This window comes from Haematobia irritans, chromosome 3, assembly GCF_050003625.1.
Source record: "Haematobia irritans isolate KBUSLIRL chromosome 3, ASM5000362v1, whole genome shotgun sequence".
NCBI lineage: Eukaryota > Metazoa > Arthropoda > Insecta > Diptera > Muscidae > Haematobia > Haematobia irritans.
Window position 1 is genome coordinate 100104594 of NC_134399.1, and position 72089 is coordinate 100176682.

The window sequence follows — 72089 nt, forward strand, 5'->3', positions numbered from 1 at the left end:
TTTTTTTAGGTTTTGAGTGGATTTTTCAATTTTTTGGGGTGGTCACGAATTATAGTCCTTTTCGGTCTAGGACGCTTAGTTTAGGAGATATGGGCAAAAGAAGGTTTTCATATAAAAATTTCAATTTTTTAGGTTTTGGGTGGATTTTTCAATTTTTTGGGGGTGGTCACGAATTAAAGTCCTTTTCGCTCTAGGACGCATATTTAAGGAGATATGGACAAAAGAAGTTTTTCATATAAAAATTTCAATTTTTTTAGGTTTTGGGTGGATTTTTCAATTTTTTGGGGTGGTCACGAATTAATGTCCTTTTCGCTCTAGGACGCATATTTAAGGAGATATGGGCAAACGAAGTTTTTCATATAAAAACTTCAATTTTTTTAAGTTTTGGGTGGATTTTTCAATTTTTTGGGGTGGTCACGAATTAAAGTCCTTTTCGCTCTAGGACGCATATTTAAGGAGATATGGGCAAAAGAAGGTTTTCATATAAAAATTTCAATTTTTTTAGGTTTTGGGTGGATTTTTCAATTTTTTGGGGGTGGTCACGAATTAAAGTCCTTTTCGCTCTAGGACGCATATTTAAGGAGATATGGGCAAAAGAAGTTTTTCACATAAAAACTTCAATTTTTTTAGGTTTTGAGTGGATTTTTCAATTTTTTGGGGTGGTCACGAATTAAAGTCCTTTTCGCTCTAGGACGCATATTTAAGGAGATATGGGCAAAAGAAATTTTTCATATAAAAAATTTCAATTTTTTTAGGTTTTGGGTGGATTTTTCAATTGTTTGAGGGTGGTCACGAATTAAAGTCCTTTTCGCTCTAGGACGCATATTTAAGGAGATATGGGCAAAAGAAGGTTTTCATATAAAAATTTCAATTTTTTTAGGTTTTGGGTGGATTTTTCAATTTTTTGGGGGTGGTCACGAATTAAAGTCCTTTTCGCTCTAGGACGCATATTTAAGGAGATATGGGCAAAAGAAGGTTTTCATATAAAAATTTCAATTTTTTTAGGTTTTGGGTGGATTTTTCAATTTTTTGGGGGTGGTCACGAATTAAAGTCCTTTTCGCTCTAGGACGCATATTTAAGGAGATGTGGGCAAAACAAGTTTTTCATATAAAAATTTCAATTTTTTTAGGTTTTGGGTGGATTTTTCAATTTTTTGGGGTGGTCACGAATTATAGTCCTTTTCGCTCTAGGACGCTTAGTTTAGGAGATATGGACAAAAGAAGGTTTTCATATAAAAATTTCAATTTTTTTAGGTTTTGGGTGGATTTTTCAATTTTTTGGGGGTGGTCACGAATTAAAGTCCTTTTCGCTCTAGGACGCATATTTAAGGAGATATGGGCAAAAGAAGTTTTTCATATAAAAATTTCAATTTTTTTAGGTTTTGGGTGGATTTTTCAATTTTTTGGGGGTGGTCACGAATTAAAGTCCTTTTCGCTCTAGGACGCATATTTAAGGAGATATGGGCAAAAGAAATTTTTCATATAAAAAATTTCAATTTTTTTAGGTTTTGGGTGGGTTTTTCAATTGTTTGAGGGTGGTCACGAATTAAAGTCCTTTTCGCTCTAGGACGCATATTTAAGGAGATATGGGCAAAAGAAGGTTTTCATATAAAAATTTCAATTTTTTTAGGTTTCGGGTGGATTTTTCATTTTTTTGGGGGTGGTCACGAATTAAAGTCCTTTTCGCTCTAGGACGCATATTTAAGGAGATATGGGCAAAAGAAGGTTTTCATATAAAAATTTCAATTTTTTTAGGTTTTGGGTGGATTTTTCAATTTTTTGGGTGGTCACGAATTAAAGTACTTTTCGCTCTAGGACGCATATTTAAGGAGATGTGGGCAAAAGAAGTTTTTCATATAAAAATTTCAATTTTTTTAGGTTTTGGGTGGATTTTTCAATTTTTTGGGGTGGTCATGAATTAAAGTCCTTTTCGCTCTAGGACGCATATTTAAGGAGATATGGGCAAAAGAAGTTTTCCATATAAAAATTTAATTTTTTTTAGGTTTTGGGTGGATTTTTAATTTTTTGGGGGTGGTCACGAATTAAAGTCCTTTTCGCTCTAGGACGCATATTTAAGGAGATATGGGCAAAAGAAGTTTTTCATATAAAAATTTCAATTTTTTTAGGTTTTGGGTGGATTTTTCAATTTTTTGGGGTGGTCACGAATTATAGTCCTTTTCGCTGTAGGACGCTTAGTTTGGGAGATATGGGCAAAATAAGTTTTTCATATAAAAATTTCAATTTTTTTAGGTTTTGGGTGGATTTTTCAATTTTTTGGGGGTGGTCACGAATTAAAGTCCTTTTCGCTCTAGGACGCATATTTAAGGAGATATGGGCAAAAGAAATTTTTCATATAAAAAATTTCAATTTTTTTAGGTTTTGGGTGGATTTTTCAATTTTTTGGGGTGGTCACGAATTAAAGTCCTTTTCGCTCTAGGACGCTTAGTTTAGGAGATATGGGCAAAAGAAGTTTTTCATATAAAAATTTCAATTTTTTTAGGTTTTGGGTGGATTTTTCAATATTTTGGGGTGGTCACGAATTAAAGTCCTTTTCGCTCTAGGACGCATATTTAAGGAGATATGGGCAAAATAAGTTTTTCATATAAAAACTTCAATTTTTTTAGGTTTTGGGTGGATTTTTCAATTTTAATTAATTAAAGTCCTTTTCGCTCTAGGACGCATATTTAAGGAGATATGGGCAAAAGAAGTTTTTCATATAAAAACTTCAATTTTTTTAGGTTTTGGGTGGATTTTTTGAATTTTTTTGGGGTGGTCACGAATTATAGTCCTTTTCGCTCTAGGACGCTTAGTTTAGGAGATATGGGCAAAAGAAGGTTTTCATATAAGAATTTCAATTTTTTAGGTTTTGGGTGGATTTTTCAATTTTTTGGGGGTGGTCACGAATTAAAGTCCTTTTCGCTCTAGGACGCATATTTAAGGAGATATGGACAAAAGAAGTTTTTCATATAAAAATTTCAATTTTTTTAGGTTTTGGGTGGATTTTTCAATTTTTTGGGGGTGGTCACGAATTAAAGTCCTTTTCGCTCTAGGACGCATATTTAAGGAGATATGGAAAAGAAGTTTTTCATATAAAAATTTCAATTTTTTTAGGTTTTGGATGGATTTTTCAATTTTTTGGGGTGGTCACGAATTAAAGTCCGTTTCGCGCTAGGACGCATATTTAAGGAGATATGGGCAAAAGAAGTTTTTCATATAAAAATTTCAATTTTTTTAGGTTTTGGGTGGATTTTTCAATTTTTTGGGGTGGTCACGAATTAAAGTCCTTTTCGCTCTATGACGCATATTTAAGGAGATATGGGCAAAAGAAGTTTTTCATATAAAAACTTCAAATTTTTTAAGTTTTGGGTGGATTTTTCAATTTTTTGGGGTGGTCACGAATTATAGTCCTTTTCGCTCTAGGACGCTTAGTTTAGGAGATATGGGCAAAAGAAGTTTTTCATATAAAAATTTCAATTTTTTTAGGTTTTGGGTGGATTTTTCAAGTTTTTGGGGGTGGTCACGAATTAAAGTCCTTTTCGCTCTAGGACGCATATTTAAGGAGATATGGGCAAAAGAAGTTTTTCATATAAAAATTTCAATTTTTTTTAGGTTTTGGGTGGATTTTTCAATTGTTTGAGGGTGGTCACGAATTAAAGTCCTTTTCGCTCTAGGACGCATATTTAAGGAGATATGGGCAAAAGAAGGTTTTCATATAAAAATTTCAATTTTTTTAGGTTTTGGGTGGATTTTTCAAATTTTTGGGGGTGGTCACGAATTAAAGTCCTTTTCGCTCTAGGACGCATATTTAAGGAGATATGGGCAAAAGAAGTTTTTCATATAAAAATTTCAATTTTTTTAGGTTTTGGGTGGATTTTTCAATTTTTTGGGGTGGTCACGAATTATAGTCCTTTTCGCTCTAGGACGCTTAGTTTAGGAGATATGGGCAAAAGAAGGTTTTCATATAAAAATTTAAATTTTTTTAGGTTTTGGGTGGATTTTTCAATTTTTTGGGGGTGGTCACTAATTAAAGTCCTTTTCGCTCTAGGACGCATATTTAAGGAGATATGGGCAAAAGAAGGTTTTCATATAAAAATTTAAATTTTTTTAGGTTTTGGGTGGATTTTTCAATTTTTTGGGGGTGGTCACGAATTAAAGTCCTTTTCGCTCTAGGACGCATATTTAAGGAGATATGGGCAAAAGAAGGTTTTCATATAAAAATTTCAATTTTTTTAGGTTTTGGGTGGAGTTTTCAATTTTTTGGGGGTGGTCACGAATTAAAGTCCTTTTCGCTCTAGGACGTTTAGTTTAGGAGATATGGGCAAAAGAAGTTTTTCATATAAAAATTTAAATTTTTTTAAGGTTTTGGGTGGATTTTTCAATTTTTTGGGGTGGTCACGAATTTAAGTCCTTTTCGCTCTAGGACGCATATTTAAGGAGATATGGGCAAAAGAAGTTTTTCATTTAAAATTTCAATTTTTTTAGGTTTTGGGTGGATTTTTCAATTTTTTGGGGGTGTTCACGAATTAAAGTCCTTTTCGCTCTAGGACGCATATTTAAGGAGATATGGGCAAAAGAAGTTTTCAATATAAAAGTTTCAATTTTTTTAGGTTTTGGGTGGATTTTTCAATTTTTTGGGGTGGTCACGAATTATAGTCCTTTTCGCTCTAGGACGCTTAGTTTAGGAGATATGCGCAAAAGAAGTTTTCCATATAAAAATTTCAATTTTTTAGGTTTTGAGAGGATTTTTCAATTTTTTGGGGGTGGTCACGAATCGCTCTAGGACGCATATTTAAGGAGATATGGGCAAAAGAAGTTTTCATATAAAAATTTCAATTTTTTTTAGGTTTTGGGTGGATTTTTCAATTGTTTGAGGGTGGTCACGAATTAAAGTCCTTTTCGCTCTAGGACGCATATTTAAGGAGATATGGGCAAAAGAAGTTTTTCATATAAAAATTTAAATTTTTTTTAGGTTTTGGTGGATTTTTCAATTGTTTGAGGGTGGTCACGAATTAAAGTCCTTTTCGCTCTAGGACGCATATTTAAGAAGATATCGGCAAAATAAGTTTTTCATATAAAAATTTCAATTTTTTTTAGGTTTTGGGTGGATTTTTCAATTTTTTGGGGTGGTCACGAATTATAGTCCTTTTCGCTCTAGGACGCTTAGTTTAGGAGATATGGGCAAAAGAAGTTTTTCATATAAAAATTTAAATTTTTTTAGGTTTTGGGTGGATTTTTCAATTTTTTGGGGCTGGTCACGAATTAAAGTCATTTTCGCTCTAGGACGCATATTTAAGGAGATATGGGCAAAAGAAGTTTTTCATATAAAAATTTCAATTTTTTTTAGGTTTTTTGGTGGATTTTTCAATATTTTGGGGTGGTCACGAATTAAAGTCCTTTTCGCTGTAGGACGCATATTTAAAGAGATATGGGCAAAAGAAGGTTTTCATATAAAAATGTCAATTTTTTTTAGGTTTTTTGGGGTGGATTTTTCAATTTTTGGGGGGTGGTCACGAATTATAGTCCTTTTCGCTCTAGGACGCTTAGTTTAGGAGATATGGGCAAAAGAAGTTTTTCATATAAAAATTTCAATTTTTTTAGGTTTTGGGTGGATTTTTCAAGTTTTTGGGGGTGGTCACGAATTAAAGTCCTTTTCGCTCTAGGACGCATATTTAAGGAGATATGGACAAAAGAAGTTTTTCATATAAAAATTTCAATTTTTTTAGGTTTTGGGTGGATTTTTCAATTTTTTGGGGTGGTCACGAATTAAAGTCCTTTTCGCTCTAGGACGCATATTTAAGGAGATATGGGCAAAAGAAGTTTTTCATATAAAAACTTCAATTTTTTTAGGTTTTGGGTGGATTTTTTGAATTTTTTTTGGGGTGGTCACGAATTATAGTCCTTTTCGCTCTAGGACGCTTAGTTTAGGAGATATGGGCAAAAGAAGGTTTTCATATAAGAATTTCAATTTTTTAGGTTTTGGGTGGATTTTTCAATTTTTTGGGGGTGGTCACGAATTAAAGTCCTTTTCGCTCTAGGACGCATATTTAAGGAGATATGGACAAAAGAAGTTTTTCATATAAAAATTTCAATTTTTTTAGGTTTTGGGTGGATTTTTCAATTTTTTGGGGTGGTCACGAATTAAAGTCCTTTTCGCTCTAGGACGCATATTTAAGGAGATATGGAAAAGAAGTTTTTCATACAAAAATTTCAATTTTTTTAGGTTTTGGATGGATTTTTCAATTTTTTGGGGTGGTCACGAATTAAAGTCCTTTTCGCTCTAGGACGCATATTTAAGGAGATATGGGCAAAAGAAGTTTTTCATATAAAAATTTCAATTTTTTTAGGTTTTGGGTGGATTTTTCAATTTTTTGGGGTGGTCTCGAATTAAAGTCCTTTTCGCTCTATGACGCATATTTAAGGAGATATGGGCAAAAGAAGTTTTTCATATAAAAACTTCAATTTTTTTTAGGTTTTGGGTGGATTTTTTCATATAAAAATTTCAATTTTTTTTAGGTTTTGGGTGGATTTTTCAATTGTTTGAGGGTGGTCACGAATTAAAGTCCTTTTCGCTGTAGGACGCATATTTAAGGAGATATGGGCAAAAGAAGTTTTTCATATAAAAATTTCATTTTTTTAGGTTTTGGGTGGATTTTTCAATTTTTTGGGGTGGTCACGAATTAAAGTCCTTTTCGCTCTAGGACGCATATTTAAGGAGATATGGGCAAAAGAAGTTTTTCATATAAAAACTTCAATTTTTTTAAGTTTTGGGTGGATTTTTCAATTTTTTGGGGTGGTCACGAATTATAGTCCTTTTCGCTCTAGGACGCTTAGTTTAGGAGATATGGGCAAAAGAAGTTTTTCATATAAAAATTTCAATTTTTTTAGGTTTTGGGTGGATTTTTCAAGTTTTTGGGGGTGGTCACGAATTAAAGTCCTTTTCGCTCTAGGACGCATATTTAAGGAGATATGGGCAAAAGAAGTTTTTCATATAAAAATTTCAATTTTTTTTAGGTTTTGGGTGGATTTTTCAATTGTTTGAGGGTGGTCACGAATTAAAGTCCTTTTCGCTCTAGGACGCATATTTAAGGAGATATGGGCAAAAGAAGGTTTTCATATAAAAATTTCAATTTTTTTAGGTTTTGGGTGGATTTTTCAAATTTTTGGGGGTGGTCACGAATTAAAGTCCTTTTCGCTCTAGGACGCATATTTAAGGAGATATGGGCAAAAGAAGTTTTTCATATAAAAATTTCAATTTTTTTAGGTTTTGGGTGGATTTTTCAATTTTTTGGGGTGGTCACGAATTATAGTCCTTTTCGCTCTAGGACGCTTAGTTTAGGAGATATGGGCAAAAGAAGGTTTTCATATAAAAATTTAAATTTTTTTAGGTTTTGGGTGGATTTTTCAATTTTTTGGGGGTGGTCACTAATTAAAGTCCTTTTCGCTCTAGGACGCATATTTAAGGAGATATGGGCAAAAGAAGGTTTTCATATAAAAATTTAAATTTTTTTAGGTTTTGGGTGGATTTTTCAATATTTTGGGGGTGGTCACGAATTAAAGTCCTTTTCGCTCTACGACGCATATTTAAGGAGATATGGGCAAAAGAAGGTTTTCATATAAAAATTTCAATTTTTTTAGGTTTTGGGTGGAGTTTTCAATTTTTTGGGGGTGGTCACGAATTAAAGTCCTTTTCGCTCTAGGACGTTTAGTTTAGGAGATATGGGCAAAAGAAGTTTTTCATATAAAAATTTAAATTTTTTTAAGGTTTTGGGTGGATTTTTCAATTTTTTGGGGTGGTCACGAATTTAAGTCCTTTTCGCTCTAGGACGCATATTTAAGGAGATATGGGCAAAAGAAGTTTTTCATTTAAAATTTCAATTTTTTTAGGTTTTGGGTGGATTTTTCAATTTTTTGGGGGTGTTCACGAATTAAAGTCCTTTTCGCTCTAGGACGCATATTTAAGGAGATATGGGCAAAAGAAGTTTTCAATATAAAAGTTTCAATTTTTTTAGGTTTTGGGTGGATTTTTCAATTTTTTGGGGTGGTCACGAATTATAGTCCTTTTCGCTCTAGGACGCTTAGTTTAGGAGATATGCGCAAAAGAAGTTTTCCATATAAAAATTTCAATTTTTTTAGGTTTTGAGAGGATTTTTCAATTTTTTGGGGGTGGTCACGAATCGCTCTAGGACGCATATTTAAGGAGATATGGGCAAAAGAAGTTTTTCATATAAAAATTTCAATTTTTTTTAGGTTTTGGGTGGATTTTTCAATTGTTTGAGGGTGGTCAGGAATTAAAGTCCTTTTCGCTCTAGGACGCATATTTAAGGAGATATGGGCAAAAGAAGTTTTTCATATAAAAATTTCAATTTTTTTTAGGTTTTGGTGGATTTTTCAATTGTTTGAGGGTGGTCACGAATTAAAGTCCTTTTCGCTCTAGGACGCATATTTAAGAAGATATCGGCAAAATAAGTTTTTCATATAAAAATTTCAATTTTTTTTAGGTTTTGGGTGGATTTTTCAATTTTTTGGGGTGGTCACGAATTATAGTCCTTTTCGCTCTAGGACGCTTAGTTTAGGAGATATGGGCAAAAGAAGTTTTTCATATAAAAATTTAAATTTTTTTAGGTTTTGGGTGGATTTTTCAATTTTTTGGGGCTGGTCACGAATTAAAGTCCTTTTCGCTCTAGGACGCATATTTAAGGAGATATGGGCAAAAGAAGTTTTTCATATAAAAATTTCAATTTTTTTTAGGTTTTTTGGTGGATTTTTCAATATTTTGGGGTGGTCACGAATTAAAGTCCTTTTCGCTGTAGGACGCATATTTAAAGAGATATGGGCAAAAGAAGGTTTTCATATAAAAATGTCAATTTTTTTAGGTTTTTTGGGGTGGATTTTTCAATTTTTGGGGGGTGGTCACGAATTATAGTCCTTTTCGCTCTAGGACGCTTAGTTTAGGAGATATGGGCAAAAGAAGTTTTTCATATAAAAATTTCAATTTTTTTAGGTTTTGGGTGGATTTTTCAAGTTTTTGGGGGTGGTCACGAATTAAAGTCCTTTTCGCTCTAGGACGCATATTTAAGGAGATATGGGCAAAAGAAGTTTTTCATATAAAAATTTAAATTTTTTTAGGTTTTGGGTGGATTTTTCAATTTTTTCAATTTTTTGGGGTGGTCACGAATGAAAGTCCTTTTCGCTCTAGGACGCATATTTAAGGAGATATGGGCAAAAGAAGTTTTTCATATAAAAACTTCAATTTTTTTAGGTTTTGGGTGGATTTTTCAATTTTTTGGGGTGGTCACGAATTAAAGTCCTTTTCGCTCTAGGACGCATATTTAAGGAGATATGGGCAAAAGAAGGTTTTCATATAAAAATTTAAATTTTTTTAGGTTTTGGGTGGATTTTTCAATTTTTTGGGGGTGGTCACGAATTAAAGTCCTTTTCGCTCTAGGACGCATATTTAAGGAGATATGCGCAAAAGAAGTTTTTCATTTAAAATTTCAATTTTTTTAGGTTTTGGGTGGATTTTGCAATTTTTTGGGGGTGGTCACGAATTAAAGTCCTTTTCGCTCTAGGACGCATATTTAAGGAGATATGGGCAAAAGAAGTTTTCCATATAAAAATTTCTATTTTTTTAGGTTTTGGGTGGATTTTTCAATTTTTTGGGGGTGGTCACGAATTAAAGTCCTTTTCGCTCTAGGACGCATATTTAAGGAGATATGGGCCAAAGGAGTTTTTCATATAAAAATTTCAATATTTTTAGGTTTTGGGTGGATTTTTCAATTTTTTGGGGGTGGTCACGAATTAAAGTCCTTTTCGCTCTAGGACGCATATTTAAGGAGATATGGGCAAAAGAAGTTTTTCATATAAAAATTTCAATTTTTTTAGGTTTTGGGTGGATTTTTCAATTGTTTGAGGGTGATCACGAATTAAAGTCCTTTTCGCTCTAGGACGCATATTTAAGGAGATATGGGCAAAAGAAGGTTTTCATATAAAAATTTCAATTTTTTTAGGTTTTGGGTGGATTTTTCAATTTTTTGGGGGTGGTCACGAATTAAAGTCCTTTTCGCTCTAGGACGCATATTTAAGGAGATATGCGCAAAAGAAGTTTTTCATTTAAAATTTCAATTTTTTTAGGTTTTGGGTGGATTTTGCAATTTTTTGGGGGTGGTCACGAATTAAAGTCCTTTTCGCTCTAGGACGCATATTTAAGGAGATATGGGCAAAAGAAGTTTTCCATATAAAAATTTCTATTTTTTTAGGTTTTGGGTGGATTTTTCAATTTTTTGGGGGTGGTCACGAATTAAAGTCCTTTTCGCTCTAGGACGCATATTTAAGGAGATATGGGCCAAAGGAGTTTTTCATATAAAAACTTCAATTTTTTTAGGTTTTGGGTGGATTTTTCAATTTTTTGGGGTGGTCACGAATTATAGTCCTTTTCGCTCTAGGACGCTTAGTTTAGGAGATATGGGCAAAAGAAGTTTTTCATATAAAAATTTCAATTTTTTTAGGTTTTGGGTGGATTTTTAAATTTTTTGGGGGTGGTCACGAATTAAAGTCCTTTTCGCTCTAGGACGCATATTTAAGGAGATATGGGCAAAAGAAGTTTTTCATATAAAAACTTCAATTTTTTTTAGGTTTTGGGTGGATTTTTCAATTTTTTGGGGTGGTCACGAATTATAGTCCTTTTCGCTCTAGGACGCATATTTAAGGAGATATGGGCAAAAGAAGTTTTTCATATAAAAATTTCAATTTTTTTAGGTTTTGGGTGGATTTTTCAATTTTTTGGGGGTGGTCACGAATTAAAGTCCTTTTCGCTCTAGGACGCATATTTAAGGAGATATGGGCAAAAGAAGTTTTTCATATAAAAATTTCAATTTTTTTTAGGTTTTGGGTGGATTTTTCAATTGTTTGAGGGTGGTCAGGAATTAAAGTCCTTTTCGCTCTAGGACGCATATTTAAGGAGATATGGGCAAAAGAAGGTTTTCATATAAAAATTTAAATTTTTTTAGGTTTTGGGTGGATTTTTCAATTTTTTCGGGGTGGTCACGAATTAAAGTCCTTTTCGCTCTAGGACGCATATTTAAGGAGATATGCGCAAAAGAAGTTTTTCATTTAAAATTTCAATTTTTTTAGGTTTTGGGTGGATTTTGCAATTTTTTGGGGGTGGTCACGAATTAAAGTCCTTTTCGCTCTAGGACGCATATTTAAGGAGATATGGGCAAAAGAAGTTTTCCATATAAAAATTTCTATTTTTTTAGGTTTTGGGTGGATTTTTCAATTTTTTGGGGGTGGTCACGAATTAAAGTCCTTTTCGCTCTAGGACGCATATTTAAGGAGATATGGGCCAAAGGAGTTTTTCATATAAAAACTTCAATTTTTTTAGGTTTTGGGTGGATTTTTCAATTTTTTGGGGGTGGTCACGAATTAAAGTCCTTTTCGCTCTAGGACGCATAGTTAAGGAGATATGCGCAAAAGAAGTTTTTCATTTAAAATTTCAATTTTTTTAGGTTTTGGGTGGATTTTGCAATTTTTTGGGGGTGGTCACGAATTAAAGTCCTTTTCGCTCTAGGACGCATATTTAAGGAGATATGGGCAAAAGAAGGTTTTCATATAAAAATTTAAATTTTTTTAGGTTTTGGGTGGATTTTTCAATTTTTTGGGGGTGGTCACGAATTAAAGTCCTTTTCGCTCTAGGACGCATATTTAAGGAGATATGGGCAAAAGAAGTTTTTCATATAAAAATTTCAATTTTTTTAGGTTTTGGGTGGATTTTTAAAATTTTTGGGGGTGGTCACGAATTAAAGTCCTTTTCGCTCTAGGACGCATATTTAAGGAGATATGGGCAAAAGAAGTTTTTCATATAAAAATTTCAATTTTTTTAGGTTTTGGGTGGATTTTTCAATTTTTTGGGGTTGGTCACGAATTAAAGTCCTTTTCGCTCTAGGACGCATATTTAAGGAGATATGGGCAAAAGAAGTTTTTCATATAAAAATTATAATTTTTTTTTAGGTTTTGGGTGGATTTTTCAATTGTTTGAGGGTGGTCACGAATTAAAGTCCTTTTCGCTGTAGGACGCATATTTAAGGAGATATGGCCAAAAGAAGTTTTTCATATAAAAATTTCATTTTTTTAGGTTTTGGGTGGATTTTTCAATTTTTTGGGGTGGTCACGAATTAAAGTCCTTTTCGCTCTAGGACGCATATTTAAGGAGATATGGGCAAAAGAAGTTTTTCATATAAAAACTTCAATTTTTTTAAGTTTTGGGTGGATTTTTCAATTTTTTGGGGTGGTCACGAATTATAGTCCTTTTCGCTCTAGGACGCTTAGTTTAGGAGATATGGGCAAAAGAAGTTTTTCATATAAAAATTTCAATTTTTTTAGGTTTTGGGTGGATTTTTCAAGTTTTTGGGGGTGGTCACGAATTAAAGTCCTTTTCGCTCTAGGACGCATATTTAAGGAGATATGGGCAAAAGAAGTTTTTCATATAAAAATTTCAATTTGTTTTAGGTTTTGGGTGGATTTTTCAATTGTTTGAGGGTGGTCACGAATTAAAGTCCTTTTCGCTCTAGGACGCATATTTAAGGAGATATGGGCAAAAGAAGGTTTTCATATAAAAATTTCAATTTTTTTAGGTTTTGGGTGGATTTTTCAATTTTTTGGGGGTGGTCACGAATTAAAGTCCTTTTCGCTCTAGGACGCATATTTAAGGAGATATGGGCAAAAGAAGTTTTTCATATAAAAATTTCAATTTTTGTAGGTTTTGGGATGATTTTTCAATTTTTTGGGGTGGTCACGAATTATAGTCCTTTTCGCTCTAGGACGCTTAGTTTAGGAGATATGGGCAAAAGAAGGTTTTCATATAAAAATTTCAATTTTTTTAGGTTTTGGGTGGATTTTTCAATTTTTTGGGGGTGGTCACTAATTAAAGTCCTTTTCGCTCTAGGACGCATATTTAAGGAGATATGGGCAAAAGAAGGTTTTCATATAAAAATTTAAATTTTTTTAGGTTTTGGGTGGATTTTTCAATTTTTTGGGGGTGGTCACGAATTAAAGTCCTTTTCGCTCTACGACCCATATTTAAGGAGATATGGGCAAAAGAAGGTTTTCGTATAAAAATTTCAATTTTTTTAGGTTTTGGGTGGATTTTTTGAATTTTTTTTGGGGTGGTCACGAATTATAGTCCTTTTCGCTCTAGGACGCTTAGTTTAGGAGATATGGGCAAAAGAAGGTTTTCATATAAGAATTTCAATTTGTTTTAGGTTTTGGGTGGATTTTTCAATTGTTTGAGGGTGGTCACGAATTAAAGTCCTTTTCGCTCTAGGACGCATATTTAAGGAGATATGGGCAAAAGAAGTTTTTCATATAAAAATTTCAATTTTTTTTAGGTTTTTTGGTGGATTTTTCAATATTTTGGGGTGGTCACGAATTAAAGTCCTTTTCGCTGTAGGACGCATATTTAAAGAGATATGGGCAAAAGAAGGTTTTCATATAAAAATGTCAATTTTTTTTAGGTTTTTTGGGGTGGATTTTTCAATTTTTGGGGGGTGGTCACGAATTATAGTCCTTTTCGCTCTAGGACGCTTAGTTTAGGAGATATGGGCAAAAGAAGTTTTTCATATAAAAATTTCAATTTTTTTAGGTTTTGGGTGGATTTTTCAAGTTTTTGGGGGTGGTCACGAATTAAAGTCCTTTTCGCTCTAGGACGCATATTTAAGGAGATATGGACAAAAGAAGTTTTTCATATAAAAATTTCAATTTTTTTAGGTTTTGGGTGGATTTTTCAATTTTTTGGGGTGGTCACGAATTAAAGTCCTTTTCGCTCTAGGACGCATATTTAAGGAGATATGGGCAAAAGAAGTTTTTCATATAAAAACTTCAATTTTTTTAGGTTTTGGGTGGATTTTTTGAATTTTTTTTGGGGTGGTCACGAATTATAGTCCTTTTCGCTCTAGGACGCTTAGTTTAGGAGATATGGGCAAAAGAAGGTTTTCATATAAGAATTTCAATTTTTTAGGTTTTGGGTGGATTTTTCAATTTTTTGGGGGTGGTCACGAATTAAAGTCCTTTTCGCTCTAGGACGCATATTTAAGGAGATATGGACAAAAGAAGTTTTTCATATAAAAATTTCAATTTTTTTAGGTTTTGGGTGGATTTTTCAATTTTTTGGGGTGGTCACGAATTAAAGTCCTTTTCGCTCTAGGACGCATATTTAAGGAGATATGGAAAAGAAGTTTTTCATACAAAAATTTCAATTTTTTTAGGTTTTGGATGGATTTTTCAATTTTTTGGGGTGGTCACGAATTAAAGTCCTTTTCGCTCTAGGACGCATATTTAAGGAGATATGGGCAAAAGAAGTTTTTCATATAAAAATTTCAATTTTTTTAGGTTTTGGGTGGATTTTTCAATTTTTTGGGGTGGTCTCGAATTAAAGTCCTTTTCGCTCTATGACGCATATTTAAGGAGATATGGGCAAAAGAAGTTTTTCATATAAAAACTTCAATTTTTTTTAGGTTTTGGGTGGATTTTTTCATATAAAAATTTCAATTTTTTTTAGGTTTTGGGTGGATTTTTCAATTGTTTGAGGGTGGTCACGAATTAAAGTCCTTTTCGCTGTAGGACGCATATTTAAGGAGATATGGGCAAAAGAAGTTTTTCATATAAAAATTTCATTTTTTTAGGTTTTGGGTGGATTTTTCAATTTTTTGGGGTGGTCACGAATTAAAGTCCTTTTCGCTCTAGGACGCATATTTAAGGAGATATGGGCAAAAGAAGTTTTTCATATAAAAACTTCAATTTTTTTAAGTTTTGGGTGGATTTTTCAATTTTTTGGGGTGGTCACGAATTATAGTCCTTTTCGCTCTAGGACGCTTAGTTTAGGAGATATGGGCAAAAGAAGTTTTTCATATAAAAATTTCAATTTTTTTAGGTTTTGGGTGGATTTTTCAAGTTTTTGGGGGTGGTCACGAATTAAAGTCCTTTTCGCTCTAGGACGCATATTTAAGGAGATATGGGCAAAAGAAGTTTTTCATATAAAAATTTCAATTTTTTTTAGGTTTTGGGTGGATTTTTCAATTGTTTGAGGGTGGTCACGAATTAAAGTCCTTTTCGCTCTAGGACGCATATTTAAGGAGATATGGGCAAAAGAAGGTTTTCATATAAAAATTTCAATTTTTTTAGGTTTTGGGTGGATTTTTCAAATTTTTGGGGGTGGTCACGAATTAAAGTCCTTTTCGCTCTAGGACGCATATTTAAGGAGATATGGGCAAAAGAAGTTTTTCATATAAAAATTTCAATTTTTTTAGGTTTTGGGTGGATTTTTCAATTTTTTGGGGTGGTCACGAATTATAGTCCTTTTCGCTCTAGGACGCTTAGTTTAGGAGATATGGGCAAAAGAAGGTTTTCATATAAAAATTTAAATTTTTTTAGGTTTTGGGTGGATTTTTCAATTTTTTGGGGGTGGTCACTAATTAAAGTCCTTTTCGCTCTAGGACGCATATTTAAGGAGATATGGGCAAAAGAAGGTTTTCATATAAAAATTTAAATTTTTTTAGGTTTTGGGTGGATTTTTCAATATTTTGGGGGTGGTCACGAATTAAAGTCCTTTTCGCTCTACGACGCATATTTAAGGAGATATGGGCAAAAGAAGGTTTTCATATAAAAATTTCAATTTTTTTAGGTTTTGGGTGGAGTTTTCAATTTTTTGGGGGTGGTCACGAATTAAAGTCCTTTTCGCTCTAGGACGTTTAGTTTAGGAGATATGGGCAAAAGAAGTTTTTCATATAAAAATTTAAATTTTTTTAAGGTTTTGGGTGGATTTTTCAATTTTTTGGGGTGGTCACGAATTTAAGTCCTTTTCGCTCTAGGACGCATATTTAAGGAGATATGGGCAAAAGAAGTTTTTCATTTAAAATTTCAATTTTTTTAGGTTTTGGGTGGATTTTTCAATTTTTTGGGGGTGTTCACGAATTAAAGTCCTTTTCGCTCTAGGACGCATATTTAAGGAGATATGGGCAAAAGAAGTTTTCAATATAAAAGTTTCAATTTTTTTAGGTTTTGGGTGGATTTTTCAATTTTTTGGGGTGGTCACGAATTATAGTCCTTTTCGCTCTAGGACGCTTAGTTTAGGAGATATGCGCAAAAGAAGTTTTCCATATAAAAATTTCAATTTTTTTAGGTTTTGAGAGGATTTTTCAATTTTTTGGGGGTGGTCACGAATCGCTCTAGGACGCATATTTAAGGAGATATGGGCAAAAGAAGTTTTTCATATAAAAATTTCAATTTTTTTTAGGTTTTGGGTGGATTTTTCAATTGTTTGAGGGTGGTCACGAATTAAAGTCCTTTTCGCTCTAGGACGCATATTTAAGGAGATATGGGCAAAAGAAGTTTTTCATATAAAAATTTCAATTTTTTTTAGGTTTTGGTGGATTTTTCAATTGTTTGAGGGTGGTCACGAATTAAAGTCCTTTTCGCTCTAGGACGCATATTTAAGAAGATATCGGCAAAATAAGTTTTTCATATAAAAATTTCAATTTTTTTTAGGTTTTGGGTGGATTTTTCAATTTTTTGGGGTGGTCACGAATTATAGTCCTTTTCGCTCTAGGACGCTTAGTTTAGGAGATATGGGCAAAAGAAGTTTTTCATATAAAAATTTAAATTTTTTTAGGTTTTGGGTGGATTTTTCAATTTTTTGGGGCTGGTCACGAATTAAAGTCCTTTTCGCTCTAGGACGCATATTTAAGGAGATATGGGCAAAAGAAGTTTTTCATATAAAAATTTCAATTTTTTTTAGGTTTTTTGGTGGATTTTTCAATATTTTGGGGTGGTCACGAATTAAAGTCCTTTTCGCTGTAGGACGCATATTTAAAGAGATATGGGCAAAAGAAGGTTTTCATATAAAAATGTCAATTTTTTTTAGGTTTTTTGGGGTGGATTTTTCAATTTTTGGGGGGTGGTCACGAATTATAGTCCTTTTCGCTCTAGGACGCTTAGTTTAGGAGATATGGGCAAAAGAAGTTTTTCATATAAAAATTTCAATTTTTTTAGGTTTTGGGTGGATTTTTCAAGTTTTTGGGGGTGGTCACGAATTAAAGTCCTTTTCGCTCTAGGACGCATATTTAAGGAGATATGGGCAAAAGAAGTTTTTCATATAAAAATTTAAATTTTTTTAGGTTTTGGGTGGATTTTTCAATTTTTTCAATTTTTTGGGGTGGTCACGAATGAAAGTCCTTTTCGCTCTAGGACGCATATTTAAGGAGATATGGGCAAAAGAAGTTTTTCATATAAAAACTTCAATTTTTTTAGGTTTTGGGTGGATTTTTCAATTTTTTGGGGTGGTCACGAATTAAAGTCCTTTTCGCTCTAGGACGCATATTTAAGGAGATATGGGCAAAAGAAGGTTTTCATATAAAAATTTAAATTTTTTTAGGTTTTGGGTGGATTTTTCAATTTTTTGGGGGTGGTCACGAATTAAAGTCCTTTTCGCTCTAGGACGCATATTTAAGGAGATATGCGCAAAAGAAGTTTTTCATTTAAAATTTCAATTTTTTTAGGTTTTGGGTGGATTTTGCAATTTTTTGGGGGTGGTCACGAATTAAAGTCCTTTTCGCTCTAGGACGCATATTTAAGGAGATATGGGCAAAAGAAGTTTTCCATATAAAAATTTCTATTTTTTTAGGTTTTGGGTGGATTTTTCAATTTTTTGGGGGTGGTCACGAATTAAAGTCCTTTTCGCTCTAGGACGCATATTTAAGGAGATATGGGCCAAAGGAGTTTTTCATATAAAAATTTCAATATTTTTAGGTTTTGGGTGGATTTTTCAATTTTTTGGGGGTGGTCACGAATTAAAGTCCTTTTCGCTCTAGGACGCATATTTAAGGAGATATGGGCAAAAGAAGTTTTTCATATAAAAATTTCAATTTTTTTAGGTTTTGGGTGGATTTTTCAATTGTTTGAGGGTGATCACGAATTAAAGTCCTTTTCGCTCTAGGACGCATATTTAAGTAGATATGGGCAAAAGAAGGTTTTCATATAAAAATTTCAATTTTTTTAGGTTTTGGGTGGATTTTTCAATTTTTTGGGGGTGGTCACGAATTAAAGTCCTTTTCGCTCTAGGACGCATATTTAAGGAGATATGCGCAAAAGAAGTTTTTCATTTAAAATTTCAATTTTTTTAGGTTTTGGGTGGATTTTGCAATTTTTTGGGGGTGGTCACGAATTAAAGTCCTTTTCGCTCTAGGACGCATATTTAAGGAGATATGGGCAAAAGAAGTTTTCCATATAAAAATTTCTATTTTTTTAGGTTTTGGGTGGATTTTTCAATTTTTTGGGGGTGGTCACGAATTAAAGTCCTTTTCGCTCTAGGACGCATATTTAAGGAGATATGGGCCAAAGGAGTTTTTCATATAAAAACTTCAATTTTTTTAGGTTTTGGGTGGATTTTTCAATTTTTTGGGGTGGTCACGAATTATAGTCCTTTTCGCTCTAGGACGCTTAGTTTAGGAGATATGGGCAAAAGAAGTTTTTCATATAAAAATTTCAATTTTTTTAGGTTTTGGGTGGATTTTTAAATTTTTTGGGGGTGGTCACGAATTAAAGTCCTTTTCGCTCTAGGACGCATATTTAAGGAGATATGGGCAAAAGAAGTTTTTCATATAAAAACTTCAATTTTTTTTAGGTTTTGGGTGGATTTTTCAATTTTTTGGGGTGGTCACGAATTATAGTCCTTTTCGCTCTAGGACGCATATTTAAGGAGATATGGGCAAAAGAAGTTTTTCATATAAAAATTTCAATTTTTTTAGGTTTTGGGTGGATTTTTCAATTTTTTGGGGGTGGTCACGAATTAAAGTCCTTTTCGCTCTAGGACGCATATTTAAGGAGATATGGGCAAAAGAAGTTTTTCATATAAAAATTTCAATTTTTTTTAGGTTTTGGGTGGATTTTTCAATTGTTTGAGGGTGGTCAGGAATTAAAGTCCTTTTCGCTCTAGGACGCATATTTAAGGAGATATGGGCAAAAGAAGGTTTTCATATAAAAATTTAAATTTTTTTAGGTTTTGGGTGGATTTTTCAATTTTTTGGGGGTGGTCACGAATTAAAGTCCTTTTCGCTCTAGGACGCATATTTAAGGAGATATGCGCAAAAGAAGTTTTTCATTTAAAATTTCAATTTTTTTAGGTTTTGGGTGGATTTTGCAATTTTTTGGGGGTGGTCACGAATTAAAGTCCTTTTCGCTCTAGGACGCATATTTAAGGAGATATGGGCAAAAGAAGTTTTCCATATAAAAATTTCTATTTTTTTAGGTTTTGGGTGGATTTTTCAATTTTTTGGGGGTGGTCACGAATTAAAGTCCTTTTCGCTCTAGGACGCATATTTAAGGAGATATGGGCCAAAGGAGTTTTTCATATAAAAACTTCAATTTTTTTAGGTTTTGGGTGGATTTTTCAATTTTTTGGGGTGGTCACGAATTATAGTCCTTTTCGCTCTAGGACGCTTAGTTTAGGAGATATGGGCAAAAGAAGTTTTTCATATAAAAATTTCAATTTTTTTAGGTTTTGGGTGGATTTTTAAAATTTTTGGGGGTGGTCACGAATTAAAGTCCTTTTCGCTCTAGGACGCATATTTAAGGAGATATGGGCAAAAGAAGTTTTTCATATAAAAATTTCAATTTTTTTAGGTTTTGGGTGGATTTTTCAATTTTTTGGGGTTGGTCACGAATTAAAGTCCTTTTCGCTCTAGGACGCATATTTAAGGAGATATGGGCAAAAGAAGTTTTTCATATAAAAATTATAATTTTTTTTTAGGTTTTGGGTGGATTTTTCAATTGTTTGAGGGTGGTCACGAATTAAAGTCCTTTTCGCTGTAGGACGCATATTTAAGGAGATATGGCCAAAAGAAGTTTTTCATATAAAAATTTCATTTTTTTTAGGTTTTGGGTGGATTTTTCAATTTTTTGGGGTGGTCACGAATTAAAGTCCTTTTCGCTCTAGGACGCATATTTAAGGAGATATGGGCAAAAGAAGTTTTTCATATAAAAACTTCAATTTTTTTAAGTTTTGGGTGGATTTTTCAATTTTTTGGGGTGGTCACGAATTATAGTCCTTTTCGCTCTAGGACGCTTAGTTTAGGAGATATGGGCAAAAGAAGTTTTTCATATAAAAATTTCAATTTTTTTAGGTTTTGGGTGGATTTTTCAAGTTTTTGGGGGTGGTCACGAATTAAAGTCCTTTTCGCTCTAGGACGCATATTTAAGGAGATATGGGCAAAAGAAGTTTTTCATATAAAAATTTCAATTTGTTTTAGGTTTTGGGTGGATTTTTCAATTGTTTGAGGGTGGTCACGAATTAAAGTCCTTTTCGCTCTAGGACGCATATTTAAGGAGATATGGGCAAAAGAAGGTTTTCATATAAAAATTTCAATTTTTTTAGGTTTTGGGTGGATTTTTCAATTTTTTGGGGGTGGTCACGAATTAAAGTCCTTTTCGCTCTAGGACGCATATTTAAGGAGATATGGGCAAAAGAAGTTTTTCATATAAAAATTTCAATTTTTGTAGGTTTTGGGATGATTTTTCAATTTTTTGGGGTGGTCACGAATTATAGTCCTTTTCGCTCTAGGACGCTTAGTTTAGGAGATATGGGCAAAAGAAGGTTTTCATATAAAAATTTCAATTTTTTTAGGTTTTGGGTGGATTTTTCAATTTTTTGGGGGTGGTCACTAATTAAAGTCCTTTTCGCTCTAGGACGCATATTTAAGGAGATATGGGCAAAAGAAGGTTTTCATATAAAAATTTAAATTTTTTTAGGTTTTGGGTGGATTTTTCAATTTTTTGGGGGTGGTCACGAATTAAAGTCCTTTTCGCTCTACGACCCATATTTAAGGAGATATGGGCAAAAGAAGGTTTTCGTATAAAAATTTCAATTTTTTTAGGTTTTGGGTGGAGTTTTCAATTTTTTGGGGGTGGTCACGAATTAAAGTCCTTTTCGCTCTAGGACGTTTAGTTTAGGAGATATGGGCAAAAGAAGTTTTTCATATAAAAATTTCAATTTTTTTAAGGTTTTGGGTGGATTTTTCAATTTTTTGGGGTGGTCACGAATTATAGTCCTTTTCGCTCTAGGACGCTTAGTTTAGGAGATATGGGCAAAAGAAGTTTTTCATATAAAAATTTAAATTTTTTTAGGTTTTGGGTGAATTTTTCAATTTTTTGGGGCTGGTCACGAATTAAAGTCCTTTTCGCTCTAGGACGCATATTTAAGGAGATATGGGCAAAAGAAGTTTTTCATATAAAAATTTCAATTTTTTTAGGTTTTGGGTGGATTTTTCAATTTTTTGGGGGTGGTCACGAATTAAAGTCCTTTTCGCTCTACGACGCATATTTAAGGAGATATGGGCAAAAGAAGTTTTTCATATAAAAATTTCAATTTTTTTAGGGTTTGGGTGGATTTTTCAATTTTTTGGGGGTGGTCACGAATTGAAGTCCTTTTCGCTCTAGGACGCATATTTAAGGAGATATGGGCAAAAGAAGTTTTTCATATAAAAATTTCAATTTTTTTAGGTTTTGGGTGGATTTTTCAATTTTTTGGGGGTGGTCACGAATTAAAGTCCTTTTCGCTCTACGACGCATATTTAAGGAGATATGGGCAAAAGAAGTTTTTCATATAAAAATTTCAATTTTTTTAGGGTTTGGGTGGATTTTTCAATTTTTTGGGGGTGGTCACGAATTGAAGTCCTTTTCGCTCTAGGACGCATATTTAAGGAGATATGGGCAAAAGAAGTTTTTCATATAAAAATTTCAATTTTTTTAGGTTTTGGGTGGATTTTTCAATTTTTTGGGGGTGGTCACGAATTAAAGTCCTTTTCGCTCTACGACGCATATTTAAGGAGATATGGGCAAAAGAAGTTTTTCATATAAAAATTTAAATTTTTTTAGGTTTTGGGTGGATTTTTCAATTTTTTGGGGGTGGTCACGAATTAAAGTCCTTTTCGCCCTAGGACGCATATTTAAGGAGATATGGGCAAAAGAAGTTTTTCATTTAAAATTTCAATTTTTTTAGGTTTTGGGTGGATTTTTCAATTTTTTGGGGGTGGTCACGAATTAAAGTCCTTTTCGCTCTAGGACGCATATTTAAGGAGATATGGGCAAAAGAAGTTTTCAATATAAAAGTTTCAATTTTTTTAGGTTTTGGGTGGATTTCTAAATTTTTTGGGGGTGGTCACGAATTAAAGTCCTTTTCGCTCTAGGACGCATATTTAAGGAGATATGGGCAAATGAAGTTTTTCATATAAAAACTTCAATTTTTTGAGGTTTTGGGTGGATTTTTCAATTTTTTGGGGTGGTCACGAATTATAGTCCTTTTCGCTCTAGGACGCTTAGTTTAGGAGATATGGGCAAAAGAAGTTTTTCATATAAAAATTTCAATTTTTTTAGGTTTTGGGTGGATTTTTCAATTTTTTGGGGTTGGTCACGAATTAAAGTCCTTTTCGCTCTAGGACGCATATTTAAGGAGATATGGGCAAAAGAAGTTTTTCATATAAAAATTTCAATTTTTTTTAGGTTTTGGGTGGATTTTTCAATTGTTTGAGGGTGGTCACGAATTAAAGTCCTTTTCGCTGTAGGACGCATATTTAAGGAGATATGAGCAAAAGAAGTTTTTCATATAAAAATTTCATTTTTTTAGGTTTTGGGTGGATTTTTCAATTTTTTGGGGTGGTCACGAATTAAAGTCCTTTTCGCTCTAGGACGCATATTTAAGGAGATATGGGCAAAAGAAGTTTTTCATATAAAAACTTCAATTTTTTTAAGTTTTGGGTGGATTTTTCAATTTTTTGGGGTGGTCACGAATTATAGTCCTTTTCGCTCTAGGACGCTTAGTTTAGGAGATATGGGCAAAAGAAGTTTTTCATATAAAAATTTCAATTTTTTTAGGTTTTGGGTGGATTTTTCAAGTTTTTGGGGGTGGTCACGAATTAAAGTCCTTTTCGCTCTAGGACGCATATTTAAGGATATATGGGCAAAAGAAGTTTTTCATATAAAAATTTCAATTTTTTTAGGTTTTGGGTGGATTTTTCAATTGTTTGAGGGTGGTCACGAATTAAAGTCCTTTTCGCTCTAGGACGCATATTTAAGGAGATATGGGCAAAAGAAGGTTTTCATATAAAAATTTCATTTTTTTTTAGGTTTTGGGTGGATTTTTCAATTTTTTGGGGGTGGTCACGAATTAAAGTCCTTTTCGCTCTAGGACGCATATTTAAGGAGATATGGGCAAAAGAAGTTTTTCATATAAAAATTTCAATTTTTTTAGGTTTTGGGTGGATTTTTCAATTTTTTGGGGTGGTCACGAATTATAGTCCTTTTCGCTCTAGGACGCTTAGTTTAGGAGATATGGGCAAAAGAAGGTTTTCATATAAAAATTTAAATTTTTTTAGGTTTTGGGTGGATTTTTCAATTTTTTGGGGGTGGTCACTAATTAAAGTCCTTTTCGCTCTAGGACGCATATTTAAGGAGATATGGGCAAAAGAAGGTTTTCATATAAAAATGTCAATTTTTTTAGGTTTTTTGGGGTGGATTTTTCAATTTTTTGGGGTGGTCACGAATTATAGTCCTTTTCGCTCTAGGACGCTTAGTTTAGGAGATATGGGCAAAAGAAGTTTTTCATATAAAAATTTCAATTTTTTTAGGTTTTGGGTGGATTTTTCAAGTTTTTGGGGGTGGTCACGAATTAAAGTCCTTTTCGCTCTAGGACGCATATTTAAGGAGATATGGGCAAAAGAAGTTTTTCATATAAAAATTTCAATTTTTTTTAGGTTTTGGGTGGATTTTTCAAATGTTTGAGGGTGGTCACGAATTAAAGTCCTTTTCGCTCTAGGACGCATATTTAAGGAGATATGGGCAAAAGAAGGTTTTCATATAAAAATTTCAATTTTTTTAGGTTTTGGGTGGATTTTTCAATTTTTTGGGGGTGGTCACGAATTAAAGTCCTTTTCGCTCTAGGACGCATATTTAAGGAGATATGGACAAAAGAAGTTTTTCATATAAAAATTTCAATTTTTTTAGGTTTTGGGAGGATTTTTCAATTTTTTGGGGTGGTCACGAATTATAGTCCTTTTCGCTCTAGGACGCTTAGTTTAGGAGATATGGGCAAAAGAAGGTTTTCATATAAAAATTTCAATTTTTTTAGGTTTTGGGTGGATTTTTCAATTTTTTGGGGGTGGTCACTAATTAAAGTCCTTTTCGCTCGAGGACGCATATTTAAGGAGATATGGGCAAAAGAAGGTTTTCATATAAAAATTTAAATTTTTTTAGGTTTTGGGTGGATTTTTCAATTTTTTGGGGGTGGTCACGAATTAAAGTCCTTTTCGCTCTACGACGCATATTTAAGGAGATATGGGCAAAAGAAGGTTTTCATATAAAAATTTCAATTTTTTTAGGTTTTGGGTGGAGTTTTCAATTTTTTGGGGGTGGTCACGAATTAAAGTCCTTTTCGCTCTAGGACGTTTAGTTTAGGAGATATGGGCAAAAGAAGTTTTTCATATAAAAATTTCAATTTTGTTAAGGTTTTGGGTGGATTTTTCAATTTTTTGGGGTGGTCACGAATTATAGTCCTTTTCGCTCTAGGACGCTTAGTTTAGGAGATATGGGCAAAAGAAGTTTTTCATATAAAAATTTAAATTTTTTTAGGTTTTGGGTGAATTTTTCAATTTTTTGGGGGTGGTCACGAATTAAAGTCCTTTTCGCTCTAGGACGCATATTTAAGGAGATATGGGCAAAAGAAGTTTTTCATTTAAAATTTCAATTTTTTTAGGTTTTGGGTGGATTTTTCAATTTTTTGGGGGTGTTCACGAATTAAAGTCCTTTTCGCTCTAGGACGCATATTTAAGGAGATATGGGCAAAAGAAGTTTTCAATATAAAAGTTTCAATTTTTTTAGGTTTTGGGTGGATTTTTCAATTTTTTGGGGTGGTCACGAATTATAGTCCTTGTCGCTCTAGGACGCTTAGTTTAGGAGATATGGGCAAAAGAAGTTTTCCATATAAAAATTTAAATTTTTTTAGGTTTTGGGAGGATTTTTCAATTTTTTGGGGGTGGTCACGAATTAAAGTCCTTTTCGCTCTAGGACGCATATTTAAGGAGATATGGGCAAAAGAAGTTTTTCATATAAAAATTTCAATTTTTTTTAGGTTTTGGGTGGATTTTTCAATTGTTTGAGGGTGGTCACGAATTAAAGTCCTTTTCGCTCTAGGACGCATATTTAAGGAGATATGGGCAAAAGAAGTTTTTCATATAAAAATTTCATTTTTTTTAGGTTTTGGGTGGATTTTTCAATTGTTTGAGGGTGGTCACGAATTAAAGTCCTTTTCGCTCTAGGACGCATATTTAAGAAGATATCGGCAAAATAAATTTTTCATATAAAAATTTCAATTTTTTTTAGGTTTTGGGTGGATTTTTCAATATTTTGGGGTGGTCACGAATTAAAGTCCTTTTCGCTGTAGGACGCATATTTAAGGAGATATGGGCAAAAGAAGTTTTTCATATAAAAATTTCAATTTTTTTTAGGTTTTGGGTGGATTTTTCAATTTTTTGGGGTGGTCACGAATTTAAGTCCTTTTCGCTCTAGGGCGCATATTTAAGGAGATATGGGCAAAAGAAGTTTTTCATATAAAAATTTAAATTTTTTTAGGTTTTGGGTGGATTTTTCAATTTTTTGGGGGTGGTCACGAATTAAAGTCCTTTTCGCTCTAGGACGCATATTTAAGGAGATATGGGCAAAAGAAGTTTTTCATTTAAAATTTCAATTTTTTAGGTTTTGGGTGGATTTTTCAATTTTTTGGGGGTGGTCACGAATTAAAGTCCTCTTCGCTCTAGGACGCATATTTAAGGAGATATGGGCAAAAGAAGTTTTCAATATAAAAGTTTCAATTTTTTTAGGTTTTGGGTGGATTTTTCAATTTTTTGGGGGTGGTCACGAATTAAAGTCCTTTTCGCTCTAGGACGCATATTTAAGGAGATATGGGCAATAGAAGTTTTTCATATAAAAACTTTAATTTTTTGAGGTTTTGGGTGGATTTTTCAATTTTTTGGGGTGGTCACGAATTATAGTCCTTTTCGCTCTAGGACGCTTAGTTTAGGAGATATGGGCAAAAGAAGTTTTTCATATAAAAATTTCAATTTTTTTAGGTTTTGGGTGGATTTTTCAATTTTTTGGGGTTGGTCACTAATTAAAGTCCTTTTCGCTCTAGGACGCATATTTAAGGAGATATGGGCAAAAGAAGTTTTTCATATAAAAATTTCAATTTTTTTTAGGTTTTGGGTGGATTTTTCAATTGTTTGAGGGTGGTCACGAATTAAAGTCCTTTTCGCTCTAGGACGCATATTTAAGAAGATATGGGCAAAAGAAGTTTTTCATATAAAAATTTCAATTTTTTTTAGGTTTTGGGTGGATTTTTCAATTTTTTGGGGTGGTCACGAATTATAGTCCTTTTCGCTCTAGGACGCTTAGTTTAGGAGATATGGGCAAAAGAAGTTTTTCATATAAAAATTTCAATTTTTTTAGGTTTTGGGTGGATTTTTCAATTTTTTGGGGCTGGTCACGAATTAAAGTCATTTTCGCTCTAGGACGCATATTTAAGGAGATATGGGCAAAAGAAGTTTTTCATATAAAAATTTCAATTTTTTTTAGGTTTTGGGTGGATTTTTCAATATTTTGGGGTGTTCACGAATTAAAGTCCTTTTCGCTGTAGGACGCATATTTAAGGAGATATGGGCAAAAGAAGTTTTTCATATAAAAATTTCATTTTTTTTAGGTTTTGGGTGGATTTTTCAATTTTTTGGGGTGGTCACGAATTAAAGTCCTTTTCGCTCTAGGACGCATATTTAAGGAGATATGGGCAAAAAAAGTTTTTCATATAAAAACTTCAATTTTTTTAAGTTTTGGGTGGATTTTTCAATTTTTTGGGGTGGTCACGAATTATAGTCCTTTTCGCTCTAGGACGCTTAGTTTACGAGATATGGGCAAAAGAAGTTTTTCATATAAAAATTTCAATTTTTTTAGGTTTTGGGTGGATTTTTCAAGTTTTTGGGGGTGGTCACGAATTAAAGTCCTTTTCGCTCTAGGACGCATATTTAAGGAGATATGGGCAAAAGAAGTTTTTCATATAAAAATTTCAATTTTTTTTAGGTTTTGGGTGGATTTTTCAATTGTTTGAGGGTGGTCACGAATTAAAGTCCTTTTCGCTCTAGGACGCATATTTAAGGAGATATGGGCAAAAGAAGGTTTTCATATAAAAATTTCAATTTTTTTAGGTTTTGGGTGGATTTTTCAATTTTTTTGGGGTGGTCACGAATTAAAGTCCTTTTCGCTCTAGGACGCATATTTAAGGAGATATGGGCAAAAGAAGTTTTCAATATAAAAGTTTCAATTTTTTTAGGTTTTGGGTGGATTTTTCAATTTTTTGGGTGGTCACGAATTATAGTCCTTATCGCTCTAGGAGGCTTAGTTTAGGAGATATGGGCAAAAGAAGTTTTTCATATAAAAATTTAAATTTTTTTAGGTTTTGGGTGGATTTTTCAATTTTTTGGGGCTGGTCACGAATTAAAGTCCTTTTCGCTGTAGGACGCATATTTAAGGAGATATGGGCAAAAGAAGTTTTTCATATAAAAATTTCATTTTTTTTAGGTTTTGGGTGAATTTTTCAATTTTTTGGGGTGGTCGCGAATTAAAGTCCTTTTCGCTCTAGGACGCATATTTAAGGAGATATGGGCAAAAGAAGTTTTTCATATAAAAACTTCAATTTTTTTAAGTTTTGGGTGGATTTTTAAATTTTTTGGGGTGGTCACGAATTATAGTCCTTTTCGCTCTAGGACGCTTAGTTTAGGAGATATGGGCAAAAGAAGTTTTTCATATAAAAATTTCAATTTTTTTAGGTTTTGGGTGGATTTTTCAAGTTTTTGGGGTGGTCCTTTTCGCTCTAGGACGCATATTTAAGGAGATATGGGCAAAAGAAGTTTTTCATATAAAAATTTCAATTTTTTTTAGGTTTTGGGTGGATTTTTCAATTGTTTGAGGGTGGTCACGAATTAAAGTCCTTTTCGCTCTTGGACGCACATTTAAGAAGATATCGGCAAAAGAAGGTTTTCATATAAAAATTTCAATTTTTTTAGGTTTTGGGTGGATTTTTCAATTTTTTGGGGGTGGTCACGAATTAAAGTCCTTTTCGCTCTAGGACGCATATTTAAGGAGATATGGGCAAAAGAAGGTTTTCATATAAAAATTTCAATTTTTTTAGGGTTTGGGTGGATTTTTCAATTTTTTGGGGGTGGTCACGAATTGAAGTCCTTTTCGCTCTAGGACGCATATTTAAGGAGATATGGGCAAAATAAGTTTTTCATATAAAAATTTCAATTTTTTTTAGGTTTTGGGTGGATTTTTCAATTTTTTGGGGTGGTCACGAATTATAGTCCTTTTCGCTCTAGGACGCTTAGTTTAGGAGATATGGGCAAAAGAAGTTTTTCATATAAAAATTTAAATTTTTTAGGTTTTGGGTGGATTTTTCAATTTTTTGGGGCTGGTCACGAATTAAAGTCATTTTCGCTCTATGACGCATATTTAAGGAGATATGGGCAAAAGAAGTTTTTCATATAAAAATTTCTATTTTTTTTTAGGTTTTGGGTGGATTTTTCAATATTTTGGGGTGGTCACGAATTATAGTCCTTTTCGCTCTAGGACGCATATTTAAGGAGATATGGGCAAAAGAAGTTTTTCATTTAAAATTTCAATTTTTTTAGGTTTTGGGTGGATTTTTCAATTTTTTGGGGGTGGTCACGAATTAAAGTCCTGTTCGCTCTAGGACGCATATTTAAGGAGATATGGGCAAAAGAAGTTTTTCATATAAAAATTTCAATTTTTTTTAGGTTTTGGGTGGATTTTTCAATATTTTGGGGTGGTCACGAATTAAATTCGCTCTAGGACGCATATTTAAGGAGATATGGGCAAAAGAAGTTTTTCATATAAAAATTTCAATTTTTTAGGTTTTGGGTGGATTTTTCAATATTTTGGGGTGGTCACGAATTAAAGTCCTTTTCGCTCTAGGACGCATATTTAAGGAATATGGGCAAAAGAAGTTTTTCATATAAAAACTTCAATTTTTTTAGGTTTTGGGTGGATTTTTCAATTTTTTGGGGTGGTCACGAATTATAGTCCTTTTCGCTCTAGGACGCTTAGTTTAGGAGATATGGGCAAAAGAAGTTTTTCATATAAAAATTTAAATTTTTTTAGGTTTAGGGTGGATTTTTCAATTTTTTGGGGGTGGACACGAATTAAAGTCCTTTTCGCTCTAGGACGCATATTTAAGGAGATATGGGCAAAAGAAGTTTTTCATATAAAAATTTCAATTTTTTTAGGTTTTGGGTGGATTTTTCAATTTTTTGGGGTGGTCACGAATTAAAGTCCTTTTCGCTCTAGGACGCATATTTAAGGATATATGGGCAAAAGAAGTTTTTCATATAAAAATTTCAATTTTTTTAGGTTTTGGGTGGATTTTTCAATTTTTTGGGGGTGGTCACGAATTAAAGTCCTTTTCGCTGTAGGACGCATATTTAAGGAGATATGGGCAAAAGAAGTTTTTCATATAAAAATTTCAATTTTTTTAGGTTTTGGGTGGATTTTTCAATTTTTTGGGGTGGTCACGAATTATAGTCCTTTTCGCTCTAGGACGCTTAGTTTAGGAGATATGGGCAAAAGAAGTTTTTCATATAAAAATTTCAATTTTTTTAGGTTTTGGGTGGATTTTTCAATTTTTTGGGGTGGTCACGAATTAAAGTCCTTTTCGCTCTAGGACGTATATTTAAGCAGATATGGGCAAAAGAAGTTTTTCATATAAAAATTTCAATTTTTTTAGGTTTTGGGTGATTTTTCAATATTTTGGGGTGGTCACGAATTAAAGTCCTTTTCGCTCTAGGACGCATATTTAAGGAGATATGGGCAAAAGAAGTTTTTCATATACAAATTTCAATTTTTTTTAGGTTTTGGGTGGATTTTTCAATTGTTTGAGGGTGGTCACGAATTAAAGTCCTTTTCGCTCTCGGACGCATATTTAAGGAGATATGTGCAAAAGAAGGTTTTCATATAAAAATTTCAATTTTTTTAGGTTTTGGGTGGATTTTTAAATTTTTTGGGGGTGGTCACGAATTAAAGTCCTTTTCGCTCTAGGACGCATATTTAAGGAGATATGGGCAAAAGAAGTTTTTCATATAAAAATTTCAATTTTTTTTAGGTTTTGGGTGGATTTTTCAATATTTTGGGGTGGTCACGAATTAAAGTCCTTTTCGCTGTAGGACGCATATTTAAGGAGATATGGGCAAAAGAAGTTTTTCATATAAAAATTTCATTTTTTTTAGGTTTTGGGTGGATTTTTCAATTTTTTGGGGTGGTCACGAATTAAAGTCCTTTTCGCTCTAGGACGCATATTTAAGGAGATATGGGCAAAAGAAGTTTTTCAAATAAAAACTTCAATTTTTTTAAGTTTTGGGTGGATTTTTCAATTTTTTGGGGTGGTCACGAATTATAGTCCTTTTCGCTCTAGGACGCATATTTAAGGAGATATGGGCAAAAGAAGTTTTTCATATAAAAATTTCAATTTTTTTTTAGGTTTTGGGTGGATTTTTCAATTGTTTGAGGGTGGTCACGAATTAAAGTCCTTTTCGCTCTAGGACGCATATTTAAGGAGATATGGGCAAAAGAAGGTTTTCATATAAAAATTTCAATTTTTTTAGGTTTTGGGTGGATTTTTCAATTTTTGGGGGGTGGTCACGAATTAAAGTCCTTTTCGCTCTAGGACGCATATTTAAGGAGATATGGGCAAAAGAAGTTTTTCATATAAAAACTTCAATTTTTTTAGGTTTTGGGTGGATTTTTCAATTTTTTGGGGTGGTCACGAATTATAGTCCTTTTCGCTCTAGGACGCTTAGTTTAGGAGATATGGGCAAAAGAAGGTTTTCATATAAAAAATTCAATTTTTTTAGGTTTTGGGTGGATTTTTCAATTTTTTGGGGGTGGTCACTAATTAAAGTCCTTTTCGCTCTAGGACGCATATTTAAGGAGATATGGGCAAAAGAAGGTTTTCATATAAAAATTTAAATTTTTTTAGGTTTTGGGTGGATTTTTCAATTTTTTGGGGGTGGTCACGAATTAAAGTCCTTTTCGCTCTAGGACGCATATTTAAGAAGATATGGGCAAAAGAAGTTTTTCGTTTAAAATTTCAATTTTTTTAGGTTTTGGGTGGATTTTGCAATTTTTTGGGGGTGGTCACTAATTAAAGTCCTTTTCGCTCTAGGACGCATATTTAAGGAGATATGGGCAAAAGAAGGTTTTCATATAAAAATTTAATTTTTTTTAGGTTTTGGGTGGATTTTTCAATTTTTTGGGGGTGGTCACGAATTAAAGTCCTTTTCGCTCTAGGACGCATATTTAAGGAGATATGGGCAAAAGAAGTTTTTCATTTAAAATTTCAATTTTTTTAGGTTTTGGGTGGATTTTTCAATTTTTTGGTTTAGGAGATATGGGCAAAAGAAGTTTTTCATATAAAAATTTCAATTTTTTTAGGTTTTGGGTGGATTTTTCAATTTTTTGGGGTTGGTCACGAATTAAAGTCCTTTTCGCTCTAGGACGCATATTTAAGGAGATATGGGCAAAAGAAGTTTTTCATATAAAAATTTCAATTTTTTTTAGGTTTTGGGTGGATTTTTCAATTGTTTGAGGGTGGTCACGAATTAAAGTCCTTTTCGCTCTTGGACGCATATTTAAGAAGATATCGGCAAAAGAAGGTTTTCATATAAAAATTTCAATTTTTTTAGGTTTTGGGTGGATTTTTCAATTTTTTGGGGGTGGTCACGAATTAAAGTCCTTTTCGCTCTAGGACGCATATTTAAGGAGATATGGGCAAAAGAAGGTTTTCATATAAAAATTTCAATTTTTTTAGGGTTTGGGTGGATTTTTCAATTTTTTGGGGGTGGTCACGAATTGAAGTCCTTTTCGCTCTAGGACGCATATTTAAGGAGATATGGGCAAAATAAGTTTTTCATATAAAAATTTCAATTTTTTTTAGGTTTTGGGTGGATTTTTCAATTTTTTGGGGTGGTCACGAATTATAGTCCTTTTCGCTCTAGGACGCTTAGTTTAGGAGATATGGGCAAAAGAAGTTTTTCATATAAAAATTTAAATTTTTTAGGTTTTGGGTGGATTTTTCAATTTTTTGGGGCTGGTCACGAATTAAAGTCATTTTCGCTCTAGGACGCATATTTAAGGAGATATGGGCAAAAGAAGTTTTTCATATAAAAATTTCAATTTTTTTTAGGTTTTGGGTGGATTTTTCAATATTTTGGGGTGGTCACGAATTAAAGTCCTTTTCGCTGTAGGACGCATATTTAAGGAGATATGGGCAAAAGAAGTTTTTCATTTAAAATTTCAATTTTTTTAGGTTTTGGGTGGATTTTTCAATTTTTTGGGGGTGGTCACGAATTAAAGTCCTGTTCGCTCTAGGACGCATATTTAAGGAGATATGGGCAAAAGAAGTTTTTCATATAAAAATTTCAATTTTTTTTAGGTTTTGGGTGGATTTTTCAATATTTTGGGGTGGTCACGAATTAAATTCGCTCTAGGACGCATATTTAAGGAGATATGGGCAAAAGAAGTTTTTCATATAAAAATTTCAATTTTTTTTAGGTTTTGGGTGGATTTTTCAATATTTTGGGATGGTCACGAATTAAAGTCCTTTTCGCTCTAGGACGCATATTTAAGGAATATGGGCAAAAGAAGTTTTTCATATAAAAACTTCAATTTTTTTAGGTTTTGGGTGGATTTTTCAATTTTTTGGGGTGGTCACGAATTATAGTCCTTTTCGCTCTAGGACGCTTAGTTTAGGAGATATGGGCAAAAGAAGTTTTTCATATAAAAATTTCAATTTTTTTAGGTTTTGGGTGGATTTTTCAATTTTTTGGGATGGTCACGAATTAAAGTCCTTTTCGCTCTAGGACGCATATTTAAGGAGATATGGGCAAAAGAAGTTTTTCATATAAAAATTTCATTTTTTTTAGGTTTTGGGTGGATTTTTCAATTTTTTGGGGTGGTCACGAATTAAAGTCCTTTTCGCTCTAGGACGCATATTTAAGGAGATATGGGCAAAAGAAGGTTTTCATATAAAAACTTCAATTTTTTTAAGTTTTGGGTGGATTTTTCAATTTTTTGGGGTGGTCACGAATTATAGTCCTTTTCGCTCTAGGACGCTTAGTTTAGGAGATATGGGCAAAAGAAGTTTTTCATATAAAAATTTCAATTTTTTTAGGTTTTGGGTGGATTTTTCAATTTTTTGGGGTGGTCACGAATTAAAGTCCTTTTCGCTCTAGGACGTATATTTAAGCAGATATGGGCAAAAGAAGTTTTTCATATAAAAATTTCAATTTTTTTTAGGTTTTGGATGATTTTTCAATATTTTGGGGTGGTCACGAATTAAAGTCCTTTTCGCTCTAGGACGCATATTTAAGGAGATATGGGCAAAAGAAGTTTTTCATTTAAAATTTCAATTTTTTTAGGTTTTGGGTGGATTTTTCAATTTTTTGGGGGTGGTCACGAATTACAGTCCTTTTCGTTCTAGGACGCATATTTAAGGAGATATGGGCAAAAGAAGTTTTCCATATAAAAATTTCAATTTTTTTAGGTTTTGGGAGGATTTTTCAATTGTTTGAGGGTGGTCACGAATTAAAGTCCTTTTCGCTCTAGGACGCATATTTAAGGAGATATGGGCAAAAGAAGTTTTTCATATAAAAATTTCATTTTTTTAGGTTTTGGGTGGATTTTTCAATTTTTTGGGGTGGTCACGAATTAAAGTCCTTTTCGCTCTAGGACGCATATTTAAGGAGATATGGGCAAAAGAAGTTTTTCATATAAAAACTTCAATTTTTTTAAGTTTTGGGTGGATTTTTCAATTTTTTGGGGTGGTCACGAATTATAGTCCTTTTCGCTCTAGGACGCTTAGTTTAGGAGATATGGGCAAAAGAAGTTTTTCATATAAAAATTTCAATTTTTTTAGGTTTTGGGTGGATTTTTCAATTTTTTGGGGGTGGTCACGAATTAAAGTCCTTTTCGCTCTAGGACGCATATTTAAGGAGATATGGGCAAAAGAAGGTTTTCATATAAAAATTTAATTTTTTTTAGGTTTTGGGTGGATTTTTCAATTTTTTTGGGGGTGGTCACGAATTAAAGTCCTTTTCGCTCTACGACGCATATTTAAGGAGATATGGGCAAAAGAAGGTTTTCATATAAAAATTTCAATTTTTTTAGGTTTTGGGTGGAGTTTTCAATTTTTTGGGGGTGGTCACGAATTAAAGTCCTTTTCGCTCTAGGACGCTTAGTTTAGGAGATATGGGCAAAAGTAGTTTTTCATATAAAAATTTCAATTTTTTTTAGGTTTTGGGTGGATTTTTAAATTTTTTGGGGTGGTCACGAATTTAAGTCCTTTTCGCTCTAGGACGCATATTTAAGGAGATATGGGCAAAAGAAGTTTTTCATATAAAAATTTAATTTTTTTTAGGTTTTGGGTGGATTTTTCAATTTTTTGGGGGTGGTCACGAATTAAAGTCCTTTTCGCTCTAGGACGCATATTTAAGGAGATATGGGCAAAAGAAGGTTTTCATATAAAAATTTAATTTTTTTTAGGTTTTGGGTGGATTTTTCAATTTTTTTGGGGGTGGTCACGAATTAAAGTCCTTTTCGCTCTACGACGCATATTTAAGGAGATATGGGCAAAAGAAGGTTTTCATATAAAAATTTAATTTTTTTAGGTTTTGGGTGGAGTTTTCAATTTTTTGGGGGTGGTCACGAATTAAAGTCCTTTTCGCTCTAGGACGCTTAGTTTAGGAGATATGGGCAAAAGTAGTTTTTCATATAAAAATTTCAATTTTTTTTAGGTTTTGGGTGGATTTTTAAATTTTTTGGGGTGGTCACGAATTTAAGTCCTTTTCGCTCTAGGACGCATATTTAAGGAGATATGGGCAAAAGAAGTTTTTCATATAAAAATTTAATTTTTTTTAGGTTTTGGGTGGATTTTTCAATTTTTTGGGGGTGGTCACGAATTAAAGTCCTTTTCGCTCTAGGACGCATATTTAAGAAGATATGGGCAAAAGAAGTTTTTCATTTAAAATTTCAATTTTTTTAGGTTTTGGGTGGATTTTTCAATTTTTTGGGGGTGTTCACGAATTAAAGTCCTTTTCGCTCTAGGACGCATATTTAAGGAGATATGGGCAAAAGAAGTTTTCAATATAAAAGTTTCAATTTTTTTACGTTTTGGGTGGATTTTTCAATTTTTTGGGGTGGTCACGAATTATAGTCCTTTTCGCTCTAGGACGCTTAGTTTAGGAGATATGGGCAAAAGAAGTTTTTCATATAAAAATTTCAATTTTTTTAGGTTTTGGGTGGATTTTTCAATTTTTTGGGGTTGGTCACGAATTAAAGTCCTTTTCGCTCTAGGACTCATATTTAAGGAGATATGGGCAAAAGAAGTTTTTCATATAAAAATTTCAATTTTTTTTTAGGTTTTGGGTGGATTTTTCAATTGTTTGAGGGTGGTCACGAATTAAAGTCCTTTTCGCTCTAGGACGCATATTTAAGAAGATATCGGCAAAAGAAGGTTTTCATATAAAAATTTCAATTTTTTTAGGTTTTGGGTGGATTTTTTAATTTATTGGGGTGGTCACGCATTAAAGTCCTTTTCGCTCTAGGACGTATATTTAAGGAGATATAGGCAAAAGAAGTTTTTCATATAAAAACTTCAATTTTTTTAGGTTTTGGGTGGATTTTTCAATTTTTTGGGGTGGTCACGAATTATAGTCCTTTTCGCTCTAGGACGCTTAGTTTAGGAGATATGGGCAAAAGAAGTTTTTCATATAAAAATTTCAATTTTTTTAGGTTTTGGGTGGATTTTTCAATTTTTTGGGGTGGTCACGAATTAAAGTCCTTTTCGCTCTAGGACGTATATTTAAGCAGATATGGGCAAAAGAAGTTTTTCATATAAAAATTTCAATTTTTTTTAGGTTTTGGGTGATTTTTCAATATTTTGGGGTGGTCACGAATTAAAGTCCTTTTCGCTCTAGGACGCATATTTAAGGAGATATGGGCAAAAGAAGTTTTTCATTTAAAATTTCAATTTTTTTAGGTTTTGGGTGGATTTTTCAATTTTTTGGGGGTGGTCACGAATTACAGTCCTTTTCGTTCTAGGACGCATATTTAAGGAGATATGGGCAAAAGAAGTTTTCCATATAAAAATTTCAATTTTTTTAGGTTTTGGGTGGATTTTTCAATTGTTTGAGGGTGGTCACGAATTAAAGTCCTTTTCGCTCTAGGACGCATATTTAAGGAGATATGGGCAAAAGAAGTTTTTCATATAAAAATTTCATTTTTTTTAGGTTTTGGGTGGATTTTTCAATTTTTTGGGGTGGTCACGAATTAAAGTCCTTTTCGCTCTAGGACGCATATTTAAGGAGATATGGGCAAAAGAAGTTTTTCATATAAAAACTTCAATTTTTTTAAGTTTTGGGTGGATTTTTCAATTTTTTGGGGTGGTCACGAATTATAGTCCTTTTCGCTCTAGGACGCTTAGTTTAGGAGATATGGGCAAAAGAAGTTTTTCATATAAAAATTTCAATTTTTTTAGGTTTTGGGTGGATTTTTCAATTTTTTGGGGGTGGTCACGAATTAAAGTCCTTTTCGCTCTAGGACGCATATTTAAGGAGATATGGGCAAAAGAAGGTTTTCATATAAAAATTTAATTTTTTTTAGGTTTTGGGTGGATTTTTCAATTTTTTTGGGGGTGGTCACGAATTAAAGTCCTTTTCGCTCTACGACGCATATTTAAGGAGATATGGGCAAAAGAAGGTTTTCATATAAAAATTTCAATTTTTTTAGGTTTTGGGTGGAGTTTTCAATTTTTTGGGGGTGGTCACGAATTAAAGTCCTTTTCGCTCTAGGACGCTTAGTTTAGGAGATATGGGCAAAAGTAGTTTTTCATATAAAAATTTCAATTTTTTTTAGGTTTTGGGTGGATTTTTAAATTTTTTGGGGTGGTCACGAATTTAAGTCCTTTTCGCTCTAGGACGCATATTTAAGGAGATATGGGCAAAAGAAGTTTTTCATATAAAAATTTAATTTTTTTTAGGTTTTGGGTGGATTTTTCAATTTTTTGGGGGTGGTCACGAATTAAAGTCCTTTTCGCTCTAGGACGCATATTTAAGAAGATATGGGCAAAAGAAGTTTTTCATTTAAAATTTCAATTTTTTTAGGTTTTGGGTGGATTTTTCAATTTTTTGGGGGTGTTCACGAATTAAAGTCCTTTTCGCTCTAGGACGCATATTTAAGGAGATATGGGCAAAAGAAGTTTTCAATATAAAAGTTTCAATTTTTTTACGTTTTGGGTGGATTTTTCAATTTTTTGGGGTGGTCACGAATTATAGTCCTTTTCGCTCTAGGACGCTTAGTTTAGGAGATATGGGCAAAAGAAGTTTTTCATATAAAAATTTCAATTTTTTTAGGTTTTGGGTGGATTTTTCAATTTTTTGGGGTTGGTCACGAATTAAAGTCCTTTTCGCTCTAGGACTCATATTTAAGGAGATATGGGCAAAAGAAGTTTTTCATATAAAAATTTCAATTTTTTTTTAGGTTTTGGGTGGATTTTTCAATTGTTTGAGGGTGGTCACGAATTAAAGTCCTTTTCGCTCTAGGACGCATATTTAAGAAGATATCGGCAAAAGAAGGTTTTCATATAAAAATTTCAATTTTTTTAGGTTTTGGGTGGATTTTTTAATTTTTTGGGGTGGTCACGAATTAAAGTCCTTTTCGCTCTAGGACGTATATTTAAGGAGATATAGGCAAAAGAAGTTTTTCATATAAAAACTTCAATTTTTTTAGGTTTTGGGTGGATTTTTCAATTTTTTGGGGTGGTCACGAATTATAGTCCTTTTCGCTCTAGGACGCTTAGTTTAGGAGATATGGGCAAAAGAAGTTTTTCATATAAAAATTTCAATTTTTTTAGGTTTTGGGTGGATTTTTCAATTTTTTGGGGTGGTCACGAATTAAAGTCCTTTTCGCTCTAGGACGTATATTTAAGCAGATATGGGCAAAAGAAGTTTTTCATATAAAAATTTCAATTTTTTTTAGGTTTTGGGTGATTTTTCAATATTTTGGGGTGGTCACGAATTAAAGTCCTTTTCGCTCTAGGACGCATATTTAAGGAGATATGGGCAAAAGAAGTTTTTCATTTAAAATTTCAATTTTTTTAGGTTTTGGGTGGATTTTTCAATTTTTTGGGGGTGGTCACGAATTACAGTCCTTTTCGTTCTAGGACGCATATTTAAGGAGATATGGGCAAAAGAAGTTTTCCATATAAAAATTTCAATTTTTTTAGGTTTTGGGTGGATTTTTCAATTGTTTGAGGGTGGTCACGAATTAAAGTCCTTTTCGCTGTAGGACGCATATTTAAGGAGATATGGGCAAAAGAAGTTTTTCATATAAAAATTTCATTTTTTTTAGGTTTTGGGTGGATTTTTCAATTTTTTGGGGTGGTCACGAATTAAAGTCCTTTTCGCTCTAGGACGCATATTTAAGGAGATATGGGCAAAAGAAGTTTTTCATATAAAAACTTAAATTTTTTTAAGTTTTGGGTGAATTTTTCAATTTTTTGGGGGTGGTCACGAATTAAAGTCCTTTTCGCTCTAGGACGCATATTTAAGGAGATATGGGCAAAAGAAGTTTTTCATATAAAAATTTCAATTTTTTTTTTAGGGTTTGGGTGGATTTTTCAATTGTTTGAGGGTGGTCACGAATTAAAGTCCTTTTCGCTCTAGGACGCATATTTAAGGAGATATGGGCAAAAGAAGTTTTCCATATAAAAATTTCAATTTTTTTTAGGTTTTGGGTGGATTTTTCAATTGTTTGAGGGTGGTCACGAAGTAAAGTCCTTTTCGCTCTAGGACGCATATTTAAGGAGATATGGGCAAAAGAAGTTTTTCATATAAAAATTTAAATTTTTTTAGGTTTTGGGTGGATTTTTCAATTTTTTGGGGGTGGTCACGAATTAAAGTCCTTTTCGCTCTACGACGCATATTTAAGGAGATATGGGCAAAAGAAGTTTTTCATATAAAAATTTCAATTTTTTTTTTAGGGTTTGGGTGGATTTTTCAATTGTTTGAGGGTGGTCACGAATTAAAGTCCTTTTCGCTCTAGGACGCATATTTAAGGAGATATGGGCAAAAGAAGTTTTTCATATAAAAATTTCAATTTTTTTAGGTTTTGGGTGGATTTTTCAATTTTTTTGGGGTGGTCACGAATTAAAGTCCTTTTCGCTCTAGGACGCATATTTAAGGAGATATGGGCAAAAGAAGTTTTTCATATAAAAACTTCAATTTTTTTAGGTTTTGGGTGGATTTTTCAATTTTTTGGGGTGGTCACGAATTATAGTCCTTTTCGCTCTAGGACGCTTAGTTTAGGAGATATGGGCAAAAGAAGGTTTTCATATAAAAATTTCCATTTTTTAGGTTTTGGGTTGATTTTTCAATTTTTTGGGGGTGGTCACGAATTAAAGTCCTTTTCGCTCTAGGACGCATATTTAAGGAGATATGGGCAAAAGAAGGTTTTCATATAAAAATTTAAATTTTTTTAGGTTTTGGGTGGATTTTTCAATTTTTTGGGGGTGGTCACGAATTAAAGTCCTTTTCGCTCTACGACGCATATTTAAGGAGATATGGGCAAAAGAAGGTTTTCATATAAAAATTTCAATTTTTTTAGGTTTTGGGTGGAGTTTTCAATTTTTTGGGGGTGGTCACGAATTAAAGTCCTTTTCGCTCTAGTACGCTTAGTTTAGGAGATATGGGCAAAAGAAGTTTTTCATATAAAAATTTCAATTTTTTTTAGGTTTTGGGTGGATTTTTAAATTTTTTGGGGTGGTCACGAATTTAAGTCCTTTTCGCTCTAGGACGCATATTTAAGGAGATATGGGCAAAAGAAGTTTTTCATATAAAAATTTAATTTTTTTTAGGTTTTGGGTGGATTTTTCAATTTTTTGGGGGTGGTCACGAATTAAAGTCCTTTTCGCTCTAGGACGCATATTTAAGAAGATATGGGCAAAAGAAGTTTTTCATTTAAAATTTCAATTTTTTTAGGTTTTGGGTGGATTTTTCAATTTTTTGGGGGTGTTCACGAATTAAAGTCCTTTTCGCTCTAGGACGCATATTTAAGGAGATATGGGCAAAAGAAGTTTTCAATATAAAAGTTTCAATTTTTTTAGGTTTTGGGTGGATTTTTCAATTTTTTGGGGTGGTCACGAATTATAGTCCTTTTCGCTCTAGGACGCTTAGTTTAGGAGATATGGGCAAAAGAAGTTTTTCATATAAAAATTTCAATTTTTTAGGTTTTGGGTGGATTTTTCAATTTTTTGGGGGTGGTCACGAATTAAAGTCCTTTTCGCTCTAGGACGCATATTTAAGGAGATATGGGCAAAAGAAGTTTTTCATATAAAAATTTCAATTTTTTTTTAGGTTTTGGGTGGATTTTTCAATTGTTTGAGGGTGGTCGCGAATTAAAGTCCTTTTCGCTCTAGGACGCATATTTAAGGAGATATGGGCAAAAGAAGTTTTTCATATAAAAATTTCAATTTTTTTTTTAGGGTTTGGGTGGATTTTTCAATTGTTTGAGGGTGGTCACGAATTAAAGTCCTTTTCGCTCTAGGACGCATATTTAAGGAGATATGGGCAAAAGAAGTTTTCCATATAAAAATTTCAATTTTTTTAGGTTTTGGGTGGATTTTTCAATTGTTTGAGGGTGGTCACGAAGTAAATTCCTTTTCGCTCTAGGACGCATATTTAAGGAGATATGGGCAAAAGAAGTTTTTCATATAAAAATTTAAATTTTTTTAGGTTTTGGGTGGATTTTTCAATTTTTTGGGGGTGGTCACGAATTAAAGTCCTTTTCGCTCTACGACGCATATTTAAGGAGATATGGGCAAAAGAAGTTTTTCATATAAAAATTTCAATTTTTTTTTTAGGGTTTGGGTGGATTTTTCAATTGTTTGAGGGTGGTCACGAATTAAAGTCCTTTTCGCTCTACGACGCATATTTAAGGAGATATGGGCAAAAGAAGTTTTTCATATAAAAATTTCAATTTTTTTTTTAGGGTTTGGGTGGATTTTTCAATTGTTTGAGGGTGGTCACGAATTAAAGTCCTTTTCGCTCTAGGACGCATATTTAAGGAGATATGGGCAAAAGAAGTTTTTCATATAAAAATTTCAATTTTTTTAGGTTTTGGGTGGATTTTTCAATTTTTTTGGGGTGGTCACGAATTAAAGTCCTTTTCGCTCTAGGACGCATATTTAAGGAGATATGGGCAAAAGAAGGTTTTCATATAAAAATTTCCATTTTTTAGGTTTTGGGTTGATTTTTCAATTTTTTGGGGGTGGTCACGAATTAAAGTCCTTTTCGCTCTAGGACGCATATTTAAGGAGATATGGGCAAAAGAAGGTTTTCATATAAAAATTTCAATTTTTTTAGGTTTTGGGTGGAGTTTTCAATTTTTTGGGGGTGGTCACGAATTAAAGTCCTTTTCGCTCTACGACGCATATTTAAGGAGATATGGGCAAAAGAAGGTTTTCATATAAAAATTTCAATTTTTTTAGGTTTTGGGTGGAGTTTTCAATTTTTTGGGGGTGGTCACGAATTAAAGTCCTTTTCGCTCTAGGACGCTTAGTTTAGGAGATATGGGCAAAAGAAGTTTTTCATATAAAAATTTCAATTTTTTTTAGGTTTTGGGTGGATTTTTAAATTTTTTGGGGTGGTCACGAATTTAAGTCCTTTTCGCTCTAGGACGCATATTTAAGGAGATATGGGCAAAAGAAGTTTTTCATATAAAAATTTAATTTTTTTTAGGTTTTGGGTGGATTTTTCAATTTTTTGGGGGTGGTCACGAATTAAAGTCCTTTTCGCTCTAGGACGCATATTTAAGAAGATATGGGCAAAAGAAGTTTTTCATTTAAAATTTCAATTTTTTTAGGTTTTGGGTGGATTTTTCAATTTTTTGGGGGTGTTCACGAATTAAAGTCCTTTTCGCTCTAGGACGCATATTTAAGGAGATATGGGCAAAAGAAGTTTTCAATATGAAAGTTTCAATTTTTTTAGGTTTTGGGTGGATTTTTCAATTTTTTGGGGTGGTCACGAATTATAGTCCTTTTCGCTCTAGGACGCTTAGTTTAGGAGATATGGGCAAAAGAAGTTTTTCATATAAAAATTTCAATTTTTTAGGTTTTGGGTGGATTTTTCAATTTTTTGGGGTTGGTCACGAATTAAAGTCCTTTTCGCTCTAGGACGCATATTTAAGGAGATATGGGCAAAAGAAGTTTTTCATATAAAAATTTCAATTTTTTTTTAGGTTTTGGGTGGATTTTTCAATTGTTTGAGGGTGGTCACGAATTAAAGTCCTTTTCGCTCTAGGACGCATATTTAAGAAGATATCGGCAAAAGAAGGTTTTCATATAAAAATTTCAATTTTTTTAGGTTTTGGGTGGATTTTTCAATTTTTTGGGGGTGGTCACGAATTAAAGTCCTTTTCGCTCTAGGACGCATATTTAAGGAGATATGGGCAAAAGAAGGTTTTCATATAAAAATTTCAATTTTTTTAGGGTTTGGGTAAATTTTTCAATTTTTTGGGGGTGGTCACGAATTGAAGTCCTTTTCGCTCTAGGACGCATATTTAAGGAGATATGGGCAAAAGAAGTTTTTCATATAAAAATTTCAATTTTTTTTAGGTTTTGGGTGGATTTTTCAATTTTTTGGGGTGGTCACGAATTATAGTCCTTTTCGCTCTAGGACGCTTAGTTTAGGAGATATGGGCAAAAGAAGTTTTTCATATAAAAATTTCAATTTTTTAGGTTTTGGGTGGATTTTTCAATTTTTTGGGGCTGGTCACGAATTAAAGTCATTTTCGCTCTAGGACGCATATTTAAGGAGATATGGACAAAAGAAGTTTTTCATATAAAAATTTCAATTTTTTTTTAGGTTTTGGGTGGATTTTTCAATATTTTGGGGTGGTCACGAATTAAAGTCCTTTTCGCTGTAGGACGCATATTTAAGGAGATATGTGCAAAAGAAGGTTTTCATATAAAAATTTCAATTTTTTTAGGTTTTTTGGGGTGGATTTTTCAATTTTTTGGGGGTGGTCACGAATTAAAGTCCTTTTCGCTCTAGGACGCATATTTAAGGAGATATGGGCAAAAGAAGTTTTTCATATAAAAATTTCAATTTTTTTAGGTTTTGGGTGGATTTTTAAATTTTTTGGGGTGGTCACGAATTAAAGTCCTTTTCGCTCTAGGACGCATATTTAAGGAGATATGGGCAAAAGAAGGTTTTCATATAAAAATTTCAATTTTTTTAGGTTTTGGGTGGATTTTTCAATTTTTTGGGGGTGGTCACGAATTAAAGTCCTTTTCGCTCTACGACGCATATTTAAGGAGATATGGGCAAAAGAAGGTTTTCATATAAAAATTTAAATTTTTTTAGGTTTTGGGTGGAGTTTTCAATTTTTTGGGGGTGGTCACGAATTAAAGTCCTTTTCGCTCTAGGACGCTTAGTTTAGGAGATATGGGCAAAAGAAGTTTTTCATATAAAAATTTCAATTTTTTAGGTTTTGGGTGGATTTTTCAATTTTTTGGGGCTGGTCACGAATTAAAGTCATTTTCGCTCTAGGACGCATATTTAAGGAGATATGGACAAAAGAAGTTTTTCATATAAAAATTTCAATTTTTTTTAGGTTTTGGGTGGATTTTTCAATATTTTGGGGTGGTCACGAATTAAAGTCCTTTTCGCTCTAGGACGCATATTTAAGGAATATGGGCAAAAGAAGTTTTTCATATAAAAACTTCAATTTTTTTAGGTTTTGGGTGGATTTTTCAATTTTTTGGGGTGGTCACGAATTATAGTCCTTTTCGCTCTAGGACGCATAGTTTAGGAGATATGGGCAAAAGAAGTTTTTCATATAAAAATTTAAATTTTTTTAGGTTTTGGGTGGATTTTTCAATTTTTTGGGGGTGGTCACGAATTAAAGTCCTTTTCGCTCTAGGACGCATATTTAAGGAGATATGGGCAAAAGAAGTTTTTCATATAAAAATTTCAATTTTTTTAGGTTTTGGGTGGATTTTTCAATTTTTTGGGATGGTCACGAATTAAAGTCCTTTTCGCTCTAGGACGCATATTTAAGGAGATATGGGCAAAAGAAGTTTTTCATATAAAAATTTCAATTTTTTAGGTTTTGGGTGGATTTTTCAATTTTTTGGGGTGGTCACGAATTAAAGTCCTTTTCGCTCTAGGACGCATATTTAAGGAGATATGGGCAAAAGAAGTTTTTCATATAAAAATTTCAATTTTTTTAGGTTTTGGGTGGATTTTTCAATTTTTTGGGGTGGTCACGAATTAAAGTCCTTTTCGCTCTAGGACGTATATTTAAGGAGATATGGGCAAAAGAAGTTTTTCATATAAAATCTTCAATTTTTTTAGGTTTTGGGTGGATTTTTCAATTTTTTGGGGTGGTCACGAATTATAGTCCTTTTCGCTCTAGGACGCTTAGTTTAGGAGATATGGGCAAAAGAAGTTTTTCATATAAAAATTTCAATTTTTTTAGGTTTTGGGTGGATTTTTCAATTTTTTGGGGTGGTCACGAATTAAAGTCCTTTTCGCTCTAGGACGTATATTTAAGGAGATATGGGCAAAAGAAGTTTTTCATATAAAAATTTCAATTTTTTTTAGGTTTTGGATGGATTTTTCAATTTTTTGGGGTGGTCACGAATTAAAGTCCTTTTCGCTCTAGGACGCATATTTAAGGAGATATGGGCAAAAGAAGTTTTTCATTTAAAATTTCAATTTTTTTAGGTTTTGGGTGGATTTTTCAATTTTTTGGGGGTGGTCACGAATTAAAGTCCTTTTCGCTCTAGGACGCATATTTAAGGAGATATGGGCAAAAGAAGTTTTCCATATAAAAATTTCAATTTTTTTAGGTTTTGGGTGGATTTTTCAATTTTTTGGGGGTGGTCACGAATTAAAGTCCTTTTCGCTCTAGGACGCTTAGTTTAGGAGATATGGGCAAAAGAAGTTTTTCATATAAAAATTTCAATTTTTTAGGTTTTGGGTGGATTTTTCAATTTTTTGGGGCTGGTCACGAATTAAAGTCATTTTCGCTCTAGGACGCATATTTAAGGAGATATGGACAAAAGAAGTTTTTCATATAAAAATTTCAATTTTTTTTAGGTTTTGGGTGGAATTTTCAATATTTTGGGGTGGTCACGAATTAAAGTCCTTTTCGCTCTAGGACGCATATTTAAGGAATATGGGCAAAAGAAGTTTTTCATATAAAAACTTCAATTTTTTTAGGTTTTGGGTGGATTTTTCAATTTTTTGGGGTGGTCACGAATTATAGTCCTTTTCGCTCTAGGACGCATATTTAAGGAGATATGGGCAAAAGAAGTTTTTCATATAAAAATTTCAATTTTTTTAGGTTTTGGGTGGATTTTTCAATTTTTTGGGATGGTCACGAATTAAAGTCCTTTTCGCTCTAGGACGCATATTTAAGGAGATATGGGCAAAAGAAGTTTTTCATGTAAAAATTTCAATTTTTTAGGTTTTGGGTGGATTTTTCAATTTTTTGGGGGTGGTCACGAATTAAAGTCCTTTTCGCTCTAGGACGCATATTTAAGGAGATATGGGCAAAAGAAGTTTTTCATATAAAAATTTCAATTTTTTTAGGTTTTGGGTGGATTTTTCAATTTTTTGGGGTGGTCACGAATTAAAGTCCTTTTCGCTCTAGGACGTATATTTAAGGAGATATGGGCAAAAGAAGTTTTTCATATAAAATCTTCAATTTTTTTAGGTTTTGGGTGGATTTTTCAATTTTTTGGGGTGGTCACGAATTATAGTCCTTTTCGCTCTAGGACGCTTAGTTTAGGAGATATGGGCAAAAGAAGTTTTTCATATAAAAATTTCAATTTTTTTAGGTTTTGGGTGGATTTTTCAATTTTTTGGGGTGGTCACGAATTAAAGTCCTTTTCGCTCTAGGACGTATATTTAAGGAGATATGGGCAAAAGAAGTTTTTCATATAAAAATTTCAATTTTTTTTAGGTTTTGGATGGATTTTTCAATTTTTTGGGGTGGTCACGAATTAAAGTCCTTTTCGCTCTAGGACGCATATTTAAGGAGATATGGGCAAAAGAAGTTTTTCATTTAAAATTTCAATTTTTTAGGTTTTGGGTGGATTTTTCAATTTTTTGGGGGTGGTCACGAATTAAAGTCCTTTTCGCTCTAGGACGCATATTTAAGGAGATATGGGCAAAAGAAGTTTTCCATATAAAAATTTCAATTTTTTTAGGTTTTGGGTGGATTTTTCAATTTTTTGGGGGTGGTCACGAATTAAAGTCCTTTTCGCTCTAGGACGCATATTTAAGGAGATATGGGCAAAAGAAGTTTTTCGTATAAAAATTTCAATTTTTTTAGGTTTTGGGTGGATTTTTCAATTTTTTGGGGTGGTCACGAATTAAAGTCCTTTTCGCATATTTAAGGAGATATGGGCAAAAGAAGTTTTTCATATAAAAATTTCAATTTTTTTAGGTTTTGGGTGGATTTTTCAATTGTTTGAGGGTGGTCACGAATTAAAGTCCTTTTCGCTCTAGGACGCATATTTAAGAAGATATCGGCAAAAGAAGGCTTTCATATAAAAATTTCAATTTTTTTAGGTTTTGGGTGGATTTTTCAATTTTTTGGGGGTGGTCACGAATTAAAGTCCTTTTCGCTCTAGGACGCATATTTAAGGAGATATGGGCAAAAGAAGTTTTTCATATAAAAATTTCAATTTTTTTAGGTTTTGGGTGGATTTTTCAATTGTTTGAGGGTGGTCACGAATTAAAGTCCTTTTCGCTCTAGGACGCATATTTAAGAAGATATCGGCAAAAGAAGGCTTTCATATAAAAATTTCAATTTTTTTAGGTTTTGGGTGGATTTTTCAATTTTTTGGGGTGGTCACGAATTATAGTCCTTTTCGCTCTAGGACGCTTAGTTTAGGAGATATGGGCAAAAGAAGTTTTTCATATAAAAATTTCAATTTTTTTAGGTTTTGGGTGGATTTTTCAATTTTTTGGGGTGGTCACGAATTAAAGTCCTTTTCGCTCTAGGACGTATATTTAAGGAGATATGGGCAAAAGAAGTTTTTCATATAAAAATTTCAATTTTTTTTAGGTTTTGGATGGATTTTTCAATTTTTTGGGGTGGTCACGAATTAAAGTCCTTTTCGCTCTAGGACGCATATTTAAGGAGATATGGGCAAAAGAAGTTTTTCATTTAAAATTTCAATTTTTTTAGGTTTTGGGTGGATTTTTCAATTTTTTGGGGTGGTCACGAATTAAAGTCCTTTTCGCTCTAGGACGCATATTTAAGGAGATATGGGCAAAAGAAGTTTTCCATATAAAAATTTCAATTTTTTTAGGTTTTGGGTGGATTTTTCAATTTTTTGGGGGTGGTCACGAATTAAAGTCCTTTTCGCTCTAGGACGCTTAGTTTAGGAGATATGGGCAAAAGAAGTTTTTCATATAAAAATTTCAATTTTTTAGGTTTTGGGTGGATTTTTCAATTTTTTGGGGCTGGTCACGAATTAAAGTCATTTTCGCTCTAGGACGCATATTTAAGGAGATATGGACAAAAGAAGTTTTTCATATAAAAATTTCAATTTTTTTTAGGTTTTGGGTGGAATTTTCAATATTTTGGGGTGGTCACGAATTAAAGTCCTTTTCGCTCTAGGACGCATATTTAAGGAATATGGGCAAAAGAAGTTTTTCATATAAAAACTTCAATTTTTTTAGGTTTTGGGTGGATTTTTCAATTTTTTGGGGTGGTCACGAATTATAGTCCTTTTCGCTCTAGGACGCATAGTTTAGGAGATATGGGCAAAAGAAGTTTTTCATATAAAAATTTAAATTTTTTTAGGTTTTGGGTGGATTTTTCAATTTTTTGGGGCTGGTCACGAATTAAAGTCCTTTTCGCTCTAGGACGCATATTTAAGGAGATATGGGCAAAAGAAGTTTTTCATATAAAAATTTCAATTTTTTTAGGTTTTGGGTGGATTTTTCAATTTTTTGGGATGGTCACGAATTAAAGTCCTTTTCGCTCTAGGACGCATATTTAAGGAGATATGGGCAAAAGAAGTTTTTCATGTAAAAATTTCAATTTTTTAGGTTTTGGGTGGATTTTTCAATTTTTTGGGGGTGGTCACGAATTAAAGTCCTTTTCGCTCTAGGACGCATATTTAAGGAGATATGGGCAAAAGAAGTTTTTCATATAAAAATTTCAATTTTTTTAGGTTTTGGGTGGATTTTTCAATTTTTTGGGGTGGTCACGAATTAAAGTCCTTTTCGCTCTAGGACGTATATTTAAGGAGATATGGGCAAAAGAAGTTTTTCATATAAAATCTTCAATTTTTTTAGGTTTTGGGTGGATTTTTCAATTTTTTGGGGTGGTCACGAATTATAGTCCTTTTCGCTCTAGGACGCTTAGTTTAGGAGATATGGGCAAAAGAAGTTTTTCATATAAAAATTTCAATTTTTTTAGGTTTTGGGTGGATTTTTCAATTTTTTGGGGTGGTCACGAATTAAAGTCCTTTTCGCTCTAGGACGTATATTTAAGGAGATATGGGCAAAAGAAGTTTTTCATATAAAAATTTCAATTTTTTTTAGGTTTTGGATGGATTTTTCAATTTTTTGGGGTGGTCACGAATTAAAGTCCTTTTCGCTCTAGGACGCATATTTAAGGAGATATGGGCAAAAGAAGTTTTTCATTTAAAATTTCAATTTTTTTAGGTTTTGGGTGGATTTTTCAATTTTTTGGGGGTGGTCACGAATTAAAGTCCTTTTCGCTCTAGGACGCATATTTAAGGAGATATGGGCAAAAGAAGTTTTCCATATAAAAATTTCAATTTTTTTAGGTTTTGGGTGGATTTTTCAATTTTTTGGGGGTGGTCACGAATTAAAGTCCTTTTCGCTCTAGGACGCATATTTAAGGAGATATGGGCAAAAGAAGTTTTTCGTATAAAAATTTCAATTTTTTTAGGTTTTGGGTGGATTTTTCAATTTTTTGGGGTGGTCACGAATTAAAGTCCTTTTCGCATATTTAAGGAGATATGGGCAAAAGAAGTTTTTCATATAAAAATTTAAATTTTTTTAGGTTTTGGGTGGATTTTTCAATTGTTTGAGGGTGGTCACGAATTAAAGTCCTTTTCGCTCTAGGACGCATATTTAAGAAGATATCGGCAAAAGAAGGCTTTCATATAAAAATTTCAATTTTTTTAGGTTTTGGGTGGATTTTTCAATTTTTTGGGGGTGGTCACGAATTAAAGTCCTTTTCGCTCTAGGACGCATATTTAAGGAGATATGGGCAAAAGAAGGTTTTCATATAAAAATTTCAATTTTTTTAGGGTTTGGGTGGATTTTTCAATTTTTTGGGGGTGGTCACGAATTGAAGTCCTTTTCGCTCTAGGACGTATATTTAAGGAGATATGGGCAAAATAAGTTTTTCATATAAAAATTTCAATTTTTTTTAGGTTTTGGGTGGATTTTTCAATTTTTTGGGGTGGTCACGAATTATAGTCCTTTTCGCTCTAGGACGCTTAGTTTAGGAGATATGGGCAAAAGAAGTTTTTCATATAAAAATTTCAATTTTTTTAGGTTTTGGGTGGATTTTTCAATTTTTTGGGGCTGGTCACGAATTAAAGTCATTTTCGCTCTAGGACGCATATTTAAGGAGATATGGGCAAAAGAAGTTTTTCATATAAAAATTTCAATTTTTTTTAGGTTTTGGGTGGATTTTTCAATATTTTGGGGTGGTCACGAATTAAAGTCCTTTTCGCTCTAGGACGCATATTTAAGGAGATATGGGCAAAAGAAGTTTTTCATTTAAAATTTCAATTTTTTTAGGTTTTGGGTGGATTTTTCAATTTTTTGGGGGTGGTCACGAATTAAAGTCCTTTTCGCTCTAGGACGCATATTTAAGGAGATATGGGCAAAAGAAGTTTTTCATATAAAAATTTCAATTTTTTTAGGTTTTGGGTGGATTTTTCAATTTTTTCGGTGGTCACGAATTAAAGTCCTTTTCGCTCTAGGACGTATATTTAAGGAGATATGGGCAAAAGAAGTTTTTCATATAAAATCTTCAATTTTTTTAGGTTTTGGGTGGATTTTTCAATTTTTTGGGGTGGTCACGAATTATAGTCCTTTTCGCTCTAGGACGCATAGTTTAGGAGATATGGGCAAAAGAAGTTTTTCATATAAAAATTTAAATTTTTTTAGGTTTTGGGTGGATTTTTCAATTTTTTGGGGCTGGTCACGAATTAAAGTCCTTTTCGCTCTAGGACGCATATTTAAGGAGATATGGGCAAAAGAAGTTTTTCATATAAAAATTTCAATTTTTTTAGGTTTTGGGTGGATTTTTCAATTTTTTGGGATGGTCACGAATTAAAGTCCTTTTCGCTCTAGGACGCATATTTAAGGAGATATGGGCAAAAGAAGTTTTTCATGTAAAAATTTCAATTTTTTAGGTTTTGGGTGGATTTTTCAATTTTTTGGGGGTGGTCACGAATTAAAGTCCTTTTCGCTCTAGGACGCATATTTAAGGAGATATGGGCAAAAGAAGTTTTTCATATAAAAATTTCAATTTTTTTAGGTTTTGGGTGGATTTTTCAATTTTTTGGGGTGGTCACGAATTAAAGTCCTTTTCGCTCTAGGACGTATATTTAAGGAGATATGGGCAAAAGAAGTTTTTCATATAAAATCTTCAATTTTTTTAGGTTTTGGGTGGATTTTTCAATTTTTTGGGGTGGTCACGAATTATAGTCCTTTTCGCTCTAGGACGCTTAGTTTAGGAGATATGGGCAAAAGAAGTTTTTCATATAAAAATTTCAATTTTTTTAGGTTTTGGGTGGATTTTTCAATTTTTTGGGGTGGTCACGAATTAAAGTCCTTTTCGCTCTAGGACGTATATTTAAGGAGATATGGGCAAAAGAAGTTTTTCATATAAAAATTTCAATTTTTTTTAGGTTTTGGATGGATTTTTCAATTTTTTGGGGTGGTCACGAATTAAAGTCCTTTTCGCTCTAGGACGCATATTTAAGGAGATATGGGCAAAAGAAGTTTTTCATTTAAAATTTCAATTTTTTTAGGTTTTGGGTGGATTTTTCAATTTTTTGGGGGTGGTCACGAATTAAAGTCCTTTTCGCTCTAGGACGCATATTTAAGGAGATATGGGCAAAAGAAGTTTTCCATATAAAAATTTCAATTTTTTTAGGTTTTGGGTGGATTTTTCAATTTTTTGGGGGTGGTCACGAATTAAAGTCCTTTTCGCTCTAGGACGCATATTTAAGGAGATATGGGCAAAAGAAGTTTTTCGTATAAAAATTTCAATTTTTTTAGGTTTTGGGTGGATTTTTCAATTTTTTGGGGTGGTCACGAATTAAAGTCCTTTTCGCATATTTAAGGAGATATGGGCAAAAGAAGTTTTTCATATAAAAATTTCAATTTTTTTAGGTTTTGGGTGGATTTTTCAATTGTTTGAGGGTGGTCACGAATTAAAGTCCTTTTCGCTCTAGGACGCATATTTAAGAAGATATCGGCAAAAGAAGGCTTTCATATAAAAATTTCAATTTTTTTAGGTTTTGGGTGGATTTTTCAATTTTTTGGGGGTGGTCACGAATTAAAGTCCTTTTCGCTCTAGGACGCATATTTAAGGAGATATGGGCAAAAGAAGGTTTTCATATAAAAAATTTCAATTTTTTTAGGGTTTGGGTGGATTTTTCAATTTTTTGGGGGTGGTCACGAATTGAAGTCCTTTTCGCTCTAGGACGTATATTTAAGGAGATATGGGCAAAATAAGTTTTTCATATAAAAATTTCAATTTTTTTTAGGTTTTGGGTGGATTTTTCAATTTTTTGGGGTGGTCACGAATTATAGTCCTTTTCGCTCTAGGACGCTTAGTTTAGGAGATATGGGCAAAAGAAGTTTTTCATATAAAAATTTCAATTTTTTTAGGTTTTGGGTGGATTTTTCAATTTTTTGGGGCTGGTCACGAATTAAAGTCATTTTCGCTCTAGGACGCATATTTAAGGAGATATGGGCAAAAGAAGTTTTTCATATAAAAATTTCAATTTTTTTTAGGTTTTGGGTGGATTTTTCAATATTTTGGGGTGGTCACGAATTAAAGTCCTTTTCGCTCTAGGACGCATATTTAAGGAGATATGGGCAAAAGAAGTTTTTCATTTAAAATTTCAATTTTTTTAGGTTTTGGGTGGATTTTTCAATTTTTTGGGGGTGGTCACGAATTAAAGTCCTTTTCGCTCTAGGACGCATATTTAAGGAGATATGGGCAAAAGAAGTTTTTCATATAAAAATTTCAATTTTTTTAGGTTTTGGGTGGATTTTTCAATTTTTTCGGTGGTCACGAATTAAAGTCCTTTTCGCTCTAGGACGTATATTTAAGGAGATATGGGCAAAAGAAGTTTTTCATATAAAATCTTCAATTTTTTTAGGTTTTGGGTGGATTTTTCAATTTTTTGGGGTGGTCACGAATTAAAGTCCTTTTCGTTCTAGGACGTATATTTAAGGAGATATGGGCAAAAGAAGTTTTTCATATAAAAATTTCAATTTTTTTTAGGGTTTGGGTGGATTTTTCAATTTTTTGGGGTGGTCACGAATTAAAGTCCTTTTCGCTCTAGGACGCATATTTAAGGAGATATGGGCAAAAGAAGTTTTTCATTTAAAATTTCAATTTTTTTAGGTTTTGGGTGGATTTTTCAATTTTTTGGGGGTGGTCACGAATTAATGTCCTTTTCGCTCTAGGACGCATATTTAAGGAGATATGGGCAAAAGAAGTTTTCCATATAAAAATTTCAATTTTTTTAGGTTTTGGGTGGATTTTTCAATTTTTTGGGGGTGGTCACGAATTAAAGTCCTTTTCGCTCTAGGACGCATATTTAAGGAGATATGGGCAAAAGAAGTTTTTCATATACAAATTTCAATTTTTTTAGGTTTTGGGTGGATTTTTCAATTTTTTGGGGTGGTCACGAATTAAAGTCCTTTTCGCTCTAGGACGCATATTTAAGGAGATATGGGCAAAAGAAGTTTTTCATATAAAAATTTCAATTTTTTTAGGTTTTGGGTGGATTTTTCAATTGTTTGAGGGTGGTCACGAATTAAAGTCCTTTTCGCTCTAGGACGCATATTTAAGAAGATATCGGCAAAAGAAGGCTTTCATATCAAAATTTCAATTTTTTTAGGTTTTGGGTGGATTTTTCAATTTTTTGGGGGTGGTCACGAATTAAAGTCCTTTTCGCTCTAGGACGCATATTTAAGAAGATATGGGCAAAAGAAGGTTTTCATATAAAAATTTCAATTTTTTTAGGGTTTGGGTGGATTTTTCAATTTTTTGGGGGTGGTCACGAATTGAAGTCCTTTTCGCTCTAGGACGTATATTTAAGGAGATATGGGCAAAATAAGTTTTTCATATAAAAATTTCAATTTTTTTTAGGTTTTGGGTGGATTTTTCAATTTTTTGGGGTGGTCACGAATTATAGTCCTTTTCGCTCTAGGACGCTTAGTTTAGGAGATATGGGCAAAAGAAGTTTTTCATATAAAAATTTCAATTTTTTTAGGTTTTGGGTGGATTTTTCAATTTTTTGGGGCTGGTCACGAATTAAAGTCATTTTCGCTCTAGGACGCATATTTAAGGAGATATAGGCAAAAGAAGTTTTTCATATAAAAATTTCAATTTTTTTAGGTTTTGGGTGGATTTTTCAATATTTTGGGGTGGTCACGAATTAAAGTCCTTTTCGCTCTAGGACGCATATTTAAGGAGATATGGGCAAAAGAAGTTTTTCATTTAAAATTTCAATTTTTTTAGGTTTTGGGTGGATTTTTCAATTTTTTGGGGGTGGTCCCGAATTACAGTCCTTTTCGTTCTAGGACGCATATTTAAGGAGATATGGGCAAAAGAAGTTTTCCATATAAAAATTTCAATTTTTTTTAGGTTTTGGGTGGATTTTTCAATATTTTGGGGGTGGTCACGAATTACAGTCCTTTTCGTTCTAGGACGCATATTTAAGGAGATATGGGCAAAAGAAGTTTTTCATATAAAAATTTAAATTTTTTTAGGTTTTGGGTGGATTTTTCACTTTTTTGGGGTGGTCACGAATTAAAGTCCTTTTCGCTCTAGGACGCATATTTAAGGAGATATGGGCAAAAGAAGTTTTTCATATACAAATTTCAATTTTTTTAGGTTTTGGGTGGATTTTTCAATTTTTTGGGGTGGTCACGAATTAAAGTCCTTTTCGCTCTAGGACGCATATTTAAGGAGATATGGGCAAAAGAAGTTTTTCATATAAAAATTTCAATTTTTTTAGGTTTTGGGTGGATTTTTCAATTGTTTGAGGGTGGTCACGAATTAAAGTCCTTTTCGCTCTAGGACGCATATTTAAGAAGATATCGGCAAAAGAAGGCTTTCATATCAAAATTTCAATTTTTTTAGGTTTTGGGTGGATTTTTCAATTTTTTGGGGGTGGTCACGAATTGAAGTCCTTTTCGCTCTAGGACGTATATTTAAGGAGATATGGGCAAAATAAGTTTTTCATATAAAAATTTCAATTTTTTTTAGGTTTTGGGTGGATTTTTCAATTTTTTGGGGTGGTCACGAATTATAGTCCTTTTCGCTCTAGGACGCTTAGTTTAGGAGATATGGGCAAAAGAAGTTTTTCATATAAAAATTTCAATTTTTTTAGGTTTTGGGTGGATTTTTCAATTTTTTGGGGCTGGTCACGAATTAAAGTCATTTTCGCTCTAGGACGCATATTTAAGGAGATATGGGCAAAAGAAGTTTTTCATATAAAAATTTCAATTTTTTTAGGTTTTGGGTGGATTTTTCAATATTTTGGGGTGGTCACGAATTAAAGTCCTTTTCGCTCTAGGACGCATATTTAAGGAGATATGGGCAAAAGAAGTTTTTCATTTAAAATTTCAATTTTTTTAGGTTTTGGGTGGATTTTTCAATTTTTTGGGGGTGGTCACGAATTACAGTCCTTTTCGTTCTAGGACGCATATTTAAGGAGATATGGGCAAAAGAAGTTTTCCATATAAAAATTTCAATTTTTTTTAGGTTTTGGGTGGATTTTTCAATATTTTGGGGGTGGTCACGAATTACAGTCCTTTTCGTTCTAGGACGCATATTTAAGGAGATATGGGCAAAAGAAGTTTTTCATATAAAAATTTAAATTTTTTTAGGTTTTGGGTGGATTTTTCACTTTTTTGGGGTGGTCACGAATTAAAGTCCTTTTCGCTCTAGGACGCATATTTAAGGAGATATGGGCAAAAGAAGTTTTTCATATAAAAATTTCAATTTTTTTATGTTTTGGGTGGATTTTTCATTTTTTGGGGTGGTCACGAATTAAAGTGGTCACGAATTAAAGTCCTTTTCGCTCTAGGACGCATATTTAAGGAGATATGGGCAAAAGAAGTTTTTCATATAAAAATTTCAATTTTTTTAGGTTTTGGGTGGATTTTTCAAATTTTTGGGGGTGGTCACGAATTAAAGTCCTTTTCGCTCTAGGACGCATATTTAAGGAGATATGGGCAAAAGAAGTTTTTCATATAAAAATTTCAATTTTTTTTAGGTTTTGGGTGGATTTTTCAATTGTTTGAGGGTGGTCACGAATTAAAGTTCTTTTCGCTCTAGGACGCATATTTAAGGAGATATGGGCAAAAGAAGGTTTTCATATAAAAATTTAAATTTTTTTAGGTTTTGGGTGGATTTTTCAATTTTTTGGGGGTGGTCACGAAGTAAAGTCCTTTTCGCTCTAGGACGCATATTTAAGGAGATATGGGCAAAAGAAGTTTTTCATATAAAAATTTCTATTTTTTTTGTTTTGGGTGGATTTTTTTTTGGGTGGTCACGAATTAAAGTCCTTTTCGCTCTAGGACGTTTAGTTTAGGAGATATGGGCAAAAGAAGTTTTTCATATAAAAATTTCAATTTTGTTAAGGTTTTGGGTGGATTTTTCAATTTTTTGGGGTGGTCACGAATTATAGTCCTTGTCGCTCTAGGACGCTTAGTTTAGGAGATATGGGCAAAAGAAGTTTTCCATATAAAAATTTAATTTTTTTTAGGTTTTGGGAGGATTTTTCAATTTTTTGGGGGTGGTCACGAATTAAAGTCCTTTTCGCTCTAGGACGCATATTTAAGGAGATATGGGCAAAAGAAGTTTTTCATATAAAAATTTCAATTTTTTTTAGGTATTGTGTGGATTTTTCAATTGTTTGAGGGTGGTCACGAATTAAAGTCCTTTTCGCTCTAGGACGCATATTTAAGGAGATATGGGCAAAAGAAGGTTTTCATATAAAAATTTCAATTTTTTTAGGTTTTGGGTGGATTTTTCAATTTTTTGGGGGTGGTCACGAATTAAAGTCCTTTTCGCTCTAGGACGCATATTTAAGGAGATATGGGCAAAAGAAGGTTTTCATATAAAAATTTCAATTTTTTTAGGTTTTGGGTGGATTTTTCAATTTTTTGGGGTGGTCACGAATTAAAGTCCTTTTCGCTCTAGGACGCATATTTAAGGAGATATGGGCAAAAGAAGTTTTTTATATAAAAATTTCAATTTTTTTAGGTTTTGGGTGGATTTTTCAATTTTTTGGGGGTGGTCACGAATTAAAGTCCTTTTCGCTCTAGGACGCATATTTAAGGAGATATGGACAAAAGAAGTTTTTCATACAAAAATTTCAATTTTTTTTAGGTTTTGGGTGGATTTTTCAATTGTTTGAGGGTGGTCACGAATTAAAGTCCTTTTCGCTCTAGGACGCATATTTAAGGAGATATGGGCAAAAGAAGGTTTCCATATAAAAATTTCAATTTTTTTAGGTTTTGGGTGGATTTTTCAATTTTTTGGGGGTGGTCACGAAGTAAAGTCCTTTTCGCTCTAGGACGCATATTTAAGGAGATATGGGCAAAAGAAGTTTTTCATATAAAAATTTCAATTTTTTTAGGTTTTGGGTGGATTTTTCAATTTTTTGGGGTGGTCACGAATTAAAGTCCTTTTCGCTCTAGGACGCATATTTAAGGAGATATGGGCAAAAGAAGTTTTTCATTTAAAAATTTCAATTTTTTTAGGTTTTGGGTGGATTTTTCAATTTTTTGGGGTGGTCACGAATTAAAGTCCTTTTCGCTCTAGGACGCATATTTAAGGAGATATGGGCAAAAGAAGGTTTTCATATAAAAATTTCAATTTTTTTAGGTTTTGGGTGGATTTTTCAATTTTTTGGGGGTGGTCACGAATTAAAGTCCTTTTCTCTCTAGGACGCATATTTAAGGAGATATGGGCAAAAGAAGTTTTTCATATAAAAATTTCAATTTTTTAGGTTTTGGGTGGATTTTTTTTTTTGGGTGGTCACGAATTAAAGTCCTTTTCGCTGTAGGACGCATATTTAAGGAGATATGGGCAAAAGAAGTTTTTCATATAAAAATTTCAATTTTTTTAGGTTTTGGGTGGATTTTACAATTTTTTGGGGGTGGTCACGAATTAAAGTCCTTTTCGCTCTACGACGCATATTTAAGGAGATATGGGCAAAAGAAGTTTTTCATATAAAAATTTCAATTTTTTTAGGTTTTGGGTGGATTTTTCAATTTTTTGGGGGTGGTCACGAATTAAAGTCCTTTTCGCTCTAGGACGCATATTTAAGGAGATATGGGCAAAAGAAGTTTTTCATATAAAAATTTCAATTTTTTTAGGTTTTGGGTGGATTTTTCAATATTTTGGGGTGGTCACGAATTAAAGTCCTTTTCGCTCTAGGACGCATATTTAAGGAGATATGGGCAAAAGAAGTTTTTCATTTAAAATTTCAATTTTTTTAGGTTTTGGGTGGATTTTTCAATTTTTTGGGGGTGGTCACGAATTACAGTCCTTTTCGTTCTAGGACGCATATTTAAGGAGATATGGGCAAAAGAAGTTTTCCATATAAAAATTTCAATTTTTTTTAGGTTTTGGGTGGATTTTTCAATATTTTGGGGGTGGTCACGAATTACAGTCCTTTTCGTTCTAGGACGCATATTTAAGGAGATATGGGCAAAAGAAGTTTTTCATATAAAAATTTAAATTTTTTTAGGTTTTGGGTGGATTTTTCACTTTTTTGGGGTGGTCACGAATTAAAGTCCTTTTCGCTCTAGGACGCATATTTAAGGAGATATGGGCAAAAGAAGTTTTTCATATAAAAATTTCAATTTTTTTATGTTTTGGGTGGATTTTTCATTTTTTGGGGTGGTCACGAATTAAAGTGGTCACGAATTAAAGTCCTTTTCGCTCTAGGACGCATATTTAAGGAGATATGGGCAAAAGAAGTTTTTCATATAAAAATTTCAATTTTTTTAGGTTTTGGGTGGATTTTTCAAATTTTTGGGGGTGGTCACGAATTAAAGTCCTTTTCGCTCTAGGACGCATATTTAAGGAGATATGGGCAAAAGAAGTTTTTCATATAAAAATTTCAATTTTTTTTAGGTTTTGGGTGGATTTTTCAATTGTTTGAGGGTGGTCACGAATTAAAGTTCTTTTCGCTCTAGGACGCATATTTAAGGAGATATGGGCAAAAGAAGGTTTTCATATAAAAATTTAAATTTTTTTAGGTTTTGGGTGGATTTTTCAATTTTTTGGGGGTGGTCACGAAGTAAAGTCCTTTTCGCTCTAGGACGCATATTTAAGGAGATATGGGCAAAAGAAGTTTTTCATATAAAAATTTCTATTTTTTTTGTTTTGGGTGGATTTTTTTTTGGGTGGTCACGAATTAAAGTCCTTTTCGCTCTAGGACGTTTAGTTTAGGAGATATGGGCAAAAGAAGTTTTTCATATAAAAATTTCAATTTTGTTAAGGTTTTGGGTGGATTTTTCAATTTTTTGGGGTGGTCACGAATTATAGTCCTTGTCGCTCTAGGACGCTTAGTTTAGGAGATATGGGCAAAAGAAGTTTTCCATATAAAAATTTAATTTTTTTTAGGTTTTGGGAGGATTTTTCAATTTTTTGGGGGTGGTCACGAATTAAAGTCCTTTTCGCTCTAGGACGCATATTTAAGGAGATATGGGCAAAAGAAGTTTTTCATATAAAAATTTCAATTTTTTTTAGGTATTGTGTGGATTTTTCAATTGTTTGAGGGTGGTCACGAATTAAAGTCCTTTTCGCTCTAGGACGCATATTTAAGGAGATATGGGCAAAAGAAGGTTTTCATATAAAAATTTCAATTTTTTTAGGTTTTGGGTGGATTTTTCAATTTTTTGGGGGTGGTCACGAATTAAAGTCCTTTTCGCTCTAGGACGCATATTTAAGGAGATATGGGCAAAAGAAGGTTTTCATATAAAAATTTCAATTTTTTTAGGTTTTGGGTGGATTTTTCAATTTTTTGGGGTGGTCACGAATTAAAGTCCTTTTCGCTCTAGGACGCATATTTAAGGAGATATGGGCAAAAGAAGTTTTTTATATAAAAATTTCAATTTTTTTAGGTTTTGGGTGGATTTTTCAATTTTTTGGGGGTGGTCACGAATTAAAGTCCTTTTCGCTCTAGGACGCATATTTAAGGAGATATGGACAAAAGAAGTTTTTCATACAAAAATTTCAATTTTTTTTAGGTTTTGGGTGGATTTTTCAATTGTTTGAGGGTGGTCACGAATTAAAGTCCTTTTCGCTCTAGGACGCATATTTAAGGAGATATGGGCAAAAGAAGGTTTCCATATAAAAATTTCAATTTTTTTAGGTTTTGGGTGGATTTTTCAATTTTTTGGGGGTGGTCACGAAGTAAAGTCCTTTTCGCTCTAGGACGCATATTTAAGGAGATATGGGCAAAAGAAGTTTTTCATATAAAAATTTCAATTTTTTTAGGTTTTGGGTGGATTTTTCAATTTTTTGGGGTGGTCACGAATTAAAGTCCTTTTCGCTCTAGGACGCATATTTAAGGAGATATGGGCAAAAGAAGTTTTTCATTTAAAAATTTCAATTTTTTTAGGTTTTGGGTGGATTTTTCAATTTTTTGGGGTGGTCACGAATTAAAGTCCTTTTCGCTCTAGGACGCATATTTAAGGAGATATGGGCAAAAGAAGGTTTTCATATAAAAATTTCAATTTTTTTAGGTTTTGGGTGGATTTTTCAATTTTTTGGGGGTGGTCACGAATTAAAGTCCTTTTCTCTCTAGGACGCATATTTAAGGAGATATGGGCAAAAGAAGTTTTTCATATAAAAATTTCAATTTTTTAGGTTTTGGGTGGATTTTTTTTTTTGGGTGGTCACGAATTAAAGTCCTTTTCGCTGTAGGACGCATATTTAAGGAGATATGGGCAAAAGAAGTTTTTCATATAAAAATTTCAATTTTTTTAGGTTTTGGGTGGATTTTACAATTTTTTGGGGGTGGTCACGAATTAAAGTCCTTTTCGCTCTACGACGCATATTTAAGGAGATATGGGCAAAAGAAGTTTTTCATATAAAAATTTCAATTTTTTTAGGTTTTGGGTGGATTTTTCAATTTTTTGGGGGTGGTCACGAATTAAAGTCCTTTTCGCTCTAGGACGCATATTTAAGGAGATATGGGCAAAAGAAGTTTTTCATATAAAAATTTCAATTTTTTTAGGTTTTGGGTGGATTTTTCAATTTTTTGGGGTGGTCACGAATTAAAGTCCTTTTCGCTCTAGGACGTATATTTAAGGAGATATGGGCAAAAGAAGTTTTTCATATAAAAACTTCAATTTTTTAGGTTTTGGGTGGATTTTTCAATTTTTTGGGGTGGTCACGAATTAAAGTCCTTTTCGCTCTAGGACGCATATTTAAGGAGATATGGGCAAAAGAAGTTTTTCATATAAAAACTTCAATTTTTTTAAGTTTTGGGTGGATTTTTCAATTTTTTGGGGTGGTCACGAATTATAGTCCTTTTCGCTCTAGGACGCTTAGTTTAGGAGATATGGGCAAAAGAAGTTTTTCATATAAAAATTTCAATTTTTTTAGGTTTTGGGTGGATTTTTCAAGTTTTTGGGGGTGGTCACGAATTAAAGTCCTTTTCGCTCTAGGACGCATATTTAAGGATATATGGGCAAAAGAAGTTTTTCATATAAAAATTTCAATTTTTTTAGGTTTTGGGTGGATTTTTCAATTGTTTGAGGGTGGTACGAATTAAAGTCCTTTTCGCTCTAGGACGCATATTTAAGGAGATATGGGCAAAAGAAGGTTTTCATATAAAAATTTCATTTTTTTTAGGTTTTGGGTGGATTTTTCAATTTTTTGGGGGTGGTCACGAATTAAAGTCCTTTTCGCTCTAGGACGCATATTTAAGGAGATATGGGCAAAAGAAGTTTTTCATATAAAAATTTCAATTTTTTTAGGTTTTGGGTGGATTTTTCAATTTTTTGGGGTGGTCACGAATTATAGTCCTTTTCGCTCTAGGACGCTTAGTTTAGGAGATATGGGCAAAAGAAGGTTTTCATATAAAAATTTAAATTTTTTTAGGTTTTGGGTGGATTTTTCAATTTTTTGGGGGTGGTCACTAATTAAAGTCCTTTTCGCTCTAGGACGCATATTTAAGGAGATATGGGCAAAAGAAGGTTTTCATATAAAAATTTAAATTTTTTTAGGTTTTGGGTGGATTTTTCAATTTTTTGGGGGTGGTCACGAATTAAAGTCCTTTTCGCTCTACGACGCATATTTAAGGAGATATGGACAAAAGAAGGTTTTAATATAAAAATTTAAATTTTTTTAGGTTTTGGGTGGAGTTTTCAATTTTTTGGGGGTGGTCACGAATTAAAGTCCTTTTCGCTCTAGGACGTTTAGTTTAGGAGATATGGGCAAAAGAAGTTTTTCATATAAAAATTTCAATTCTTTTAAGGTTTTGGGTGGATTTTTCAATTTTTTGGGGTGGTCACGAATTTAAGTCCTTTTCGCTCTAGGACGCATATTTAAGGAGATATGGGCAAAAGAAGTTTTTCATTTAAAATTTCAATTTTTTTAGGTTTTGGGTGGATTTTTCAATTTTTTGGGGGTGTTCACGAATTAAAGTCCTTTTCGCTCTAGGACGCATATTTAAGGAGATATGGGCAAAAGAAGTTTTCAATATAAAAGTTTCAATTTTTTTAGGTTTTGGGGTGGATTTTTCAATTTTTTGGGGTGGTCACGAATTATAGTCCTTTTCGCTCTAGGACGCTTAGTTTAGGAGATATGGGCAAAAGAAGTTTTCCATATAAAAATTTCAATTTTTCTTAGGTTTGGGTGGATTTTTCAATTGTTTGAGGGTGGTCACGAATTAAAGTCCTTTTCGCTCTAGGACGCATATTTAAGAAGATATCGGCAAAATAAGTTTTTCATATAAAAATTTCAATTTTTTTTAGGTTTTGGGTGGATTTTTCAATTTTTTGGGGTGGTCACGAATTATAGTCCTTTTCGCTCTAGGACGCTTAGTTTAGGAGATATGGGCAAAAGAAGTTTTTCATATAAAAATTTAAATTTTTTAGGTTTTGGGTGGATTTTTTAATTTTTTGGGGCTGGTCACGAATTAAAGTCATTTTCGCTCTAGGACGCATATTTAAGGAGATATGGGCAAAAGAAGTTTTTCATATAAAAATTTCATTTTTTTTTAGGTTTTGGGTGGATTTTTCAATATTTTGGGGTGGTCACGAATTAAAGTCCTTTTCGCTGTAGGACGCATATTTAAGGAGATATGGGCAAAAGAAGGTTTTCATATAAAAATGTCATTTTTTTAGGTTTTTTGGGGTGGATTTTTCAATTTTTTGGGGTGGTCACGAATTATAGTCCTTTTCGCTCTAGGACGCTTAGTTTAGGAGATATGGGCAAAAGAAGTTTTTCATATAAAAATTTCAATTTTTTTAGGTTTTGGGTGGATTTTTCAAGTTTTTGGGGGTGGTCACGAATTAAAGTCCTTTTCGCTCTAGGACGCATATTTAAGGAGATATGGGCAAAAGAAGTTTTTCATATAAAAATTTCAATTTTTTTTAGGTTTTGGGTGGATTTTTCAATTGTTTGAGGGTGGTCACGAATTAAAGTCCTTTTCGCTCTAGGACGCATATTTAAGGAGATATGGGCAAAAGAAGGTTTTCATATAAAAATTTCAATTTTTTTAGGTTTTGGGTGGATTTTTCAATTTTTTGGGGGTGGTCACGAATTAAAGTCCTTTTCGCTCTAGGACGCATATTTAAGGAGATATGGACAAAAGAAGTTTTTCATATAAAAATTTCAATTTTTTTAGGTTTTGGGAGGATTTTTCAATTTTTTGGGGTGGTCACGAATTATAGTCCTTTTCGCTCTAGGACGCTTAGTTTAGGAGATATGGGCAAAAGAAGGTTTTCATATAAAAATTTCAATTTTTTTAGGTTTTGGGTGGATTTTTCAATTTTTTGGGGGTGGTCACTAATTAAAGTCCTTTTCGCTCGAGGACGCATATTTAAGGAGATATGGGCAAAAGAAGGTTTTCATATAAAAATTTAAATTTTTTTAGGTTTTGGGTGGATTTTTCAATTTTTTGGGGGTGGTCACGAATTAAAGTCCTTTTCGCTCTACGACGCATATTTAAGGAGATATGGGCAAAAGAAGGTTTTCATATAAAAATTTCAATTTTTTTAGGTTTTGGGTGGAGTTTTCAATTTTTTGGGGGTGGTCACGAATTAAAGTCCTTTTCGCTCTAGGACGTTTAGTTTAGGAGATATGGGCAAAAGAAGTTTTTCATATAAAAATTTCAATTTTGTTAAGGTTTTGGGTGGATTTTTCAATTTTTTGGGGTGGTCACGAATTATAGTCCTTTTCGCTCTAGGACGCTTAGTTTAGGAGATATGGGCAAAAGAAGTTTTTCATATAAAAATTTAAATTTTTTTAGGTTTTGGGTGAATTTTTCAATTTTTTGGGGGTGGTCACGAATTAAAGTCCTTTTCGCTCTAGGACGCATATTTAAGGAGATATGGGCAAAAGAAGTTTTTCATTTAAAATTTCAATTTTTTTAGGTTTTGGGTGGATTTTTCAATTTTTTGGGGGTGTTCACGAATTAAAGTCCTTTTCGCTCTAGGACGCATATTTAAGGAGATATTGGCAAAAGAAGTTTTCAATATAAAAGTTTCAATTTTTTTAGGTTTTGGGTGGATTTTTCAATTTTTTGGGGTGGTCACGAATTATAGTCCTTGTCGCTCTAGGACGCTTAGTTTAGGAGATATGGGCAAAAGAAGTTTTTCATATAAAAATTTCAATTTTTTTTAGGTTTTGGGTGGATTTTTCAATTGTTTGAGGGTGGTCACGAATTAAAGTCCTTTTCGCTCTAGGACGCATATTTAAGGAGATATGGGCAAAAGAATTTTTTCATATAAAAATTTCAATTTTTTTTAGGTTTTGGGTGGATTTTTCAATTGTTTGAGGGTGGTCACGAATTAAAGTCCTTTTCGCTCTAGGACGCATATTTAAGAAGATATCGGCAAAATAAGTTTTTCATATAAAAATTTCAATTTTTTTTAGGTTTTGGGTGGATTTTTCAATATTTTGGGGTGGTCACGAATTAAAGTCCTTTTCGCTGTAGGACGCATATTTAAGGAGATATGGGCAAAAGAAGTTTTTCATATAAAAATTTCAATTTTTTTTAGGTTTTGGGTGGATTTTTCAATTTTTTGGGGTGGTCACGAATTTAAGTCCTTTTCGCTCTAGGGCGCATATTTAAGGAGATATGGGCAAAAGAAGTTTTTCATATAAAAATTTAAATTTTTTTAGGTTTTGGGTGGATTTTTCTGGGGGTGGTCACGAATTAAAGTCCTTTTCGCTCTAGGACGCATATTTAAGGAGATATGGGCAAAAGAAGTTTTTCATTTAAAATTTCAATTTTTTAGGTTTTGGGTGGATTTTTCAATTTTTTGGGGGTGGTCACGAATTAAAGTCCTTTTCGCTCTAGGACGCATATTTAAGGAGATATGGGCAAAAGAAGTTTTTCATATAAAAATTTCAATTTTTTTTAGGTTTTGGGTGGATTTTTCAATATTTTGGGGTGGTCACGAATTAAAGTCCTTTTCGCTCTAGGACGCATATTTAAGGGGATATGGGCAAAATAAGGTTTTCATATAAAAATTTCAATTTTTTTAGGTTTTTTGGGGTGGATTTTTCAATTTTTTGGGGGTGGTCACGAATTAAAGTCCTTTTCGCTCTAGGACGCATATTTAAGGAGATATGGGCAAAAGAAGTTTTTCGTATAAAAATTTCAATTTATTTTAGGTTTTGTGGGGTGGATTTTTCAATTTTTTGGGGTTGGTCACGAATTAAAGTCCTTTTCGCTCTAGGACGCATATTTAAGGAGATATGGGCAAAAGAAGTTTTTCATATAAAAATTTCAATTTTTTTTAGGTTTTGGGTGGATTTTTCAATTGTTTGAGGGTGGTCACGAATTAAAGTCCTTTTCGCTCTAGGACGCATATTTAAGAAGATATGGGCAAAAGAAGTTTTTCATATAAAAATTTCAATTTTTTTTAGGTTTTGGGTGGATTTTTCAATTTTTTGGGGTGGTCACGAATTATAGTCCTTTTCGCTCTAGGACGCTTAGTTTAGGAGATATGGGCAAAAGAAGTTTTTCATATAAAAATTTCAATTTTTTTAGGTTTTGGGTGGATTTTTCAATTTTTTGGGGCTGGTCACGAATTAAAGTCATTTTCGCTCTAGGACGCATATTTAAGGAGATATGGGCAAAAGAAGTTTTTCATATAAAAATTTCAATTTTTTTTAGGTTTTGGGTGGATTTTTCAATATTTTGGGGTGGTCACGAATTAAAGTCCTTTTCGCTGTAGGACGCATATTTAAGGAGATATGGGCAAAAGAAGTTTTTCATATAAAAATTTCATTTTTTTTAGGTTTTGGGTGGATTTTTCAATTTTTTGGGGTGGTCACGAATTAAAGTCCTTTTCGCTCTAGGACGCATATTTAAGGAGATATGGGCAAAAGAAGTTTTTCATATAAAAACTTCAATTTTTTTAAGTTTTGGGTGGATTTTTCAATTTTTTGGGGTGGTCACGAATTATAGTCCTTTTCGCTCTAGGACGCTTAGTTTAGGAGATATGGGCAAAAGAAGTTTTTCGTATAAAAATTTCAATTTTTTTAGGTTTTGGGTGGATTTTTCAAGTTTTTGGGGGTGGTCACGAATTAAAGTCCTTTTCGCTCTAGGACGCATATTTAAGGAGATATGGGCAAACGAAGTTTTTCATATAAAAATTTCAATTTTTTTTAGGTTTTGGGTGGATTTTTCAATTGTTTGAGGGTGGTCACGAATTAAAGTCCTTTTCGCTCTAGGACGCATATTTAAGGAGATATGGGCAAAAGAAGGTTTTCATATAAAAATTTCAATTTTTTTAGGTTTTGGGTGGATTTTTCAATTTTTTTTGGGGTGGTCACGAATTAAAGTCTTTTTCGCTCTAGGACGCATATTTAAGGAGATATGGGCAAAAGAAGTTTTCAATATAAAAGTTTCAATTTTTTTAGGTTTTGGGTGGATTTTTCAATTTTTTGGGGTGGTCACGAATTATAGTCCTTTTCGCTCTAGGACGCTTAGTTTAGGAGATATGGGCAAAAGAAGTTTTTCATATAAAAATTTAAATTTTTTTTAGGTTTTGGGTGGATTTTTCAATTTTTTGGGGTTGGTCACGAATTAAAGTCCTGTTCGCTCTAGGACGCATATTTAAGGAGATATGGGAAAAAGAAGTTTTTCATATAAAAATTTCAATTTTTTTTAGGTTTTGGGTGGATTTTTCAATTGTTTGAGGGTGGTCACGAATTAAAGTCCTTTTCGCTCTAGGACGCATATTTAAGAAGATATCGGCAAAAGAAGGTTTTCATATAAAAATTTCAATTTTTTTAGGTTTTGGGTGGATTTTTCAATTTTTTGGGGGTGGTCACGAATTAAAGTCCTTTTCGCTCTAGGACGCATATTTAAGGAGATATGGGCAAAAGAAGGTTTTCATATAAAAATTTCAATTTTTTTAGGGTTTGGGTGGATTTTTCAATTTTTTGGGGGTGGTCACGAATTGAAGTCGTTTTCGCTCTAGGACGCATATTTAAGGAGATATGGGCAAAATAAGTTTTTCATATAAAAATTTCAATTTTTTTTAGGTTTTGGGTGGATTTTTCAATTTTTTGGGTGGTCACGAATTATAGTCCTTATCGCTCTAGGAGGCTTAGTTTAGGAGATATGGGCAAAAGAAGTTTTTCATATAAAAATTTAAATTTTTTTAGGTTTTGGGTGGATTTTTCAATTTTTTGGGGCTGGTCACGAATTAAAGTCCTTTTCGCTGTAGGACGCATATTTAAGGAGATATGGGCAAAAGAAGTTTTTCATATAAAAATTTCATTTTTTTTAGGTTTTGGGTGGATTTTTCAATTTTTTGGGGTGGTCACGAATTAAAGTCCTTTTCGCTCTAGGACGCATATTTAAGGAGATATGGGCAAAAGAAGTTTTTCATATAAAAACTTCAATTTTTTTAAGTTTTGGGTGGATTTTTAAATTTTTTGGGGTGGTCACGAATTATAGTCCTTTTCGCTCTAGGACGCTTAGTTTAGGAGATATGGGCAAAAGAAGTTTTTCATATAAAAATTTCAATTTTTTTAGGTTTTGGGTGGATTTTTCAAGTTTTTGGGGTGGTCCTTTTCACTCTAGGACGCATATTTAAGGAGATATGGGCAAAAGAAGTTTTTCATATAAAAATTTCAATTTTTTTTAGGTTTTGGGTGGATTTTTCAATTGTTTGAGGGTGGTCACGAATTAAAGTCCTTTTCGCTCTAGGACGCATATTTAAGGAGATATGGGCAAAAGAAGGTTTTCATATAAAAATATCATTTTTTTTAGGTTTTGGGTGGATTTTTCAATTTTTTGGGGGTGGTCACGAATTAAAGTCCTTTTCGCTCTAGGACGCATATTTAAGGAGATATGGGCAAAAGAAGTTTTTCATATAAAACTTCAATTTTTTTAGGTTTTGGGTGGATTTTTCAATTTTTTGGGGTGGTCACGAATTATAGTCCTTTTCGCTCTAGGACGCTTAGTTTAGGAGATATGGGCAAAAGAAGGTTTTCATATAAAAAATTCAATTTTTTTAGGTTTTGGGTGGATTTTTCAATTTTTTGGGGGTGGTCACTAATTAAAGTCCTTTTCGCTCTAGGACGCATATTTAAGGAGATATGGGCAAAAGAAGGTTTTCATATAAAAATTTAAATTTTTTTTAGGTTTTGGGTGGATTTTTCAATTTTTTGGGGGTGGTCACGAATTAAAGTCCTTTTCGCTCTAGGACGCATATTTAAGGAGATATGGGCAAAAGAAGTTTTTCATTTAAAATTTCAATTTTTTTAGGTTTTGGGTGGATTTTTCAATTTTTTGGGGGTGTTCACGAATTAAAGTCCTTTTCGCTCTAGGACGCATATTTAAGGAGATATGGGCAAAAGAAGTTTTCAATATAAAAGTTTCAATTTTTTTAGGTTTTGGGTGGATTTTTCAATTTTTTGGGGTGGTCACGAATTATAGTCCTTTTCGCTCTAGGACGCTTAGTTTAGGAGATATGGGCAAAAGAAGTTTTTCATATAAAAATTTCAATTTTTTTAGGTTTTGGGTGGATTTTTCAATTTTTTGGGGTTGGTCACGAATTAAAGTCCTTTTCGCTCTAGGACGCATATTTAAGGAGATATGGGCAAAAGAAGTTTTTCATATAAAAATTTCAATTTTTTTTAGGTTTGGGTGGATTTTTCAATTGTTTGAGGGTGGTCACGAATTAAAGTCCTTTTCGCTCTTGGACGCATATTTAAGAAGATATCGGCAAACGAAGGTTTTCATATAAAAATTTCAATTTTTTTAGGTTTTGGGTGGATTTTTCAATTTTTTGGGGGTGGTCACGAATTAAAGTCCTCTTCGCTCTAGGACGCATATTTAAGGAGATATGGGCAAAAGAAGGTTTTCATATAAAAATTTCAATTTTTTTAGGGTTTGGGTGGATTTTTCAATTTTTTGGGGGTGGTCACGAATTGAAGTCCTTTTCGCTCTAGGACGCATATTTAAGGAGATATGGGCAAAATAAGTTTTTCATATAAAAATTTCAATTTTTTTTAGGTTTTGGGTGGATTTTTCAATTTTTTGGGGTGGTCACGAATTATAGTCCTTTTCGCTCTAGGACGCTTAGTTTAAGAAGTTTTTCATATAAAAATTTCAATTTTTTAGGTTTTGGGTGGATTTTTCAATTTTTTGGGGCTGGTCACGAATTAAAGTCATTTTCGCTCTATGACGCATATTTAAGGAGATATGGGCAAAAGAAGTTTTTCATATAAAAATTTCTATTTTTTTTAGGTTTTGGGTGGATTTTTCAATATTTTGGGGTGGTCACGAATTAAAGTCCTTTTCGCTCTAGGACGCATATTTAAGGAGATATGGGCAAAAGAAGTTTTTCATTTAAAATTTCAATTTTTTTAGGTTTTGGGTGGATTTTTCAATTTTTTGGGGGTGGTCACGAATTAAAGTCCTGTTCGCTCTAGGACGCATATTTAAGGAGATATGGGCAAAAGAAGTTTTTCATATAAAAATTTCAATTTTTTTTAGGTTTTGGGTGGATTTTTCAATATTTTGGGGTGGTCACGAATTAAATTCGCTCTAGGACGCATATTTAAGGAGATATGGGCAAAAGAAGTTTTTCATATAAAAATTTCAATTTTTTAGGTTTTGGGTGGATTTTTCAATATTTTGGGGTGGTCACGAATTAAAGTCCTTTTCGCTCTAGGACGCATATTTAAGGAATATGGGCAAAAGAAGTTTTTCATATAAAAACTTCAATTTTTTTAGGTTTTGGGTGGATTTTTCAATTTTTTGGGGTGGTCACGAATTATAGTCCTTTTCGCTCTAGGACGCTTAGTTTAGGAGATATGGGCAAAAGAAGTTTTTCATATAAAAATTTAAATTTTTTTAGGTTTTGGGTGGATTTTTCAATTTTTTGGGGGTGGACACGAATTAAAGTCCTTTTCGCTCTAGGACGCATATTTAAGGAGATATGGGCAAAAGAAGTTTTTCATATAAAAATTTCAATTTTTTTAGGTTTTGGGTGGATTTTTCAATTTTTTGGGGGTGGTCACGAATTGAAGTCCTTTTCGCTCTAGGACGCATATTTAAGGAGATATGGGCAAAATAAGTTTTTCATATAAAAATTTCAATTTTTTTTAGGTTTTGGGTGGATTTTCAATTTTTTGGGGTGGTCACGAATTATAGTCCTTTTCGCTCTAGGACGCTTAGTTTAAGAAGTTTTTCATATAAAAATTTCAATTTTTTAGGTTTTGGGTGGATTTTTCAATTTTTTGGGGCTGGTCACGAATTAAAGTCATTTTCGCTCTATGACGCATATTTAAGGAGATATGGGCAAAAGAAGTTTTTCATATAAAAATTTCTATTTTTTTTAGGTTTTGGGTGGAGTTTTCAATATTTTGGGGTGGTCACGAATTAAAGTCCTTTTCGCTCTAGGACGCATATTTAAGGAGATATGGGCAAAAGAAGTTTTTCATTTAAAATTTCAATTTTTTTAGGTTTTGGGTGGATTTTTCAATTTTTTGGGGGTGGTCACGAATTAAAGTCCTGTTCGCTCTAGGACGCATATTTAAGGAGATATGGGCAAAAGAAGTTTTTCATATAAAAATTTCAATTTTTTTTAGGTTTTGGGTGGATTTTTCAATATTTTGGGGTGGTCACGAATTAAATTCGCTCTAGGACGCATATTTAAGGAGATATGGGCAAAAGAAGTTTTTCATATAAAAATTTCAATTTTTTAGGTTTTGGGTGGATTTTTCAATATTTTGGGGTGGTCACGAATTAAAGTCCTTTTCGCTCTAGGACGCATATTTAAGGAATATGGGCAAAAGAAGTTTTTCATATAAAAACTTCAATTTTTTTAGGTTTTGGGTGGATTTTTCAATTTTTTGGGGTGGTCACGAATTATAGTCCTTTTCGCTCTAGGACGCTTAGTTTAGGAGATATGGGCAAAAGAAGTTTTTCATATAAAAATTTAAAATTTTTTAGGTTTTGGGTGGATTTTTCAATTTTTTGGGGGTGGACACGAATTAAAGTCCTTTTCGCTCTAGGACGCATATTTAAGGAGATATGGGCAAAAGAAGTTTTTCATATAAAAATTTCAATTTTTTTAGGTTTTGGGTGGATTTTTCAATTTTTTGGGGTGGTCACGAATTAAAGTCCTTTTCGCTCTAGGACGCATATTTAAGGAGATATGGGCAAAAGAAGTTTTTCATATAAAAACTTCAATTTTTTTAGGTTTTGGGTGGATTTTTCAATTTTTTGGGGTGGTCACGAATTAAAGTCCTTTTCGCTGTAGGACGCATATTTAAGGAGATATGGGCAAAAGAAGTTTTTCATATAAAAATTTCAATTTTTTTAGGTTTTGGGTGGATTTTTTAATTTTTTGGGGTGGTCACGAATTAAAGTCCTTTTCGCTCTAGGACGTATATTTAAGGAGATATAGGCAAAAGAAGTTTTTCATATAAAAACTTCAATTTTTTTAGGTTTTGGGTGGATTTTTCAATTTTTTGGGGTGGTCACGAATTATAGTCCTTTTCGCTCTAGGACGCTTAGTTTAGGAGATATGGGCAAAAGAAGTTTTTCATATAAAAATTTCAATTTTTTTAGGTTTTGGGTGGATTTTTCAATTTTTTGGGGTGGTCACGAATTAAAGTCCTTTTCGCTCTAGGACGTATATTTAAGCAGATATGGGCAAAAGAAGTTTTTCATATAAAAATTTCAATTTTTTTTAGGTTTTGGGTGATTTTTCAATATTTTGGGGTGGTCACGAATTAAAGTCCTTTTCGCTCTAGGGCGCATATTTAAGGAGATATGGGCAAAAGAAGTTTTTCATATAAAAATTTAAATTTTTTTAGGTTTTGGGTGGATTTTTCTGGGGGTGGTCACGAATTAAAGTCCTTTTCGCTCTAGGACGCATATTTAAGGA